The sequence below is a fragment of the Vulpes lagopus genome, chromosome 9 (genome assembly GCF_018345385.1).
Source record: "Vulpes lagopus strain Blue_001 chromosome 9, ASM1834538v1, whole genome shotgun sequence".
NCBI lineage: Eukaryota > Metazoa > Chordata > Mammalia > Carnivora > Canidae > Vulpes > Vulpes lagopus.
The window spans coordinates 35,548,234-35,620,153 of record NC_054832.1 but is presented as its reverse complement, the minus strand read 5'-3'; the positions used below and the strand labels follow the sequence as shown (position 1 = coordinate 35,620,153).

General features: G+C 45.7%; 1 long non-coding RNA gene across 4 annotated transcripts; it reads left to right on the top strand.

Annotated features, from left to right (window-relative positions):
- Positions 1–25,014: 25,014 nt before the first annotated feature.
- On the top strand, positions 25,015–70,354 carry LOC121498949. Of its 4 annotated transcripts, XR_005989958.1 has the most exons (7): positions 25,015–25,446; positions 27,047–27,119; positions 28,318–28,449; positions 43,203–44,113; positions 45,866–45,970; positions 67,894–67,976; positions 69,168–70,354. It is a non-coding gene; the product is annotated as an uncharacterized LOC121498949 (long non-coding RNA). The 4 variants fall into 4 exon arrangements; XR_005989957.1 differs by lacking the exons at positions 67,894–67,976; positions 69,168–70,354 and adding an exon at positions 44,815–44,932 and having other exon boundaries at positions 45,866–49,218; XR_005989959.1 differs by lacking the exons at positions 67,894–67,976; positions 69,168–70,354 and having other exon boundaries at positions 43,203–43,399; positions 45,866–49,218.
- Positions 70,355–71,920: the final 1,566 nt, after the last annotated feature.

Here is a 71,920-nt window from a genome sequence, read left to right as displayed (position 1 = left end):
TAAACATTTTAAAAGAGACATATATAGGCAAATATCTGAAAAACCAATTAGCAAATTTTAAAGCTTCTGGTAATTGATAATTGAGGATGGGGCTAGGGTGGGATATGAGATAGATTTTTTTAAGTAAACTTTTGACTTGGGACACCTGGGTGTTTCAGCGGTTGAGCATCTGCCTTTGGCTCAGGTTGTGATCCTGGGATCTGGGATCGAGCTCCCCATCGGGCTCCCTGTAGGGAGCCTGCTTCTCCTCCCTATGTCTCTTCCTCTCTCTCTGCATCTCTCCTGAATAAATAAATAAAATCTTAAAAAAAAAAAAAAGTAAATTTTTGACTTTTTAACTAGTCGCTGGGGGTGTTGCCAATGTTCTGCTAATACCGACAATGCTGAAATTAATAATTTTATACATATGTTATTTCATTTATGTGCACATAAGCTGTGGGATAACTTTCTAGAGGTCAGAGGGCAAATGTATTCATACTATTGATAGATAATGTCTAATTGCTCTCCACAGGGTTTGTAGCATCTTATTCTCCCATCAGAATTGTGTGAAAGTGATTATTTTCCTACAGTGTTGTCAAACTTTTGAGTTCTTTTTCAATCTGATGGGTGTCCATCTGTTCTCATTATGAGTCAGATTAAGAATCTTTTAAATGTTCAAGAGCCTTATTAGAATTCTTTTTTTCTGAATGCTGCAATTACATTCTTTGCCCACATTCCAATTTTTTTGTATCTTTTTCTTATTGATTTCCAGGAGTTCTTTACATTTTAGGGAAATTAATCCTTTGTATTGCAATTTTATTTTTCAGTTTGTTGTTTGTCTTTGCTATTATTTTCTGCTAAATTTTTGACTGATATGTAGTCATATTCAGAAATATTTTCTTTGTGGGGCACCTAGGTGGCTCAGTGGCTGAGCCGTCTGCCTTTGGCTCAGGTCGTGATCCTGGGGTCCTGGGATCAAGTTCCACATCAGGCTCCCGGCAAGGAGTCTGCTTCTCCCTTTGCCTGTGTCTCTGTCTTTGTCTGTGTGTCTCTCATGAATAAAAAAATAAAGACATATTTTCTTTGATAGATTCTGGATGGTGAATCATGAGTAGCATGATCCTCTACATGCAGAGATTACAAAGTAATTCATCTATGTTTTCTCCTAGAGAAAGTTGAAGGTTTTTAAAAGATTTTTTACATGTAAATCTTTGATCCATTTAGAATTTTTCCACATGTATTGATCCAGTTTCATCTTTTCCAGACTGGCTGCCCAGTTGTCCCAACTCTATTCACTATTTGACTCTCATATTTAAGTATATATATTATTCTGATTTTTAAAAAAGTAAATAAAAAAAAAGAAGGCAGGGGGCAGAGAAGTCCTCCTGATGGGCTGAAATGAAAAGGGAAAAGAGGAGGTGAGAAGGTCGCATCCTCTTTCCCAGCCTCTGTGTCCCCATATCTCCGTTCAGATGGCCATCGATGTAGCGATATCCGGCCCTGTAACTTGTCAGAAGGCATATTGGGTGCAGTGAGGGGCTCACTACGAGGAGGCTGGCCAAGCTCAGACTCTGGAAGGCCGAGTCGGATTTCAGACCCTGGGAGGGATGATAGTAGGAGCCACTCCAGGAAATTCCCTGTCACAGGATGACTCAGCTCCAGCTGCCTTCCTGCATGAAGACACTTAGAGTTCCAATCCCTGGGAAACAGAATTTGATGAACTCAACTTGGTCCCTTGCCCATCCCTGTCCAAGTCCTAAGGTTAGCTGCCCACCACCACCAAATACATGAGGGTGGGATGGGCCAGTGTCTCCAAAGGAAGAGGTGCTAGGCAACGAAGCCAAACAAACCCCCACAGCGCTGTCCACCACATTTATAAAAATAGCAACAAAAATATCAGCTATTTGTGGACTACTTCTATAGGCTGGGAATCATGGTAGGTATTTTCTCACTTAGCTCTTGTGTGAGGTTGACAGGTGAGGAAACTGGGGCTAAAAGACTTCTCTGACACAGTAAACGACATCACCAGGATGCACACCTGGATGTGTCCACCCCCACCCAGTCTCTGCCTTTAACCCTTAGGAGACTATAACACCTCTGTCAGCCTCCATGGGCTTCAGACATGGCTGGAAATGATTGTCCTGACACCCAGGGGACTCCCTCACATTCTCGTCAGTTATCCTGGTGCCTGTTGCCAGCTCTCACGGTAAGCACCCAGTGACTGCAGCACCTCCAGGAGTAGAGCTTTTTCATTCATTCTTTCCTCACAGCCATCTTTGAACAAGGTCATCTGGGCTGGACTGATGACCCTGTCATGGAACCATCTCTTGCTACATGTGCAGGTCTCCCTTGGACCCTGCACCAATGCCTGGGCTCTCTTGTGCCCCTCAACTTCTCTCTTCCCTTGGGATAGGGTACTTCTTTACAGGGTCTGTTGTGAGGGGGATTGAGGGGCAGCTCATGTCCCAGTGTGTTAGCTACCACACTCTCTAGATCATAGCTGCCCCCTCAATAGGATTCACACATATCTGTGCAAATGCCCCCATCCTTCCACTGGCCCTCGGGCTCCTCTAGCCTGTCTGGATGGCTCAATTACAACCATCCATAGATGGGATGTGTGGGTGGCTCAGCGGTTGAGCATCTGCCTTTGGCTCGGGTCCTGATCTCGGGATCTGGGATTGGGTCCCACATCGGGCTCCTTGCGGGGAGCCTGCTTCTCCCTCTGCCTGTGTCTCTGCCTCTCTCCGTGTCTCTTATGAATAAATAAAATATTAAAAACAAAAGAACCATCCATAGAATCCTCTGACACCCAGTCTACACTGCTTCATCCCTAGCTCCACCGGCCCTAGGCACCCTGTTGTCAAGGGTCTCCTGAGAGATTCTACATGGCGGGTAGTGTGCTGACCCGTTTTTGGCCACATATAACCCTGGAATGTCTTCTCCTTCCTGCTTCCTCCCTTCATGATTCAGGAAACTTGAACACTCTGCCATCTCCAGGGCTGGGCAGCTTTTGCTGAGTGTGGCCTAGAGCTTACCTTCATTTCTGGAAACAGCATGACCAATCAAGCACTAGAAGTACATATTCAGCCTTGCCCAAGGACTGCTCCTCCTAATGTGATCTCTTCGGGATTGAGTGGCTCACTTGTCTTTCCCTCTTGGATGCAGAGTGTTATATGCACCTGTGCCCACGGCTTATCTCAGGGTGGCATAGAAGCTCCCTCTGAACAGCCGTGAAGGTCACCTGCAGCTGGGGGTGGACACCAGAACTCCTTTTCCTATGTGATCTAGGGGAAAGGAATGCTGGCAGTTCTTATGAGCAGCAGAGAAACTTCTCTCCCCATCTTTGTACCCATGAGGGGACATGGTGACAACCACCAGGGTTCACATGGGTTCTGTGATCATGTGGTGGACTATGAGGCCGTGCACAACATGGTCCCATTACCTCTCCAATCATTGCCTGCCCTACTCTGTCTTCTCAGTGAGGACAGGCCTGGTGGCTGTATTTAGAATGTAACCTGACTCTAGGATAATGGAGTGCTCTTCCCGTGAACTGTTTTTCACCACAGCATTTGAATCTGGAGCACACCACAAAATGAACTTATTAGGCTTGTTTATTTTTCCATCCTTTCCACTAGAATTTAATGTGACAAGGGCAGGCAGGGACTTTGGTCTGTTTTGTCCAGGATGTTTCCCAACATTCTAGAACAGTGTGGGCCCGTACTAGGTGCTCAATAGATACTTGTTAAATGAATGAATGATTTACTCCTAAATGTTTGTGGTGCCTTTAATATGTGTTCACTCATACTATGACACTGCTCCCTTTAAAAGTTGAACTAGGGCAGCCCTGGTGGCTCAGCGGTTTAGTGCCGCCTTTAGCCCAGGGTGTGATCCTGGAGACCCAGGATCAAGTCCCACGTCAGGTTCCCTGCATGGAGCCTGCTTCTCCCTCTGCCTGTGTCTCTGCCTCTCTCTCTACCTGTGTCTTTCATGAATAAATAAATAAAATATTAAAAAAAAAAAAAAGTTGAACTAATTTCCTCCCCGAATTAGTGACTGACTCCCTTCTGTTGAATAAGATGTGACTTCTAAGTCTAGTCATAAAAAGGACAGCTTTCCCCTGGCTCTCTCTCATAGATCACTCACCCTGGGGGAAGTCAGTGGCCTTACTGTGAAGACATTCAAGTAGCATGAGAGGACCATGTGGGGAGAAAGTGAGGCCTCTGCTAACCATAGCACCCACCTGCCAGCCATGTGAGAGAGCCACCTTGGAAGCTAGGGCTCTCTAGGAGATGGCAGCCCCAGCCAGCATCGTGGCCCTAACCTCAGGGGAGGCCTCCTGCTGCCTGCAGCTTATCTCAGGGTCAGAACCTCCCAGCTAACTCACACCTGACTCCATGACCCACAGATACTGTGAGGATAATAAATATTTACTATTGTGCTATCCCCTTTGGTTTGGGGATAATTTGCAGCAATAGAGAACTAACACAACTTCAAGGTCACCCAATGCATTTAAAATATGACTTTGCTTTATAAAAACTCCACTCAGCCTCAACTTGATAAGAAAGCTCTGCTATATAAAGTGAGGTACATTGACACATAAATGGTGGTTGTGGAGGTCTGCTGGAGAGAGAACAGGCCTGGGGACATAAAATATAAAAAACTGTCAGAGGGTCTCCAATCTAGTGCTTATCCTGGGAAAGTCATTCTAAGGCAGCGAGTGCCCAGTGGAAGCGAGTGTTTGCCAGGAGGTTGGTACCAGCCTGGGGCCTAGCGCAGCCCTGTGCTGGGTGAAGACACCCAGGGCAGGGCCCTTGTCCAAAGTCGGTTTGCCTGGGTGTGGGTGGTGGGGCAGCGCCCAGGGCAGGGGGTGGCGGGTTTAGCAGCGCCCCAGTCCGGACTGCGTGCACAGAGGCTGCAGCCTCTGTCATTGGCTCCTCCCTCCTCTACTTAGAACTCATCACGGGCTTCTTCAGGCTTGATTCTTTTAGTCATATAAATAGATATTTAGTGTCTGTATACTGGAGAAATGATTGAGGAGAGTCTGTGTTGACACCATAGCTACACCTGATGATAACAATAATGTTCACATATCTAAAAAAACAAATAATCCAATTAAAAATGGGCAGAAGACATGAACAGATATTTCTCCAAAGAAGACATCCAGATGGCCAAGAGACACATGAAGATTTTCAACATCACTCATCATCAGGGAAATGCAAATCAAAACTACGAGATATCACCTCACACCTGTCAGAATGGCTAAAATCAACAACACAAGAAACAAGTGTGGATGAGGAAATTGAGAAAATCAAAAGCCTCTTGGGCTTTTGGTAGGAATGCAAACTGGTGCAGCCACTGTGGAAAACAGTATGGAACTTCCTCAAAAAGTTAAAAAATAGAACTATCCTATGATCTAGCAATCACTTTATTGGGTATTTACCCAAAGCATACCAAAACACTAATTCAAGGGGATGCATGCACTACCTATGTTTATAGCAGCAGTATTTACAATAGTCAAGATATGGAAGCAGCCCAAGTGTCCATTGATGGACAAAGAAGATGTATATACATATATATGTAAATAACATTATCCAGCCATAAAAAAAAAATGAAATCTTGCCATTTGCCACAACATGGATAGAACCAGAAGATATAATGCTAAGTGAAATAAGTTGGTCAGAGAAAAACAAATACCATATGATTCTACTCATGTGTAGAATTTAAGAAACAAAACTAATGAGCAAAGGGGAAAAAAGAGAGGCAAACCAAGAAGCAGACTCTTTTTTTAAAATATTTTTTAAAGATTTATTTATTTATGATAGACATAGAGAGAGAAAAAAGAGAGGCAAACCAAGAAGAAGACTCTTTTTTTAAAATATTTTTTTAAAGATTTATTTATTTATGATAGACATAGAGAGAGAGAGAGAGAGAGAGAGAGAGGCAGAGACACAGGAGGAGGGAGAAGCAGGCTCCATGTCGGGAGCCTGACATGGGACTCGATCCCGGGACTCCGGGATTGCGCCCTGGGCCAAAGGCAGGCGCCAAACCGCTGAGCCACCCAGGGATCCCCAAGAAGCAAACTCTTAACTATAGAGAACAAATTGATGGTTACCAGAGGGGAGGTGGGTGGGGGAATGGGTGAAATAGGTGATGGGGATTAGGAGTGCATTTGTTGTGATAAGCACTGTATGGAATTGTTGAATCACTATCTTGTACATCTGAACCTAACATAACATTGTATGTTAACCACCTGGAATTAAAATAAAAACTTAAGAAATCATGTTTGCGCCAATAATAGTAAGCATTTATTGAATGTCTGCTCTGGGCCAAGATACTGTACTAGGCACCTGAATGTTAATTCCAATGATCCTCTCAATTAATCATTGGGGTAAGTGTTATAATGTTCATTATATAGATAAGAAAACCAAAGTGCAGCGAGCTCAAGAAACTTGCTTAGGATTGCAGAGAAAGTAGGTAAGGCACAGATTTACACACCAATCTTTTTCCAAAATCCATGTCTTTTCCAGACAATCTCATTGCCTTAGGTCATGATAGGCAGGAAAAAATACCCTGGACAGCTGAAGCTCTTCATACGTAGAGAGAGAATTGAGAACAACTTCAATAAATATAATATAAAGTTAGGTTGGTTAAACACACACATACACACATACACACACGTGATCTGCTTACTCAGGATGAGAGCCATCCTTTAAAACAGTCATCCTGGAAGACCCATTACTTCTTCTAAATACCATCTAAAATGCTTGTGATTCCTCTTTGAAAACTGTACTCACAACTAGCTTACATTTCTCTCCAGTCCTGGTTTCTTTTGGTTACAACCAGGTTTGATCAAATAGTGGCGTGTCCTGTCTTGACTACACACTTTGGTCACCAGATTCACTTTCAAATGACTTCAATTGCTGCCAAATCATCAGATCTACTCACAGAAGATTTGAGACCAGGGAGAATTTTTCATAAAATTCTGCAGCAGGCTCTAGGGATAATTTTAAAATATAGTGAGCAATGGGCAGCATTTACTATTTGGAAATGTAAGCTCTGAATAATTTATTAAAACAATAAAGTCAAAATAAAATAATAAATAAAATAAATATTATTTGCAGTCGCCCAGCTTGTTACACTAATTCTTCCCTGGCTCTGCCTTCTCTCCCTACACTTTGTTGGCTCACTGTGGATTTCTCAGTTGAGATAGAATTTGGAAGTTCACCTATGAGACTACATCTCACTTGGTACCACAATTGCAAAGGACAAGATTTTATGATAACCTAGTGCCTTGATTCTCCTGTGAGGGCAAAGCTTCTTTCAACATTTACAGGATCACTTCTCATCCAAGGGGCTCTTCATAGGCTTCTGATTTGAATATAGGCAAATTGGTATGGGGGATGGGTGAGAGAAGCATGGGCTGAAAGGAGCAGTGTTGTTATGGGTTTAAGGTTTTCTTAGATTAGGTCAGTGTAAAAGCATAATGGGAAGGGAAGAGGTAAGAGTTACCCAAGAGAACAGATGATGTGATCAATGTTTGTGGCATTCTCTTTTGTTCTCTTTTAGGTTCCCCTCTCCTGGGTTTCAATTATATCTGGGTGACATAAGCCTAGTGTTTTGGAAAATTAGTTTTCCTTGGTGTGTCCCTCACAGTGTCAACCAAGGCCAAGCCCTGATTTTCACTTACTGCCCATGGGAGTTTACACTATCCCTCACACTTGGAATGGAGCCAAGAAACATCTAGTACCAAGGTAGTAAACCAACTCAAGTTGGTCTTAACTTGATGCCGCTGAAACAAAGGACTAGTCAACTGGTTATTGGGATAAAGTGACAGCGTCATTATCAAACAACATTTATTGAGATACCAATAGGCAGATAAAATTTTACTACCTGTGAAGCATTAAGAAATCACTAATGTACTATATATTTTGAATATCTAAACCAGAGGTCTTCAAACTTCAGCACAACTAATTACCTGGAGAACCTCTTCAAAATATACATAACCAACCATTCCTTGAAATTCAAGTGCTAGGTGGGCCTGAGCATCTGCATTTTTAAATAATATTTTTATTTATTTATTTGAGAGAGAGAGAGAGCTTGTACACAGTCAAGCAGAGAGAGGGGCAGAGGGAGAGAGGGAGAAAGAGAAGTAGACTCCCCACTGAGCATGGAGCCTGATGTAGGGCTTGATCTCACAAACCTGAGATCATGACCTGAGCCAAAATCAGTACTCAGATACTTAACCTATTGAGCCATCCAGGTGCCCCTGAGCATCTGCATTTTTAAGGATTCTGAGGTTGACCATGATTCATACTTAGGACTGAGAATCAATGGTCTTTGTGGAATACTGGGAGCCCATGGAGAAGCTCAAGAACTCTGAAAAGACATGATAATTTAAAACAAGAAAATTGGGACACCTGGGTGGCTCAGTGGTTGGGCATCTGCCTTGGCATCATGCCCTGGACCAGAGATTGAGTCCCACATCCGGCTCCCTGCATGGACCCTGCTTTTCCCTCTGCCCATGTCTCTGCTTCTCTCTGTGTGTGTCTCTCATGAGTGAATAAATAAAATATTAAAAAAATAAAACAACAAAATTAATTATCTTTACTATAATCCATTTTATAATACATTATACATTTTCTTTTTTTTAAGAAGGATTTATTTTTTATTATTTTTAAAATATTTTTATTTATTTATTCATGAGAAACACAGAGAGAGAGAGAGAGAGAGAGAGCGGCAGAGACATAGGCAGAAGGAGAAGTAGGCTCCATGCAGGGAGCCCGATGTGGGACTTGATCCTGGTACTCCAGTATCACGTCCTGGGCCAAACTGGGAGAACTAACATTTGTTGAGAAGATGAAATGCATTAAGCACATCGCATGCTGTGTCAGTCAAAATGCCATTTTAACCAAAGAGTATTGAATAGAGTGGATGGATGGATTTCAAGTGTGTTGGAAAGTCCAAAAGAAAACAGTGAGGTTAGTAAAACAGGGAAGCAACTTAGGGCTGGGGTGGCAGGAAGGGGAGGTGGGACAAAAGGAAAGAGGTGTAACCAGAAGCCAGGAATACAGAGAGATAGCCACAATCCTGATTGCTGGGCTGCTGTAGGACTATCATGTACTTGATACTAAGACTGCCAAGGGGGCACTGTGTGGCTGGTGATGGGACCTCTAGAAAGTGACATGACACTGGCATAGGGTCAAAAATAGCCAGAATTGTAGAGCTGTCCAGAGGAAGGTGCAAAGAAGAGTCCCTTCCTCTCTTTTCCTGCCTCCCAATCTCCCAGTTGTGCCTCCCAATTGCAGAGCCTAACTGAATTTAGCTAGCAAGGGAATCCGGGAAGTCTAATTTTCAGACTCCAAGCCCACAGCCTTATAAGTCAAAGTATAAAGGGTGTGAGGGCACCTGGGTGGCTCAGCAGTTGAGCGTCTTCCTTGGGTTCAGAGTGTGATCCCAGGGTCCAGGATCGCGTTCTGCATCAGGCTCCCTGGAAGGAGCCTGCTTCTCCTCTACCGGTGTCTCTGCCTCTCTCTCTCTCTCTGTCCCTCATGAATAAATAAAAAAAATCTTAAATATATATATATATTATATATATGCCTGGAACACAGATAATTCACAAGCACTCATTGGTCAATTCACTTAACACTCTACAAAACTGTGAATAAACAGAAGAACCAAAGTTCAAACCAGAGTCTAATACTGGAATCCTTGCTCTTGCAGTTAAGTCTTAAGTCAGTTTACACTAATACTTTGCCCTTAACTTTTTAAAATCTTAACATTACTTAGTACTGGCTGTGCACTGGGGGCTGTGTTATATATTTAGGCTATGCTTATCCTATTTATTTACTTATTTTTTAAAGATTTATTTATTTATTTTAAAGAGAGAGAGAGAACATGAGCAGGGGGAGGGATGGAGGAAGAGGAAAAGGAAGAGAAATCTTAAATTGGACTCTGCAGAGCTCGGAGCCCCATGATGTGGGGTGCAGGGCTCCATCTCAGAACCCTGAGGTCATGACCTGAGCTGAAATCAAGAGTCGGATGCTTAACCAACTGAGTCACCCCGGTGCCCCTATGTTTATTCTATTTAATTTTTTAAACAGTGTGGTAATGTTGATGAAAAGTTTCCTAGTAAACAATAGAATAAGAAAACTAAGAATAAAGTTTTGAGTTTTGGGCAGCCCCAGTGGCGCAGCGGTTTAGCGCCTCCTGGAGACCCTGAATCGAGTCCCACGTCAGGCTCTCTTCATGGGGCCTGCTTCTCCCTCTGCCTGTGTTTCTGCCTCTCTCTCTCTCTGTGTCTCTATGAATAAATAAATAAAAGTCTTTAAAAAAAAAAAAAAGCCTTGAGTTTCTTGAGTTGCAAATGTGTGTATATGTATATATACAAATTTTATATTATAGAGATTAAATTCTTTATATATATGTTTATAGGTACATAAATGTATGTACTTATGTATACAGAATTAGGTATATACATAATTGTGCAGATCACATAGGTGAAAAAATACCATAATCAAAGGAAAAGAAAATATTGTCCTAAATTGTTCAGCCTATCATTCTAATCAAATTTAATTCATTTCAGAGCATCCTTATTGAATACATATGTGTGCTCAGCACTGAGCTAGAGATCACGGAGGAAAATATATATGATAAAGAAAAAACATGTGATAGGGACTCTGTTTTCAAGAAATGTACTGTTTAAGGCAGCCCGGGTGGCTCAGCGGTTTAGCGCCGCCTTCGGCCCAGGGTGTGATCCTAGAGACCGGGGATGGAGTCCCACGTTGGGCTCCCTGCATGGAGCCTGCTTCTCCCTCTGCCTCTCTCTCTCTCTCTGTCTCTCATGAATAAATAAATAAAATCTTTAAAAAAATCTGTTAAAAAAAAAGAAATGTACTGTTTAATTCTGAAATTAAGCCTTAGCTACAGGAACATCATATACAATGAAAACATAAAGGTCAAGGAATGCCTTGGGAAGTCACGGAGGGCTAGGGTTGTCAGGAAGGGAGAGATGAGGCCTGAGGGGGGCAGTGAAGGCAGTATGGGCATGGAGAAGTAGAACCTTCCATGTTAGGGAAGAGCATGAGTAAAGGCTCAGAGGGAGGGCATGAAACCACTGTGTTGATGACAGCAGAGGGACTGCGGATATTAGTGAAAGAAGGAATATTAGTTGGACAGTGGGGCTGAGTATTAGTTGTCCTTCTCAGTACTCTTCCTCCCTTTACTAGAGTGATGGGTTCAGCTGGGCACATGGCTAGCCTTCCTGGCAGCGAGGTGCTATGGGGCAAGTAGATTCTGGCTCACAGAATATCAGCAGCAGTGATGTGTGAAACGTCCAGGTCATGTTCCTGAAAGGAAATGGGTTTGTTTTCTATTTCCCTTTTCCTGCAGGCCCGAGTGTGGATGTGCTGTTGCTCCATTTTGGACAGGGTGGATAAGGACAGCACCCTAAGGTTCGCAGATATAATCCAGAGGGAGTCCAGCCTCCCTGCCCTGGAGCACCTGCAGCGGGTGAGGAACGAGAGGGAGGCTCCACCTGAGAGCACAGGGGAGTCCTGCTCCCCGCACCCACAGCGCCGAGGCCGGCTTCTGCCATTTGTCCCTCTGAGGCAGCAGCAGTTCCTCCCAACGCGACCTTACCTTGTCCACACATTTGCGTAATGGCTACGGATTATTTTCTGGGAAGACATTTTAAAGAACTGGTATAGCAGCGAGAGGAGCGATTTTCTCTCCATATGTTCGACAGGGACGCCCGAGATTCTGGCCAACCGTGTTCTGAAGGAATATGGGGTTTGCTGCAAATGCAGAAAGCTGCTGTAAGATCTTACAGTTGGTGTGGGGGAGGTATTAAAAAACACTAATATTTCTGGAATGGAAGCTTTAACTGAATGCAAAAAAGATATCATAACCTAAAACAAATTGCCTTTGAAATCAAATACATCTTGTGCAGACAACCAGCCCAGCCCGGGCTTTTTGGTCGACTCTTTTCAAAAGAATCCCCACTGAAGGGTGAGTTGTTGCACTGGCTCTGAATCTGCAGCGTCTTTCTCTTCCCTGGTACGGCAGTAGGCAAAGATCTTAGAAGCAGAGCTGGGGAGGAGGTACACTTGAAAGTCTTCGGGCTCCTTCAGGATCTTTCAGGATTCTCTCATGTTGCAAGGTTAAGTACCATTTAAAAAAAATTGAGATGAAAAAAACGTAACAAAAAACTAACCATTTTAAAGTGAATAACTCAATGGCATCTATATATTCACTATGTTGTGCAACGACGTGGTTCCAACACATTTTCATCATCCCAAAAGGAAACCCCGTAGCTGGTAAGCAGTTAGTCCTCATTCTCCCCTCTTCCCACCCCTGGCAACCACCAATCTGCTTTCTACCTCCATGGAAGTATCTTTTCTGAAATGTTTCACATACATGGAACCATACAATACATGACCTTTGGCATCTGGCTCCTTCCATTCAGCATAATGTTTCTGAGTTTCATCCACGTTGTAGCATGTGCCAGGGCTTCTTTCCTTTTCATGGCTGCATCATATTCCATTAAATGTATATGCCATAATTTGTTTACTCATTCATCTGCTGGAGGTCATTTGGGTTGTTTCTGCCTTTGCCTATTGTAAGTGGTATTGCTATGAACAAGTATGTACGAGCACTTGCTTGCATACCATTTTAATGAATTTTAATAAATTGCCATTTTAATGAATTTAAAATTCAGGATTCAGGTATGGGGTAATTAGGAGCATCTTTCAGATGCCCAATTTCTCCTTGTTCTTCAGGATGTTGGAGGAGCAGCCTGCCCTGAAGGGGCTGCCATGCTACCCTAGTCCAGTTCTATGTAGCAGGGTGGCTCTGAGTATTTACAAGTCTGGTGGAGTCATGGACCCTGACATCTCCTTTCACTGCTGCTACTTCCTTTCTTTCAAAGTCCAGGCAGGCCCACTAATGAGTAAGCCTGAGGCCTCATCTCCCTTCTCCACGGTGTGCCATCTGCCAGGTGTTGCCAATAGCCCTCACCCATTCTGAAAGATGCCTTCCTGGCTCCATCAGAGAAACAGAACTTTCCAGGTTAGACCAGAAGGGGCCCCAGGTCTCCTGATGAGAAACAGAGGATAACCAGGAAAGGGACCAGTTCTGTAATTGTAGTAATAGCTGTTATTTATTGAGCATTGAGCATTTGATCCGTTCAACAGCCCTACAAGGCAGCCGCCAGCACCCACATCTCAGAGAGGAGGAAGTGGAAGCTAATGCAGGTACGATGGAGGCCTATGGGAAAGCAGGCACCTCTCAGAGATGCTGTGGGGTTGGCTCCACACGGCCACAATGAAGCCAATCTCACATAAAGAGAGTCCAATGAATTTTTTTGGTTTGCCAGTGCATATAAAAGTTATGCTTACACGACACTGTGGCCTATTAAGTGTGCAATAGCATTTCTGTCCAAAAAATATGGTCTGTGCCTTAATTAAGTGCTTAATTGAAAAATGTTTTATTGTTAAAAAATGCTAACCGCACCTGGGCTTTTAGCAAGCTGTAATCGCGGGTCATAGCTCGACATAACAAAGATGACAATGATGAAGTTTGAAATCTTGTAAGGATTCTCAAAAATGTGACCTGGCGAACACAGTGAACAAGCCCAGTTGGGGAAATGGCACCACGGACTTGCCGGATGTGGGGTCGTCGTAAGCGCCAGTGTCTGTGAAGTGCAATAGAGCTAAACAGTAAAATGAGGGGTGCCTGTTGTGGACACTCGCTGAAGTTTTCTGGGCTGGGGAGTGGTGAGGTCAGGGATCAAGTTGGGGCCGGGTGACTCCGGGTTGGGACTCTTTATCCCAACTTCCTCGAGGACTTCCTGCTGGGCGGGCCAGGGGGAAAAGGTTGTGAGTGGAAATGGGTTCTGGGGTCCCCGCTGCAGGGCAGGGCTCGGCAGGAGGCAGGGAGCGGTGCAGCAGGGAGCAGACCCCCGCCCGGGAGCCGGGGACCACTGGGGCTGCGGGCTCCTCGGTCCCCGCCACCTGACACAACGCCTGGCCTGCGCTCGGCTCCCAGGAAACGTTGAAGGGGACGGATTCACACACGTGTATATGTCATCACAGCGACTCCGGGGCGCGGACCCCGCCTGGCCTCACCTCGGGCAGTGGCCAGCGTGTATGTCCTTATTCGGGTCCTCGGGCCAACTTGTTAGGGCCGCCGATGGGGTGTGTCGGTTCCCTGGGGCTGCTGTAATAAATCGCCGCAAACTTGGTGACTTAGAACAACACTAATTACTTCTCTCCTGGTTCTAGAGGCCAGAAATTTGAAATAGGTGTCTGAAGGCTCTGGGGAGAATCCTTCTTTGCCACTTCTGGCTTCTGGTGGCCCCAGCCGTCCCCTGACTCAAAAATCCAGAAGACCCGTCTCTGCCCCATCTTCACACAGCCTCCTTCTCGGACTCCCACGCCCCTCTGCCTTTCTCTTACAAGAGAATCTGTTAGTGGATCTAGGGCCTACCTGGATCATCAAGATGATCTCATCTCAAGATCCTAAATTTAATTATACCCCAAAAGACCCCTTTTCACACAATGTCATATTCACAGGTTCTGGGGATTAGGGCGTGGGCACATCTTTTAGGGGGCACCATTCAACCTACTACCAAGAACCTGAAGGCCCGACGGAGATAAAGAGAAACCCCTGATTCCAGGGTGGCTGAAGTTCTTCCTCTAGGTTGTCATGCCACCAGTTGCTGCTGGACCCCTGCAAACACAGGTAGACTGTAAGCCTGGGAAGCAATCACAGGGCACCCCAGAAATTAAGAGAAGGAAGTTCAGGTTTTCTGGGCTGCTCGCTGGATCCTCACAGGAGTGGTCTGGCTGAGCAAGGCCACGATGAGCTGTCTTGACTCATTTTATCAGCTCAGTAGAAATTCCTTGATAAGCCTGGAGGTAGGAGGTAGCAAAGCTTCTCTAGGGAACAAGGAGCAGCAGGTAGAGAGCTGGACAGGGGATTTATAAGGCTGGGGGCTTAATTTCCCCTCACCTCCTTCTGTTTGGCCACTCTGAAGCCATATTTTCCTTTCTCTTCTCCCAGTATCAGCTTTGTTCTTCAGCAGAGTCTTCAGCACCTGGACCACTGACCCATGCGCCTCTGGCTTCTGAGACCCAGACTATGGTCCTGGGAACGTGTGATGGTTTTCATGTGTCAGTTTATGCCAACATCTGCTAAGGTGATTAGGTATTTGGTCAAACATTGTTGTAGATGCGTCCATAGGGATGTTTTTAGATGAACTTTATACTTATGATCAGTGGACTTTTGAATAAAGCAGATTGTTCTTCATATGTAGGTGGGCCTCATGCAGTCAGATGGAGGCCTGAAGAAAACAAAAGGCTGAGCCCCCTGAGCAAGAATATATTCTGTGGCACTTGGCCTTTGGACTTGAACCACAACATTGACTCACCCCTTATGTCTCCAGCCTGCTGGCCCATCCTGCAGATTCTGGACTTGCCAAGTATCCATTATCATGTGAGCTAATTTCTTAAAATAAATCTCTCTTTCTATATATATGCACATGCTATTGGTTCTGTTTCTCTAGAAATTCCTGACTAATACAGAGTGGCCTCCACTTTCCCAGCCGGGACAGCAGCCTTCTCAAGGGTGGGGGCAGGGTCTTTTCTATGCCCTGGGCTCAGCCCCAGGCTTCTTCTCACTCCCCATGGTCTCCCTCCAGGCCCTGAATTTTCTAGCTCAGAGAAAAGCTGGCTTTTAGCATCTATCTGAATAGCCCAAAGTGGGTCTGTATTAGAGTTCTCTTTGTTTCAAATTGCTGATTATAAGGTTACCCCAGGGATGCCTGGGTGGCTCAGGGGTAGAGTGTCTGCCTTTGGCCCAGGGCATGGTCCTGGCGTCCCGGGATTGAGTCCCACGTCAGGCTCCCTGCATGGAGCCTGCTTCTCCCTCTGCCATGTCTCTTTGTGTGTGTGTGTGTGTGTGTGTGTGTGTGTGTGTGTGTGTGTGTGATGAATAAATAAAATTAAAAAAAAAAAAAAAAAAGGTTACCCCAGCCAGGGGCCATCTCATCCACCAGTTCAGTAGGGTTCACGGAGAGGAAATATTTGAGTCTGAGGAATGTCAGGAACAGAATAAGAGTCCTGGTCTAGCTGGGGGCCCAGAAGGGTCTCCCAGGCTGAGTTGAGCTGAGAAGGGCAGCACCCATGCAAGAGTATAGGGACTATGATCTAGGTGGCAAGCTAATCAAGTTTTCCCTGGTCAGTTAATGAGTTAAGTAAAATCTTTGACAGGTGATCATTTTATATCCATTTGAGAATCATGATTTTTACCTTTTTAATTGTTTAAAAAGATTATCCTTTCACAGAGTCCAAACTCTCCCAACTCTCCCCCAAATGAGATGACATCATAACAAATCTATTAACATGTGTTAATATTATATTATAGTGCTTTGATATGTACACAGAATGGGACTAAACCCTATAAACAAGTAGGAACATTTTCAAAATTTCCTTTCCTTTTTTTTTTATTATGCATGGGTTTATTGACATACGCTAAATTTAAAAATCAAATTAAGAAGATCAGCATACTCTCTCTTTTTAAAAAAGATTTTATTTATTTATTTGAGAGAGAAAGAGAGCACATGAGTAGCGGGGAGGGGCAGATGGAGAGGGAGAAGCAGGCTCTCTGCTGAGCAGGGAGTCTGATTGGGGCTTGATCCCAGGATTCCTGGATCATGACCTGAGCTGAAGGCAAACTCTTAACCGACTGAGCCACCCAGGTGCCCCAGAAAATATCAATACTCTTGATACAAGAAAAGAAAATCGGGATCCCTGGGTGGCTCAGTGGTTTAGCGCCTGCCTTCTGCCCAGGGCGTGATCCTGGAGACCCAGGATCGAGTCCCACGTTGGGCTCCCTGCATGGAGCCTGCTTCTCCCTCTGCCTGTGTCTCTGCCTCTCTCTCTCTGTGTCTCTCATGAATAAATAAATGAAATCTTAAAAAAAAAAAAAAAGAAAGGAAAACGACATTGCATCATCTTGTCAGAAAATACGGTATGCTTTCCTATTTGTTGATGTGTTCTGCTGTGTCTTTCTGGAATGTTTTGTTTGTTTACTTATTGAGATATAATTGACATATAACATTATATTAGTTTCAGGTGTACAATGTAATGATTCGATATTTGTATTCGTTGTAAAACGATCACTGCAGTAAACCTCGTAACAGCTATCACTGGGCAGAGTTACAGAATTTTTTTTCTTGTAAGGAGAACTTTTAAGATCAGCTCTCTTAGTAACCTTCAATACGCAATACAGGGTTGTTAACTAGAGTCACCATGCTGGACTCCTCCCCATCTTTATCTTCAAGATGGAATATTCAGGACTAACCATGTGCATCATACATTTGGCTTACACTTGGCTTTTTCCCTTCATTCAGTCTATCTCGGTGGTTCTCAACCTTGATGTTTATAAGAACTGTCCAGAATGTTGTTCCTAGGACTGTGAACACTGTTTATGAAAACGATTTAAAGGGCTTACTGTATTTTAAGAAATGCCTATGATAATAATGACAGTTTAAGGATTTCTGTCTTTTATGAATCTGAAGCTACCAGACCATCTCCTGCTCCCCATAAAATATGACTGCACCATAACTACGTTCAGCGTCAAGGTGTCCGGGCTTCTTATTCTCTCAGGTGCTTTTGTTTTATTTTATTTTAATATTTTGTTTCTTTATTCATGAGAGACACATAGAGAGAGAGGCAGAGACCCAGGCAGAGAGAGGAGCAGGGTCCCTGCAGGGAGCTAATGTGGGACTCGATCCCAGGACTCCAGAATCATGACCTGAGCCCAAGGCAGACACTCAACCACTGAGCCACCCAGGCATCCCTCTCAGGTGCTTTAATTTTGTATTGCACTTCCCTAGGAAGGCAAATCTCAGGTGACTAAGGTGCTAACTTGAAAAAATAATTATTTTTGAGGTAAAACTCACATAACATAAATTTTTAGTCATTTTAAAAATGTACATTTATAGTGTAACGCCACTACCACCTCTATGAAGTTCCCAAACATGTTCATCCCCCCCTAAAGGAACCCTGTACTCATTAGTGGCTGCTCCCCATTTCCCTCCCCCTCCAGCCCCTGGCAACCACCAACCTGTTTATATCTCTGTGCATTTACTTATTCTGGATATTACATATAAATGGGATCCTACTATTTATGACTCAACAGTTCCACTCCTAGATATATACTTGAAAGAACCAAAAACAGATATTCAAACAGGTATTTGTACACAAATGTTCACAGCAGCTAGACCCTAGGCACTCGCTTCCAGCTTCCTTGTGGTTCTACAGGTAAACGTCTCTTCATCTGAGCAAAAGCAAAAGTGAGGACAGGAGCAGGAGAAAGACAAAAGCTGTACCCAGTAACCCCCATTGGGGCTCTGCTTCTCGAGCAAGACAACCCATGGTGATTGGCAACTGCTACCCACCAGGGGTTCTGGACAATGATGAATCAAACCTACCCAGAAAAGAGCTGCTTGGCAGACACGGTCAGGTAGTTCACCAAATTCCCAGGAAGCTGGGATTGCCTACCATGGAAGCTTCAGAAAGAATAATCCAGAGTCCCTCCTGCTTAAAGATGAGTGTTGCCTGGAAGCCTGTTATATAAGTGAGCTGGATTTCCAGCCTATGGGGAAAACGTGCAGGAGAGCCTGCCTCAGGGCAGGGCATGGCCCTTGACCGTCATCATGGTCACTGCCAGCTCAGAGCCTGAGGCTGGCAGGCCCATTGGTAGGGCAGGCCTCTTTCTAACTGTGTTCCCTCCCAACAGTGGAGCGGTTTTATTCTAGCCCTGGGCCCCCAGGGGCTTGGTTGGTGTGACAATCTCTGGTTTGCAAAGGAAGAAACTAAAACTGTGGCCTTTTCCAGTGTTTTCTTCCCTGCTCTCACTTCTGGCAATTATTATAAAGTGCACTCATTATCCTTACAATGGCTTGGAGATTAAAGCTTAATTTGGCCTGTTATTTCAGTAGCTTTGCCTAATAGCATTTGTACCTGTACCAGCCCCGCTAGGCTGTGAAGTCAACACCTCCTTAAATCACCAGAGGATGGAGTTTTGTTCTCATCCTGGCTCCTATTGGTTTGGCCATAGGCAGTCTTCATAACATTTTAATGGGTCACCAGGGTTTTCTGCTGGGATATCTGTCTCTGTAATAGGCAAAATGAGACTCTCCTAAAACGAAGGCTGGCCCGTAGGAAAAATGGTCAGGTTTGACTTCTCCCAAACATGTTTGCCCCCTCCGAAGGAACCCTGCAATCTTTGAATAGATCGCACTCTGCTGATAGCGAGCGGGAGGGAAGCAGACAGATCTGGGTTCAAATTGTGGCTCTGCCAGAGTCCCATGTGTCATTTTTTTAAAAGATTTTATTCATTTATTCATGAGAGACACACAGAGAGAGAGAGAGAGAGAGAGAGGCAGAGACACAGGCAGAGGGAGAAGAAGGCTCCGTGCAGGGAGCCGGATGTGGGATTCAATCCCGGGGCTTCAGGATCACACCCCAGGCCGAAGGCAACACTAAACCGCTGAACCACCAGGGCTGCCCCCGCGTGTCATTTGGCTTTTTACTTATTGAGATATAATTGACATATAACATTATATTAGTTTCAGGTGTACAAGTCCTTGAGTCTCCCAGAACCTCAACGTGCCCAGCTGTGAAGGGGGGTGACAGCACTGGAGTTGTTGGATAATTGAAGAAAATTATTTATGGAAGTGCCTGACAAATAATCGGAGCTCTCTGAGTTGGCCAAAAAGGATCAGGGGGGACTATTCGGGGGACTTTTTAGTCTTGCAAGCTGTGGCTTATGTAATGCTCGATATAATAGAGCTCTCCTGACCTCAACATGGCAGTGGCCTGGGGTTCTCATCAGCAAAACTGGCCCCTCCGCTCAACCTCATATGTGTCTTATTTAATTATTTTGGGGCTTAGCTAAGTTAAGGCAGCATGTTTAGGTCCATAATTTCTGGCGAGGGGGGGAGCAAGGTCTAGAGAAGCCAGTGGAAGGGTAGAGTAGGTGAAGAACAATCTAGTTTTTGCTATACTACATTCAAAGCTTTTTTTTTTTTCTTTAGAGAGTAAGAGAGGGAGGGAGGGGGAACAGGAGAGGGACAGAAGGAGAGAGAATGAGAGAGAGAATATCTTAAGGAGACTCTACACCCAGCATGGAGCCCAATGGGGGGCTCATCTCACACCCCTGAGATCATGACCCAAGCTCATGACTGAGCCACCCAGGTGCCCTCAAAGCTCTTTTGGTTTTATGAGTCACCTAGATTTTCTCTGTATCCGTCACCCGACAAATGTTAACTAAGTACCTGTTCTGTGACTGGCTGATACTCTAGTCCCTTCTTACAGCTGTTCCCACCTCCTTTCTGCCTGCTCTTAGGAAGGTCACTATAAAATAATTCCCTGCTTTCTCCCAAAGAAGGGTCAAGGGATGGCGAGGCAGCCGAGGGCGATGGACAAAGAGGGCGTCTGAGAGCAGTAGAGAGAGTTCAGTAAGGACTCGGGGCGGCCGAGGCACCCCCCTCCCGCCGCCCTGCGCCCCCAGCGCGCCCTGCCCTGCTGGGCCTGCGGACCAGGCAGGGGTGCAGGGGACGCCTGCGCCAGAATGTCCCACGGGATTGGAAAATTGCACGCTTGCGCACGAGTGTGTGAATATCTCTCCATCCTACGATCGAAGAAGTGCTCCCATCTACCCGCGTGCGCTCAGGCTTCCTTTCTGCAAGCAAACCCTGCCTAGGTCGGTCGGGCTCTGGCTCTGGCTCCAGGGACTGGGCAGGTGCGGCCCCGCCAGGAAGAGACACCCCCCGGGCGTGTGGGAGGTGGAGGAGAGCACACCTCGGGAGAGAGGGCGCCCCTGCCTTCCTGCCTGGCTTGTTTATTGTTGCAGCTGATGGAGGTGACATGCATGCGACGTCCTGGCAGTCCTGGCGCCGCAGAGACCCTGCTTGCCCCATTGCCCTCTTCTTTCTCTTCAGCATCCTTCTCCCTCAGCTCCCCAACTGCCCACGACAAACCCCAACCGCCAGCAGCACCCCCCTAGCCCCACCCTGCAGAAAAGTGTTGCTAATATCTTCTGGGTAATTTGTTTAATTAAAGCTAAAAACATATGTTGGTTCCTGGTATTTGTGGAGAAATGAGTAGAAAATAGGAGGTCCAGTAATTTAGTTACCCATAGCCAGATCTGTAAGTTCTCCTGATTTCTCGCATTGTTTGTTAGCCAAAGAAAGAAGCGAAATGGAGAAGTGTGGCTAGAGTTTTAGTTGTGTTCAGTAGCACACAAGCAACCCCAAAGTTGGGGATTCATTATGGTGCACAAGGTTAAGCAAAATGCATTAGGTATCTTTTTATATGTTGGATCCCTACTTGATTAAAATGGCTATTTAATTCATATTTTTTAAATTTATATTTTTGGCAACTTTTTTTTTCTTTTTTCTTTTTCTTCTTCTTCTTTTTTTTTTTTTTTTTTACAACTTAATAAGACCCCCTGTCCAGGTGCACCGGCTCCCAGAAAACAAGCCTCCAAGACTCTGAAGGTGAGTTCTGCTGTGACACTGGTTATTTTCCTGGTATCATTTGAAGGAAAGGAATTGGAGGTCTAGTTGAATAAAGTATTTACTATTGTAATATGTTTAATATTCATCTGTGTCTTCAATATTCCAGGGAAATCACTGTGTGATACAAAACAATATGCCCAGTGTGATCCTCTTCCCCTGCCCCCAAGAGAACTTGGAATCTACCCATTTTTAAATTTTTGCATGTCCACCAAACCGACTTGATAGTTTTTTTTTTTAATTTCAAGGATTGACTTTTTAAATGATATGATACAGTTGTAGGACCATACTGTATTTATAAATACATGTCTTAAAGGCTTCCTTCATTTCCTCATTAAACGTATGATGAGTGCTTGCTGTATGCAAGTACTGCTGTTGGCGCAAGAGGCACAAAGTTGTACCACTCTGGGTGATTCACGTTCCCATTCCCTCTTCATTAGACAATCTACCTCCTGGTAACAACTTACACCTTGATATTCAGAGATACCAGATGGAGAAAGAGCCCTGGACACTCTGTGGTTTCATGCAGCAACTTGTCACCCTCATGGAAACATACCATCTTCTCTCTGATGGGTCCAGCAAAGCCTGGTATGTTCCTTATTGACTAGCCCAGCTTGGGTCACATGACCACGCCTAAGCCAATTTCTGTAGTTGAGGGTTATGGGTCTGATTGGACAGCCTGGTTAAATATCTGCTTGTGTAGGTAAGGAGGTCAGTTCCTCACAACCCCATGGCTTCCCAAAAGGGTAGTTTCCCCAAAACAAGATAGGTAGGGTGGGCCAGATAGCCAGTGATGGGCCATTGGCTACTCTAACAGTTCAACCATCCCTCATAACTACCAGAACTAGATTATCTAATGGCCTTCTCAACATCCACACTTGGATGTCTCGTATGCACCTCTAAGTTTCCACAGTGAGAACCATTCAGTAGCATATGTGCCAAAGGACTCACCATCCTTCCACATAGATTTACACCTTTCCTGGTGTACCTCATTTTGGTGAAGCATATTACAATCTACCCAACCACCCAAGTCAGGATTTGGCCTGGTTTTTTTTTTAACTTCCAAGTCTCACCACTCCCAGCTTCATGGTTAACCTGTTACCAGGTCTAAAATATTTCTTATCTCTGTCCTTCTCTAGCCCTACTGCTATCTCTTTGGTGCAGGTCATCATCATCTTACCCAGAGGCTCTCCTAACTGGCTTTTTCCTCTCCAGCCTTGCTCCTCTCCAATTCAGGTTCATCTTTCCAGGATTAATTCTGATCATATCATTCATATGTCTAAATTACTCAATGACTATCCCATGCTTTCAGGGTCAAATGCAAGCTTTTAAAACTCAGCACAAAACAAAACAAAACAAACAAAACAAAACAAAACCTTGGCACACAGAGCTTTATGTTTCATACAAAACCCCCTCACCTGGCTTGGGGACTGTTCTTCTGGCTCACAGCCCCCGTGCTACATGGATAACCCTGGTACATCTGTTTGCTCGCCTTCCTTTCTTCCTAAGCTGGAGCTCTTTAAAAGAGCCAGGATCTTGTAGTTTGGCTTGCTCGACACTCATTGCAAACCCTTCATAGCATATTTTCCTGTTTGAGTTGGAAAGCTAAAAATTGCATTTACAGGACTCCCTGGCAGCTGGGATGTAGGAACGTAATAGAAGTTCCATCGAGCAGATATACCTGTATGAGACTTTAAATATAAGCAAAGAATGAAGATTCATCTTCTGGCAACCTTGGTGGTGTATCTGATCCTTTGGGGGCAGGTACAGTAGAGTTTCTAGGATCCAGCCCCCAGCATGGGGTAGCTGTGGTTATGGTGTTTCCACTAGAACATTGCCTTGGTGTAGTTGGCCTTAGTCTGCAGTCTTCAGCTACATCGCTGCTGCCTGTATAGACACCAAGCCTGGCCCTGGCCCTTCCAAAGATTCTGCAAGCTACTCAATAAATAAATAAAATAAAACTCTTTCTGCTTAAAGTAGTTATGCTATTGTTGGCAGTTAAGCACCCTGATTAGTAGAGATACTATCTATTTGTATTGGGATTGTCTAGCACTGTGCCCGGCCCAAGAGAAATACCTGCCTATACATGCATACATACAATACATGCCTATTATTGATTGGATGTTTGAATGGCTACTTTTCTCTGTTCCTGGAGCACTCACTGTATGACAGGAGAGCATACTTGAAAACAAATATTTCAAGGCAACAAGTTATAATACAGTTACAAAGGTTAGGAAAATGCTAAGAGGGGGGCATTAGGACCACCTCAAGGAAGGTAATACTTGAGATGGGCCTTATGAATAAGTAGCAAGTCGTTGGCTAGACAGACAAAGGTTAGCAGTTCTGGTACTTTCTAGACCTCAGATATCAAACTACGTCATTTATATACATTATCTCACTTAATCCTGGCTGTTGATATTACTCTCATTTTAGAGGCTGACTTGCCCAAGGCTATAGGGTTGCAAGGGGCAGAACTCACATTCAAATTGAGATATCTCTGACAAACATGCTAGAGTTTAGACTTTATCCTCCAATTAATAAGGACCAATGAAGGTTAGGCAATAATAGAATTAGATGGTGTTGCAAGAGGATGGGAGATGGGGAGCTTGACTAGTTAGGAGCCCAGAAGAGAGATAATAGCCACAAGTCAGGAATAGTGAGAACGGGGAAGACTGGATATATCTGAGAAATATTTTAGAGGCTCCATAGACAAACTTGGAGACCACTGCCATGTTGCAGAGAGAGGAGGCAACAGGAGTTATGGGTGAAGCTGAGACCTGGACTCAGGCGGCTGGGTGGTTGGTGGTACCATTTGTGAAAACAGAGAAAACAGGTGGAGAAGCTGGTTGGGGGGGTTAATTCACGATTTTGGTTCTAGATGTGTTAATATATGATTCCCACGGGACAATAGCTTGGAGATCATCAAGATATCCATTTGTCCAAATCTGTAGTGCCCATGATCCTGGAGTAAAGCCTAGTGCCCAGGGTGTCTTGGCAGCTATACAAATATGACTGGAATCTGGCTCAGCATTAGGCTGAGTGAGCACAGGGCCTTGTGTTGCTACATATTTAAACTGATTTGTCAGGTGATGGAGCTACAGAGAAGAAAGGTTCTACCTCGGGAAGGCAAACACACACACCACCCAATAATTCAGCACAGAGCCTGTCTTGGTTGCAGAGTTACCATCACAAGGAGCATTTTTAAAGTCAAACCCAATTTCTGTGCTAAGTCATGCCTGAGTAAGCTGGACAGTTGCCAAAAGACAAGAGAAGACTCCAGGCCTCTTTATAAGCAGGCTCTGGGAGATTTGGGTACTGCATGATAAAGCTGTCAGTTTAGTCTCAGCAGTACTGGCATGTGACTTATTTGCATATGTCACTTCCTTCAGCACATCTCAGCCCACAGGCCCCTGACTCCAAGTCCTGTGGACAAATAAAGCTGTCCAGGATGACCTCTTACTATCAGATTCAGGCTTTATTATACCAGGGGGTCTGGCGGCATATCCCTTATCCCTTTGCTTCTCTGGACCAGCTCACAGCCCCTCTGACAGCAGGAAGCTGTCCTAGGAGTGGAGCACTTCAGAGAGGGCCCAGGCGCAGCCCTTTGCAGGGCCAAGGAGTGGAGTGGAACTGCTGAAGTGCTGCTAACATTCGGCCACCAGCAGCCAACCTCCAGTGCTCTGGAAGGACAGGCCCGTTCAACTTCCTCAGCGTGCTGCTCCCCAGCCAGCCACAGAGGACAAGCCCTGGGTGGAGGCTACCTGTCTCTTTGCTTCTCTCTGGATCTGCTTCTGTGCCTCCTTGATTAGTGCTGAAATCCTGTGCCACCCATACTTGGGGACTGATTACTAAGTGGGAGACTGGCACATACGGCCCTGCTCAAGGTACTGTAATGATGCTTGATTGGTTAGTTGCCTAGTTTGGATTGTATTCAGTTGGTTATCCTTTTTTTCTTTTCTTTTTTAAGATTTTATTTATTTATTTATGAGTGACACACAGAGAGAGGCAGAGACATAGGCAGAGGGAAAAGCAGGCTCCCTGCAGGAGCCCGACGTGGGACTCCATCCAATACTCCAGGATTACGTCCCGAACCAAAGGCAGACGCCCAACCACTGAGACACCCAGGTGTCCGTCTTTTTTTTTTTTTTTTTTTTAAATTTGGACACTGGGCAGGCTGCTCCCAGTAGAGGGATGTGGCCTGGGTGCTCCAGAGTATTGTCTTAGCCTGCTTGCCCTCCTTCCCCAAGGACCAAAGGCATTCATAATCAAATGGGTCTATAACCTATTAGTAGAGCCAGCAGCTTGTGGAAACTAGAAATAACAAAAATGTGTCCTTTCCTGCAGTCTGGCTCAAACTCTGAGCCAGGTTGCCAGGCTTGGTAGACAGGACACAGGCTGGATTTCAGCCCTCATGCACACACCCCTTATGTCAGGTTCTGTGTTGGCCACTGGCTGCACATCTCTGGTGGGGGCTGTGATATGCCAATCAGCAAATCCTGCTTTAGAAATTCTCAATCCGCCACCCCCATTATGTAATTCAAAATAAAATTTAAAATAAAAATAATACTGACTCATTAAATACAAACTTTTACCCTAGTGTTTGAAATAACGACTTTACTTGGGATACTTCGATTGCAAAATTTTTGCTCACTGAAACTGAACCTTTTCTAGTTTTGTAGGAAGTGCCTGCTGGATTGTATCTTTAAGCTCATGTGTAGGGGGCTCACTGTGCAGTCCAGCCCGGGGCCTGGGGCCTAGGTCCTCCTCCTGATGCCGCTTGTCTCTTGGACACTGCCATATCCCCCCTTTCATCCTATTATCCAGCTCAGACCATGGCTAACAGTGCTCACACCTGGCTTCTACTTCCCTCCTCATGCTGGTTCCCTGAGAGCTTCATCCTGGTGGCAGTTCTGAATATATATATATATATACACACACACACACACACACACACTTTTTTTAATTTGAGAGAGAGAGGGAGAGAGCACACAAGCATAAGTGAGTGGGAAGAGGGGCAAAGGGAGAAGGAGAAGCAGACTCCCCGCTGAGAAGGACCTCCCCCCCAATGCTGGGCTCTATCCCAGGACCCCAGGACTATGACCTGAGCCGAAGGCAGATGCTCAATCGACTGAGTTGCCCAGGTGCCCCATGCTCTTATATTCAGACCCCTAACCTTTCCCATGTATATCTGAATCCCAATTCTAGTCTTGTCAAGTGGGTCTCCTCATGCTATTATCACTGAATCCATGATTCCATCACATGTTGGGGATCAGGACAGTGGAGCAGTTCAGGAAATCTGGGTTCCTTCCTTCATGCTATTTGGTGGTTTTAAACTAAGTCCATAAATTATTTGATACTCCCCACTACCTTCTGGAGGTGGAGCTTAATTCCACCCTGCCTCCCTAGAATGTGGGCTGAGCTTAGTAAGTTGCTTCCTATGATCAGGATGTTCATGTTTAGTTTCCTCCTTGCTCTTTCTCTCAGATCATTTACCCTGGGGGAAGCTGGTCACCATGCTGTAAGGACACTCAAGTACCCCCATGGAAAGGATCACATGGTAAGGAACTAAGGCCTCCTGCCAACAACTAGGGGTTGATTGTCTCCTGAGGAAGCCACACAGCAGTGGACCCTTGTACCCCAGGCAAGCCTCCATACTCCACCCTGATAGCATTTGGATTGCAACCTTCTAAGAGACCATGAACCACAACCAGCCAGCCAACTATCTCAAATCCCTAACCCAAACCAACTCTGTGGGATAATAAACGTTGGTAATTTTAAGCCATTCAGTAGAAAGGTAATTTGTTACACAGCAATAGAAACTAATAATATCCCAGAGGTGAGGCTGAAGAGAGGGATGGTAGGGGTCTCACAAAATGGTTTTCTGTACCAGAAGCTTCTGGATCACTTTCTTACCCTTTGCACTGAAGATATCATGACCTCATGGTTTGCTTGCTTCTCTGTCTCCCAGATAAACATACAGAAAGATCAGAAAGTAATAAATTACCTTCCTACCCACTACCAAGATTAAACAAATGTTAACATTTTGTCATATTTGCTTCAGATCCTGCTCTTTTTGAAAGTGAAATAAGTCAATCACTATAGATAGAGCCCAACAACTCTGCTATCCCCTGTTTCTGCGAGGAATGACTATGCTGAAGTTCATTAGTCCCTCAAAGATTTTTATTTTGTTATAACTTGTATATGTGTTTAAAAAGTATATTCTATGTTATATATGTTTAAAAAGTTTTACATAAATAGTATTATATTATATATATCCTTTTGTACTTTTTGTATATTAAGGTAATAATTTACATAAAGCAAATTCACTCTTTTTAGGGTCTACTTCTGCGTGTTTTGACAAAGCATACAATGATGTACTTATGCTCACAAACAAGATATAGAACTGGCCCATCACCCCAAAAAGTGCCTGCTAGGACCTTGGTGTTGGGGATCCTAGGCTCTAGCAGATGGCCTAGCCTTGCTCCTCAATCTCAATGGTGTTGTCTCTGTCTTTCTGATGTTATTGCACACCAAAGCAATACATGCCTGAGAACTGAGGAGGACATGGCTGGGGACAGTTAGAAAATTTGGAAGCAGGAATCTGTGCTAATACTCCCACATCTAAGTCCTGCTGCCTAGCCAAAGATAGAGCCATGGGAAATATTGGTGACTCAAGTGAATTAAGAAATAAATGAATGAAGCAATGTAAGAGTGGGATGGATAGTGGGAGTTATTGCCTTCTCCATACTTTCTAGGTACCAGGGATCACCAAAGAGACTTCAAGCCTGAGCAGCTGTTGCTCTGTGTCTTCCTCCAGGCTTTGGCCCAGTCCTTCAGACTCTGAGCTGCTGGGGGAAATGGGGATTAACTTTGGCCCCACAGATAAGGTATCGTCTTACATTCCTATCTCCAACATTGCTCAGTGCAGTCTTGAAGGCTCTTCCTGGGATTTGCAAGTGCCTCTTGGGCCTATCCCTGCTCTTGCCTGGCATGAATCTCCCAATGAACCAGTAGCTCAGAGCTTTTCTCCCCACGAGAAAAAAAGAAAATGAATTCACTTGGACTCCTAATCATAAAGTGGCAGTGAAGGACCCTTTTAAACTTTGGTAACTGTAAAACTTAACCTTCCCAAGGAGCCTCGATGTCCACTGAAAGATGAATGGATAAAGAAGCTGTGGTCTATGTATACAATGGAATATTACTCAGCCGTTAGAAATGACAAATACCCACTATTTGCTTCGATGTGGATGGAACTGGAGGGTATTATGCTGAGTGAAATAAGTCAATCGGAAAAGGACAAACATTATATGGTCTCATTCATTTGGGGAATATAAATCAGTGGCAGAAAGCCTCTTACCCTTTGAGGGAGCCCAGTTGTTTAATGCTGCCCAGCAGCAAGCTGACCTAGAAGGTTCTGTCTGGGATGCGGCCATGACAGCAGCATTCTTTTTGTAGCTCAGTGGAGAAGATAAGAGAGAGCAAAGCAGTCAGCTTAGTATTACCCCAGACCCTCTGTAGCTGGAGGCAAATCAATACAGATGTCTGAACCGGGTCTTCACTTCTCACTGAAGGTCCTGGCAGCAAGTCCAACGGTGCATTCCTTATTTAGCATCTGATGGACATGTGCATTTGTCAGAGAGGGAATAAGCCACACAGGTCTCACCATCTCATTGCTTCCTCTCAAGAAAGAAAACAGGCAGACCGGCCTCAGGAATTCTAAGTTGCAATGGGAAAGAGAACAGTTCCAACTCCTATCCACTTCCCTGTTGCATGCACTGGCCCCACTGAGAGTTTGCTGACTTCTTGCTTCTGCTAACTGGTCACAATGAAAGATGAAGACCAACTCTCTGAGTTTTAAGAATTAGCTAAAATATACAAGGTAGAGTTCTTTCCCCTGTTCCACAGGAGTTGGCAGGTCAGTACTTGTGCTCAGGGGAAGCCAAGACTCTGAGCGAAGAGGTTCATCTTTCCCCTGCAGGGCTCTTGGGGATACCTGGGGGAGGGGCAACCTTGGGGACCAAGAATCAAGGGAAAGCCCTGAGGGCCGAGCTCCAGTGATCTCCAATCCTCACTGCAGGTCAAAGCAGCCTCACTGTGTTCAGACCACATAAATATTCAATCAGATTGCTTGGAAAATCTGAGGTCCTTAAAGGAGTGGAGGAGGAGGAGGAAGAGATCAGTGCAGAAGCTGGCGTCAGGAAATGCTGACCCTTGCTAAGAGCTAATGCAAAGTCAGCCACGAAGGAGGGAGAATGGGTTTTAGCAGGTCGGGCTCCTGTTCTTGGCTTAGAATGTACATAGACATTACTTCTGAGATGTTAGTTGTGCAGGAATTTGGCTGTCTGGGTCAGAACAATCAGAAAGAAGAAAGCTTTCATCTCTCAGTTTGATTCCCTTAAAGTCTCTTCCCTTACCTGGAAGTCCAGCATGTCACTTTGAGGCTCCCTCTGAAGCACAGGAGAGCTCTCTGCCCCATCCCAAGACAGATGCTCTCAGGGGCCTCTCATGGGTAGGCCATTCTCTGAGGGATCCCAGTTGGTTTAGGAGTCATTTTTGCTAGGAAGCCTTCCAGACACCCCAAACCTGGGCCAGCCCCCCACCCTGCACTGCCTCTGACCACAGTGCTCACTTCCATCAGAGCACACATGACACTGGCTTGTGTATGTGTCCATCTCTCCCACTGGATTCCAGTGACCAGGGCAGGCTGGTGATTTACTGACCGCTACAGTTCATAGCAAAGTGCCTAGGATACACGATAGGTGTCCACAAAACATGTATTGGATGAATACAAGAAAAGGAATGTCTGGGGGGGGCCTCAGCATGGGCTGTGCTGACCTGCTGCTCCTAGGGCAGCCCCTAGCCAGAAGGTGCCTCTAAGTTCTTCCTGCGACTTTTCCTGGCTTCCTGCTGGTGCCACCTGGGAGATTGGCTAGGGACGTTTCTCTTGAAAAGATGAACTTCTGGTTTTATCCTCTGATCCCTTCCTTTCCTAGTGGTATCCACGAATCACCCAGATTCACCGCCCTGGAGCAGAGTATCTCCAGGAGACCAACCTGAAAGACATGAAACTCTCTTCCCACAGTGTGGTGAATCTGGGTACACAGTTGGGTGTGATTTCCACCGCATGGTTTAGGGTTGAAGCATTTCATGAATCTCTTCCCAGGCATTCTCATTTCTCTCTCCATCTCTGGCTGCTGTAAATTCAGACTTTTAAAAATTTTTCCTTACTCTCCTTGCCAAGGACTGAGAGATCACCTCACTCTTTCACCTTTGTAGGTTCTTGGGACAGCAGGCACTAGGAGGTCAGTGTCCCTAGATTTCCAGTTGAATGAAATTGTTCTTCTTGTAACCCTCTGAGAGGTGCGATAGCCCCCACTTTGGGTCCCTGATATTCATACTCCATGTCTTTTCCAGTCCTCTGGTCCCTTTTGAAAGCACAGCCCCCTGAACAGATGTGCCCAGTCCTCATGCCCCATCAGGATTTGCCTCTTCTTGGACCACCCTCCATATCTCCTGTTTTACAGGAGCTTCCTCACTCAGCTGCACCCTCTCCTGGGCCTCACATTGCTCTGCATCCCTCGGGGTCTCCCACTCACCCCTACTTCCTGACTTGTACTGCCTCATAGTCATTTGCCCAGCCTGGGTCTCTTCTCAATTTACCAGGATTTGGGAAAGAGTCCCACAGTTTCAAGATGTCACTCTTCTTTGTCCCCACTTGTTCTTACTAATGAGAAAGTGCCACAGGGCTTGAGAAGGTTAAAAGAAATTTACCAGGAGGATAAAGGGGAAATTTCATTCCAGGAAGAGGAAAAAGCCAATACAAAGGCCCCAAGGAAGAAAACCAAGTGAAAGATGGACAGCTATACACCTGGTGTGACCTGAGGTGGTGGGGTCAGGTGGCTGGGGGAGAGCATAGGGAGTGGGGATGGAGGGCTTTGCCTCGTCAAGAATTTTATAGGAAATCATCAAAACATCTTTGAGCAAGACAGTTATTGATTAGCTCTGTTTTTATATTCACTGTTCCTCATATTACAAAGGGCTAGTGTCCTTGATAAATAAAGAATTTGAGATTGATAAGAAAGTTGACTTTAAAAATTAATAAACTGACTTTTAAAAATAGCCAGTAACTCCCGAGAAGAATGTACAAGAGATATTGATTAGACAGTTCACAGAAAAGGAAATAGAAATGGCCCTTTAACATGTAAAAGATGCTTGACTTCACTCATAGTAAGAGAAATGCAAATTAATTCTCTACTGAGATCCCATTTTCATGCATTATGTAGGCAAAAATCCCAGGCTTTGATAATACACATTCTGTTAGCAATGTCAACCACCACTGGTAGAAGGGTAAATGAGCACAACTCGGTGGAGAGCAATTTGACAATATCTACCCAAGTTGTAATTGCTTCTACCTTGACCTCCACTTATGGGATTTGACTATGAGATATACTGTACCCATGTGAAATAATGTGTATTCAGGGTTGTAAATTATGGCATTGTTGGAATGGTGAAATGTAGGAAGCAGCTAGCTGTCCTCAATAGGGTACCATTCACAGGTGGTGATGGTAGACTCTGTAAGTGGAATATGCAACAGTGAAAGAGAATGAAGTACGCTCATGACAGGGAAGGCCCCCAAGATATCTAAGACAGTTATGAGATAAATAAGAAAAAGGTAGACCAGTGCATATAATTGGTGCATTTTGTGTATAACACAGGGGAGGAGAAATGAGACTATTTATTTGCCTTCTCTTATAAAAGCATAAAGGAACTTGAGTGAGGTACAAAATGATTGCCCAAGTAGAGGTGCGAGAGGTTTGGGAACCAGGCAGATATGTGTAAGTGTGAGGAGACTTTCCCCTGGGAACCTTTCTATATTTTTTGAATTTTGAATCATGTGAGTATGTACTCTATTCAAAATACTAGGGGCAGTCCTGGGGGCTCAGTGGTTTAGCGCCACCTTCAGCCCAGAGTATGATCCTGGAGACCCAGGATCGAGTCCCACGTTGGGCTCCCTGCATGGAGCCTGCTTCTCCCTCTGCCTGTGTCTCTGCCTCTCTCTCTCTCTCTCTCTCTGTGTCTCTCATGAATAAATAAATAAAATCTTTTAAAAAATATATTACAAAACAGCTTCCTGTTTCCATAGTATTTCTTTCAGAATTCTTGTGGTAGCCTGGCTGCCAGAAGAACCCAGCACCAGGTCTTATGATTCACACCAACTCCAGTGAGCACTCAGTGTTAAGAAATATACCCCCTAAACAAATTCATATATGTTTTTAGAGGGCGGCTGTACTGCTTCACCCAGCTGAGGTTGAAAATACTCCCCCTCATCCTTCTGGGGGCTCTGCTTCAGGTTTTTACATTTTCCCAGGTGCTTCTTTCTCACTCAACTGGTCATTTTCAGATAGTATTTCTACTTAATAAAGCAGTGTCTGCCCTTTATTTCTGATGTTTCTCTTCCTTGGGCATTCCCTTCCAAAGATGACCTTGCTGAGAAGTTCTTGAGAACTGATCACTTCCGGTGCTTTGTGATTACTTGTCCAGACTCCATACTTTATGCATATCAAATGTGGTTGCCCAATTTGAACACCTTGTAAAAACATTTAAAAATCACTCAGTGAAAATCTTTCAAATAAGGAACAGCTGTGCTGGAGAAAGCCAGCTGGTTGCTCACCACTTTTTCAGAAGTGTGGTGGGAAGCACAGTGTTCAAGAATTCTGGGCGGTGAATGGCAAAATTAATCTATACTAGCCCTTTGCTTGGGAAATGACTGCCTGAGAAAATGGCCCTCTCCTTGACCAGAATGGCCCTCTTTAGAAGGCACAGTCAGAGGTTCTCCTGGGAGGCGTTTGGGTCTCAGCTTCCCTTTTCTTGGCTTCGTTGCTCTGTGACTATGACACCTGTCATTCAGGTCTAAGCTAACTCACTGCGCACACATCTGCTGCAGATGTTGATGAAGTATTGGTCAAGTCCAACCAGGTCGATTTACTACTCTGCTCTTCTTCCCCTAAAGCCTTTTGTAAGAGTTCTGTTTACTCCTGGGTAGCTTGTTTCATTTCCCAGATGGAAAAGGTCTATAGCTTTGATTACACATATGTAATCATGTAAGTGTCATGTAATACATGTAAGGGCTCATGTAAGTGTCAAGGCAACTTGTAACTCCCAACCAGTTACAAACTCCTGGGGTGTAGGGACCACCTGTTTTTCATCTTTGTTCCCCCGACAGTTGCTAACACATGGCTGACCCTCCATAAATATCGTTGAATAAAAAATGAATGGGTGGTTAAGTGGGCTTCTCACACTTGCTATGTATTTAGATCAGCTCTGTCCAATAGAAATTCTGTGATGATGGTGTATATAGTCGTGCTGTCCATTATTGTACTCGCATGTAGCTACTGAGCCCTTGAAATGTGACTAGGGTAACTGGGAGACTGAATTCTAAATTTTAACTAATTTTATTTAACTTGTCATGTGTAGTCAGTAGCTGCCATATTGAATGTGATTTAGATGACTGACTATATTATTTGATCACCTACACTGATAAACTATGTCGCCTTCTCAAGTTGAGTTATTTTGCTTGACATGGCCCAGAAGCAGTGAAAACGCATATTAGCACATCCCATGGCATTTGCCATCACCTTCTGGGCAAACAGATGCCCGAAGGAGAGAGAGTGAATAGAAATTAGTTCTGCCTGCCTTTTCCTGAGTAAATCTTGGGTTCCCCCAGGAGTATAAATGGTCAGCTTTCTTGGTTTATGACTCACCCAAGAGCCACCCTCTATGACTGTTCCGAGGCCCCGCCAGCAGGCTAGGCACGGAGTCTGGGCTGAGTTCGAGGGAAGAGTGCCATGTGGTGAGTCATCTGTACCATTTCTCAGAACAGGTGTTCTTTGAGGAGTCTCCTCCAAGGGTACCCCACCCAACCTGCCTTTCCTTGCAGGGTGACTGTAGCTCCAGGACAGGCATTGAAGTTCATTCCTGTTCAGGAACATCTGGGGTGATATGGAGTTACCAGACTTGTGCCCAGAGACCCCACAGGGATTTAGATCTAGGGGTGTGTTTTGTGCTCCGACTGTTCCGACAGAGGCTGAAGTACCGGCCTATGGGAGTACCAGCCGCAAATTCAGCAGCTTTAATGCCAAACCAGGACCCTTTCTTCAGTACTTGGTCCACCTGGTTCTAGCCAGTGTTGCCCGTGGCAGGAGGCAGAGCGGGGTTTCCCCAGTGTGTCAGAAAGCCTGGGGCTCTTCAGCCACAGCAGGAGGCAGGGCTGCAGAGTAGGCACGCGTGTGTGTCCATGTGTGTGCCTACGTGTATGTGTGTGACCCTAGTGGCCCCCTGTCCTCTAATGGGTGGAACAGGACGGAATCGCTACGTCCCCGGCGAGAACTGCCCATTTCTCCTGTTGAAAGGAGGTAGTTCCCTTTGCTTCCTGGGTTAGGAAATGCCCACAGAGCAAGTCAGGCAAGTGCCCGTGATGCCAGGTCACTGAGCCAGAGCTCCCAGAACTGCCAGCATCTTCTACTCTCATCCTCAGGGATGCAGGCAAAAGGTACATGGCATCTAGCGCTCTCCAGGCTCATGTCACAGCATCCCTTCTTGGGCTGTCTGTCACCTCTCATTTGAAAGACAAAAAAAAAAAAAAGAAAAAAAAGAAAAGGACTGCAGCACTGGGTCGCTGACACAGCAGAACTCCCGAAATGCCTTAGGCCAGGGCAGTGTCTGGGTACAGTATTCCGTTGGTGGTGAGCCATCTTCTGGAGCCCAAGGTTGTTTCAACATATCTGACACACCCTGCAGGCCCAGCAGGCAGGGTGGGGAAAACCCATACTGTACATGACACATGAGAGAAGCTCTGGTTACCGGTTGCACAAACAACACCTCATTCAGGGCTCATGTAAGTGTCGAGGCAACTTGTCACTCCGCATTAATGTATCTCACCCTCCTCTGGCTCTGCTTCTCCTCCTAGCCTCATCTTTAAAATCTTTGGGGGCTGGGGGCAAGCCTAGGTTTGGAGAACAACTGGTGTCTAGAGACTCGATCACTGCAAAAATCATGTGCTACTGGCATGGCAGTCTACCGTCAGCTTGTCATTCAGGCCTTTGCTTCTTGAAATTCCAACCAGCTGTATCTAAAAGTCCCATGGTTTCTGTCATTGCCCTACTTTTTTAGAGCTACTCATCCCTGCAGATGGTGTAGTTCTTTCTCGGTCAAGTGTGACTGCAAAGGCTGGTGTGAGTGGAGCACCCTGAGCATTCTGGAAAATTCTTTGGGTTTCCTGGGAAAGTATTCTGTTCCAGACTCCTGCTTGTGGCATGGTGCATTTCTTGGGATGCTAAAGATTAATACCTACAGAAATCATTCCCTAAATAAAGAGTGCTTCTTTGATGGCAAGACTATCTTTGTGCAGTATAGCCACAGAATTTTAGATTTTAAAAACTAGTAGGAAAAAAAAACTAGTAGGGAACCTAGAGATCAAAGCTTCATTTTCCGGGTAAGAAAACAATATTAGAGAGGTCAAGCAATATGGCCCAAACCACTGCAGTTTATGGATAGAACTACTAGAACTTTGAATAAACAAGATGATACATAAATCCATGAGTTGGGATTGACTTCAGATGAAACAGGTGACTTACTCAGGACTCCTCACTTAGAAGAAGGAATAAAGAGCCAAAATTATTTTGAATAATTTCCCCCTTTTTTTCCAGCATTGATACTCTAAGTGTTAACATATGTTAAGCAGAATGATGACTGTGTTCTCTTTTTTACCACTAAGTGTTTTGCTTCTTCTTTCTCCTCTAAATTGTACCAGTTGGATTTGTATAATTTAGGGTTCACCTGATTGAATGAGTCTGGTTGTAGAGGAAGACCCAATGGAAACTCTTGCTGCCAAAAGGGCAAGTAAAGTGATCACAGAACCATCTTTACATCCCCAGGGCTCTGGCTGTTGTCATGTGTCTAAAGATGCTGAGATCTTTCTTTTTTTTTTTTTTTTTTTTTTTTTTGATGCTGAGATCTTAGAGGAGGATGACCTCCATGAGAGAACTGGGGACAAAACTTGCTCTTCCCTTTCTCCCTGATAATGTGCCAGTCAACTATCAGACATGGACTGGTATGGTATTGGGGTGAGAATGTGGGGAGCTGATACCTTCTTATGACTTAAACAAGCTCTGATCAAATGAACCCCTTTGATTTAGGTGAGAGACATTCAAAGCCTTAGGGCCATGGAACAGGATGCACACAAGATGAGTGAAGCCTCTGTTTTTACTGTGAGCTGCAAGGGACTTTCTCCATCTTATCATGGAAATTCAGGGGTCAGGGCTTTTCAAAATAGGATCTGGTAAAAGGATCAGTTCATGTTTTCCACAGGGTTCTTCATAGGAGGTTTTTCACTTGTCCTTCTAGAGGTCATTCTAGTTCGGTTTATGCAATAGTTGCTAGTTAAGAACCTGGCTGTCATCCATCCTCTATGTTAGGCCAGGCTTGTGGTGGGAATCCTGTTTTCCTGGAGATGTCAGGGTTATAAACTAGTTCTTGGGCTGATGGTCCATGTCTGCTACTGCCCATATACCCTAGCACTTTACTCACACCATTTTGTATTATTCCCTTGACCCGATTTTATATTCCTTGAGCCTAAAGAACAGAGCTTATACTTTCTTTAATTCCTTTTCTAGTCCATAGCCTGAACACATTATACATGCTGATAAGCAATTGACTTGATATGAGTTTTTAAAGGTTTAAATTAGGAACATACATTTATAGCAAAATATAGATGTGTTGTATACAGAGTAAAAATTTAAAGTGAAAAATATGGTATTACTTATTCAAGTTGGCAATGAGAAACAGAAAATTTTTTTTATAAAAGATTATCTTGGTAAAAGACCTCCAAAGTTCAAAGGTTTTCAACAATGTCCCTTAAGAAATGTGATAGAAATGTTGCAGAGGGTGGTAAGTCAGCTTGGAAGGTGCAAAAGTTGCATTCAAATATGTGAGGAAGTCAAACCACACCTCTGAAAACTTAGAACTAAAGAGGTTGAGAAATGCAACAGATATTGGACATGTCCCCAAGAGTAGATGGTTTATCACCCTAGTGTGTGTCGTAAGGACCAGTTGGGCACAAGTGTCAGGTATCTGGACAGTGAAGGGGGAAGCACATTTTGAGGCTGCCCTCCCAGAGCTGGAGAGCCATGGCTCAGATGTGACCAAGAGCCACCATGTGGCATCATTTCAAGGGATTTTCATATACCTGAGGCCTGACGCCTGGGGAAGCTTATTCCCCCAGAGGTGCTTGCAGCCTGAGTGCCCCTGGAAGTTAAAGAAAGCAGTGGGCTCCTAATTTTTGAGGTGACTCAAGAGGCAGAGTGGTCCCTGGCTACTTAATTTTAGATTTTAACAGGAGGGGCTTATGCAGTCCCTGCTACATCAGTGTGATCCATGTGATCCACAGCTGTTAGGGCAGAAGGTGGGAGATGGGACTCGGGCTCTTGTAGCACTTTACTGGGAGATAATAAGCAAGAATAGCTTGCATTTTAAAGTTCAAATTGCTTAGCTCTGGAAGGTTCTGTGAGGGGAGGAGCCTGAGGAAGTTTGAAAGGAGGGATTGTTCTGCTGTCTTGGGTGCTGGTAGCAGATTAAATATCAGCACTGACACGTGCACTTGAATCGTTCTCTTGGGTTGGAGGAGTTTTAGCCCAAGGTCACTTCTTTCCAGTTCTAAATAAAATTATCTAAGTTGTTGCCTAAAAATTTTCAAATGCATTTTTTAGTTGGATTTTAGCCAAGCTGTCAGGCAAGCATTTAGGGAAATGTTAGCTTTGGAAATTGTTCCTTCTGCAAGGACCCTCGTGGCCTAGAGCAATGAACCTGTCTCCCCCAGGTTCCTCTTTGGGCCCAGAGACCTCTGCGCCCCGCTGACTTGTTTTGTCCTGGTTTCTAGTTGAAGGCCACAGAAGTCCCCCACCTTTGCTTTTCTGGAGGACTCTCCCAAGTCTGGCAAAAACAACAAACAAAACTCAACCAAATGAACACACAGACAGTGTAGACTCTGTTTTTGGATGTTGCTTTGAGGACAGTAATGTCTGTTCCTTCAAAATGGGTGACTGACTTCTGTTTTCAGTGATCACAGCCAAATACGACACAAGATCTGATCTTAGAAACAAAGGCTGTGACTACCTCAGCCCAAGAGTGATGAGGACAAGCCAGAGGAAGGCATGCTTGTGGCCATGACACCGTGGTTCCCCATCCATCTCATAGGAAGAGACTTCCTTCTTCCTTTCTCTGTGGGATACTCCATAAGCAAGTTAGGACTGATGACTCTTGAGGGCCCCTGAAGCTCTTCCTCCCTTTCCTGGGTGAGACAGGCCTGGCTGCAAGGATTGCTTCATTGCCAAATCAGGCAGCGTGCCCTCACTGTGAGTCTCAAGCTGAGCTGAGCTGGATAAGATCAAAAGCAGAAGGAACTTTGTTCTTGCCCCTGATGCAGGTCTGAGGAAGGCCCAACCAAGTATCTGTGCCTCTCTGGCAGCATCTCTTACCAGGTTCAGACAGCTGGTGGATACTAGACAAGTACTCACTCCGGGAGTGATACTGAGAATGTCCTTATCGGGCCTAGAGAAGAAATGAATGTCCAAGATGTATGTGTCTAATGTCTAACAATAGGTGGGAGGAAGCCCTGATTTTGTATATTTGCCAATTTCTCTGGTGTAAATACTCCCAAGCTAACAACATGATGTTAGCTGGGTTGCAAAATTCCTGAATGTTAATGATGGTTTCTCCCAAGTAAAAGCCAGCTCCAGCTCAGCCCAGCAGGCTGTTACTGAAACTGTCCTGAAGATCCAGAGCCCTGGCTTCAGAACCAGACAGACACAGAGGGGTGGAGGAGGTTCCCTGGTCCTCGCACTGGGGCAGTGTGTGGCTTAGGCATGTTACCTAACCTTTCTGAGCCTTCGTATACTTATCCAGAAAACCGGGGTGAACAGTCTCTGGCCAGATGGATGGAGGACCATGACTGGCGGCTCTTGCCCTATCTTGTGGTATACATTAGTCTAAACTAACATTGCCGGGAGGAAGAGGATGCCATTCTGAGCAGGCGCTACCCCCAACGGCCACCTCAGAGCTCACGTGCTCTGAGATCACTTGAGGGTTTGCTGTGAGTCTGGAATAAGATACTGAATGGGAAGGGCTGCCCTCCAGTAGGGATTTGGTGTTAGTTCCTGATTCATCGCACCCTTCCTTATTCCTCCTGTTTCCTCCCGCTGAAGTCCCAGTGAAACGCTGCCAGACAGGCCACAGCCTCTGACTGGGATCAGGCTCATGCACCCACCTGTTAGAAACGGGCCTGCACGTACACCTCCTGTCCCTGCAGGACCAACCAGATTGGACCATGCCCAATCAGGAGGCATGAAGAGTTGGCATTAGTGTGTACCCGCCACATTTTTCAGTATCTTTTTTCTTCAGTTTCTTTAGCCACTGATTTATATCCTGGGTCCTGTTCTCAATGGCTTTTCTCTCAGTCATTAAAAGCCATAGCCCCTCATCGGTGGATTATAGTCACGTCTCCTAGAGGGAAGAAGGTGTAGAACACGGAGCCAGTGCCCCACTGCTTCTCTTGGCTCTTAGCAGTCGATGTACACCACTCCGGCTTCCATCTGCCAGCACTGGTGTCTTGCTGCCTAGGGGCTTCCCCTCACCAGTGAAGCACCATCTGCTGACTGATGGCAGGTTGAGAGTGGCCCTGGAGCATCTTGCAACCAATGACAGATGAGCACTGGCAAAGAATACCCTGGCCCCTGCCCCCTTCAGGTGAGCTACCTTTGAACACTGCGTTTGACTCAGAGACCCAGAGTTTCCTGATGGGATGAGGCTCTGTCACCCACATTGGTAGCTGGCTAGGTCACAGACCCTTTATTAGCTCCTTTCCCCTTCTCGCTTCTCTCCCCATTTCCTCTGGTTTTCTCGGCACCTCCCAAATACACTGTTTGAGATTGAATTCTTGTCTCAGTGTTCCCGCTTTAGGAGGAACCCGGACCATCACAGGGGATTTATGAAGAGCCAAAAGAATGATTCTGGGAGAGTGGAATTCCAAACTCTGCTTTCTAGACCAGAAATAGCACAGTCTGATACATACACATGAATGGATAGGAACAATGGGACAGACATTTAAAATGGAAATTATCCAGCAAAATTAGGGAGGTTTAGCTGCCACTCTGATAAGACTTAATGGGAGGAGAGATGCTGCTCCAGGTATCATGGGCCAAAGGAAGCCTGTGGCTTCCTGTCATTAAGCCAAGGTCATACAGAGGAGGACAACCCTGTAAGACTCAGGCTTAGGCCCTTACATGTTGTTGCTACTGGTTCTGACAGGGTCCTTGGAGCACATGCTGACTCTCCTCTCTGTGTCTCAGCAGATCCTTGAATAAAACTCATCTATACATGGGGGCCATTTGCCTGGAGGCCAGACTCCCTTTGCTGGGGGTATGTGACTATTTCTTGGGCTGGTGGAAGGGAAAGCCGAAGAAGGGAAATCCACTGCAGGTGGCCTTGTTACGCTCCTGAGTATCAGAGTCTCATGTGAGCCATGGGAGACCTCATGGAGCTCCCAGTCTGAGTGCAGAGACAGGCAAGACACCCACTAACTGCATAACAGAGCCACGTGAAAATTGTCCTAGAATACTCGGTCTAATGAAGAGCCGACGGATTGACCAATTCCAATTCATGGGGCTGAAAACAGCATTCTGTTTGATGAGTGGAAGTAAACCTGCCGGCGGAAGGTCAGATGCATAGCAGGAGCTCCACAGACCTTGATTCACACCTAGGGCCCTTTCCACACTGAGAACTCTGTGTCTATGCACCAGTGCAGAGATTATCTTTTGGATTTTTTATCATTTATAGCTACAATTACCTGCAAAATGAAAGGCAAAAAGCCAAGGGTCTATTTGTAGCTCAATTACCAAACAGATAGGCAGGATCAGGGGACAAACAGATGGGGAGAGTCTGCCTGGTGTTATCTGGATTGGCTGTCCTTGCTGCCGGAGATGGTGCAGGGTTTCCTACAGCCGCCCCGTGGGGCATCCCACTTGCAGATACTGGGTGACGGGGCGGGGGCGTAGAGGAGGGTCCCTATCTAGAAAGCAGGCAGGAGGGATCCCTGGGTGGCGCAGTGGTTTGGCGCTTGCCTTTGGCCCAGGGCGCGATCCTGGAGACCCGGGATCGAATCCCACATCAGGCTCCCGGTGCATGGAGCCTGCTTCTCCCTCTGCCTATGTCTCTGCCTCTCTCTCTCTCTCTCTGTGACTATTATAAATAAATAAAAAAAAAAAAAAAAAAAAAAAAGAAAGCAGGCAGGACACAGTGGCAGGTTCGTACCAGCCGCTGCGGTCTTTGCTGCTGAGCTCGCCTACTCCAGGGGCCTCCGGAGGGAGCTGTGTTGGAGGGTGGGCTCCTTCAGGGGAGACGTCAGGCATCTGACATCTTGGCTAGGGCCCCTCTCCCACCCCGGGGTGCCCGGTGGGTGGGAGTCCTAGGGTCTGCGGTGGGGCTGCGAAGATGCCGGGTGCTGGGGGCCCGGGTCCAGGCCCGCGTTGGAAGCTGTGCAAGGCTGCGTGAGCCCCCCTCAGCGGAGACTCAGGGGAGCGCTTGCAGCCCGCAGCCTGGGGCTCCCCTCCAGGCCTCCCACACAGCAGCCACCCCGTGTCTAGCTGAGCAGCGCTGCCAGACCCGGAGCCCGGGGTGGGGGGGCGAGCTAAAGCCAAGGGGTCACCCTTGGCTCCTTTAGCGAGCTGGCTTGCCCTGAGGAGACCAGGAGGACATGAGGTGTAAACCCTGGGATGTGCGTGTGTGTGCGCGTGCATGTGTGCGTGTGTGTGAGAGACAGACAGAGAGGAAGGGAAGGAGTCATGACAAAGTAACTTAGGAAAATAGACAACACTTAGCTTTGGTAACTTTCCTACTGATCAAAAGTAATTTAATTCATTTCACAAATGTGAAGTGTGATCTACTCACAAATTAGATGGTTGGGAGGTTTTGTTGGTTGGTTCAGAAGATGGGAGGGAATGAAAACCTTGGCTGGGACAGTCCAGGCTTCTCCGCTATTCCTCACCAAAGAGAAAAAAAATCCTTAGAGAAAAATGTTTTCTCCTTCTACTTGTCCCACTGCTAGTCACGGCGCTTTCTCTCCTGCCCGTTTCTCCTGCTTGCTGCCAATTTACTCCTCTTACTCATTTATTCAGTCGGCCAGCCAGTCAGCTGGTCAGTCAGCATACATACACGCCAGGCATTAGTGTCTGTGGGTGGAAGCTATCAAATAAGATTATAATTTTCATTTAGTCCAAGGAAGAGTTTTCTAACAGTGAATTCACCCCTAAGAGGAGGTCGCCCTCCGTCAGGGAGAATGTCTGACTGAGCCAGCAGTAGCCAGCTGGGGTGCTTCTGGAGGATTCTCGCATCATGTGGGGCTTGGCTAAAATAATACCTAAGGTACCTCCCAGTGCTGAGATTCCATGATTTTGCTGTTCTCGTCTTTAATAGAATGGAATAGATACCCAAGAAAGACCCTGGTCCCTAAATTGGGTTTTCCCCCATTCAACTCCAAAGAAAACAATACCAACAAAGTAAATGTTCACACTGATCTCTGCCTTCTTTCCAGCATCTGATGATTTGAAAGCTGTCTAGACAGAGCTGAAGAGCTGAGAAAAAGGGCCACGGACGTCCTCCAGGGTAGAGGCCCCGAGGAGAGGAGTCAGGGCCTGTGATTATGCTCCTCATGCTATGTCCAGGCCAAGGCTCCATTCAAGCCCCTCCTCCTCCCAAAAAGGCACACATCCTCCTCACTCAGAACTCAAGGTAATGACTGAAAGTGAAAGGCCAGATGAAAAGGCAGAAATCTAAAAAAAGAAAGAAAGAAAGAAAGAAAGAAAGAAAGAAAGAAAGAAAGAAAGAAAGAAAGAAGAAAGAAAAGAAAAAAAAGAAAAGAAAAGAAAAGAAAAGAAAGAAAAGAAAAGAAAAGGCAGAAATCTGGCAACCTCTCCAAATCACTCTAGGCAGAGTGAAGCAGGCCTTCCCTTCAGGTCAACTCGATTCGCTCTACCAGGCATGTCTGGTGCATGCCCCACTACATGAGTCTGCACTTTGGGGATGGGGAGAGTGAGCACCAGGCCTCCTGCCTGCCTGCCCTGAGTCTCCCAGCCGCTGCAGGAGGGCCCATGGTGGCCCACTGGCTGGGAGGCTGTCTTCCTGGAGCCTTAGATGCCTTCCCTGTGCTTGATTACCATTTTCATCCCAAAAGGATTCTCGCCTTAAATCTCGATGATTAACATGGGGATTAATAAGCTCTGACTCTAAATAATCGTTCCGAAGATGAAGAAATGCTCAGCAGAAACTATCTTCCTCCTCTCGACTCTGTTCACGAATCAAGTATAAATCTGCATCTCTTCCTTTTTTCCTCCCTGTCAGAGGGCTGTTCTCAAAAACTGCTGTTCATCAGGGCAAATTGGTAATGGGAGTGTCTGTCAGAAAGGCTGTTCTCACAACTGGAACCTGTCTGTTGTAGGAGATGAGGTAATTTCTTAAGCTTCTGGTATCCAAGGAGGAAAAAAGAACAACCCAATAAGGTCTGTTAACAAAGGTGTGAGAGTCTGGGTATTTTCTGGTACTAAAGAGATCTCAGGGAATGTTTCTTCTGGGCTGAAAGCAAACCTTTGTCAAGGATTTCATTTTAGAAGGTTCAAAGACACCAGAGAGAGAGAGAACAAGAGGCAGGAAGAGCGGAAGAGATGAAGAGAGGGAGAAGGCAGGAGCCAGGCCTTGCTGAGATGTCACAGGAGAGAGTCACAGATACAGGCTCTAGCAGTTTGATCACTGGAAAAATGTCTGTTAAGAGTTACTGCAATGGAAGAGAGAAATTTCTGGATTTTTTTTTTTTAAAGATGTGCCTTTGCTCCTGCTGCTTTGTTCACCTGGAATGACCTTATTCCTTCCTGTCCATCTTGAGCCCTCTATTCTAAAGGGAGCTCAGTTCAAATGCCCCCTCTTCCATGAAGACTTCTTTGGTATCTCCAGTTACATAGATAATTGCTTTGTCTGCTGAAGTCACTAGCAGTTTTTTTCCATTAAAATTTTTTTTTATATTTAGTCACGGCAAAATACAAGTAAATTTTATCACATTAAACATTTTTTAAGTGTACAGTTCAATCGTGTTAAGTGTATTCACATTGTCGTGCAGCCAATCTCTAGAACTCTTTTCTTTCATTTTTTTTCAGAACTTTTTCATCTTGCAAAACTGAAACTCTGTACCCAGTAAACAATAACTCCCCATACTATTGGCAACCACCATTCTACTTTATGTCTCAGTGGATTTGACTCCTTTAGGTACCTCATGTAAGTGAAATCATGCAGTACTTATCTTTTTGTAATTGGCTTACTTCACTCAGAATATTAGTGAAGTATTACATCTATTAGAATTTTATTCTTCTTCTTCCTTTTTTTTTTTTTTTTAAATGGTCTCCACACCCAGCATGGAGCCCAACTCAGGGCTTGAATTCACGATCCTGGGATCAAGACCTGAGCTGAAATCAAGAATTGGACACCCAACTGACTAAGCCACCAGGCATTCTAGAATCTTCTTCCTTTTGAAGGAATACTAATTTGATTATTTTTTTCTAATGGCATTTATAACATGCAGTCTTATTTTTAAGTGACATAGGCACATTCTATCTTTTCTATAGAATTCTACATCTTTTGAGGACAAGGTCTGAGTATCCACACAGTTGAGTCCCACTCTACCTATTAGCTCAGTGCTTGGCAGAGAATTTGTGCTGAGTATTTGTCAAAAAGATCAAAGGACAAATGCTGCCATAGTGTCTTAAGTGGGATCTTCTAGACCTCCCAGATTCTCTATAAATATGCCCCCAAAAAGACTCAATGTGGAATCAATTCACCTCATCAAGTTGAAGTGAGCAGAAATGGAATGGCATCAACCATTTTGTGCTGATCTTACCCCCCAGCCTTGAATCAGTCCTGTGTCTTCTCCTGGCTTGAGCCTTCTACTTCCTTCTGGGAGACATCTCCTTTGGGGCAGGAAATTGGGCCCAATCTTAAAAGAACAGAAAGATGGAGTAAGAAAAAGTAAGGAGAGAGGGGGATGGTTCACATAAAAACAGAAGCTGATAATTAGATTTAGATTTTCCATCTTGTTAACTCTCTGGTTGTGTCATCACTTTAAATATGTATCTTCTGATAAATAGGGGGCAGGAGACTGTGGAAGTCTTATTATTAATCATACTAAACATCCTTTCTCACCCTCTTCCCCAGGTTGTTACTATGGAAGACTGCTTTTTTGCAACTCAGGAGCAATAAGAGAAGCCTTGCTATGATTTGATCTGGGAACTTGGAGAACTGAATGACACTTCATGTTTGGTCTGTAATAGCTATTTCTGGAGTCACTTTAGTAAGCTCCTCTTAAAGCCCCGCCTTTCCCTTTGTCTTTCCACATCATTTGTAAGAGGGAATCCTGGAACAGACACAGGCATTAAGCCTAGCAGCCCTGTGTTCCACTGGTGGTAGAACCTGGGGCAGGCCAGTTCACCTCACTGAATCTCAGTTTTCTTATCTGTAAAATGAGAAAATTACCCCCTTAGCTCCGCAGGCTTTCCTGATGATTCAATAAGGCCATAACTATTACCTGCTCAGTCTCATACACAGCAGTTGGATAATACATGTAAATTTCCTTCCCGTGACCTGAACTGACCTAATATCCCTCTACTCAAGCTGAATTGGCTCCATTTGGATCCTTGACTCCACATAAGCCACATTTGCTGCTGGCTTTGTCTCTTCCTTAGCAGCCCATGACCCCCCATAGAAACCCCATGGCAGTTCATCCTTTTGAGATTCCTGGACTCATTAGAGAAGAGCATTTTGATGTGGGATAAGGCTCTGCTCAGGCCTAACAGAATCTTGTTGGGAGATGGAATTTTCAAAATAACAAGAGAAATCATAGAAGAACAAACCAGCACAGTTCAATTTATTTCCCAAATGATTTATCTCCATGTTAGGCAGAAAACTCTGTGTCTGCACATTGCTATTGGAGCAATTGTTGCCTACCTACAGAAGAGCCTTTATTTTTTTGACCCACATTACCTTTATTAGCAAAGCTTCATCCTAAAGGCCAGCAAATGGGTACGTGCTCTGCCAGCCCAGAACAAGCAGACGTATGAAAGCAATTTCTGCAATCGTCTAACAGAGCTGGTGCCCTCATTGATCCAGAATGCCAAAACCAATAGCCTATTTTTGAGAAAAAAAGTACATGGAATGTATTTGAGTTACTTTATTCCTTCTCATTTAAGTGTCATTGCGTTTATCTTGAGCACAAAATAGCTGTCCTTTGTCACTTTCCTCCATCAAACTCTTCCCTCTTGGACTTCAGAGAAGAAAACCACTACTTCCTACAAGGTGGCAGTTGACCAAGGCTTCATGGTGGTACCATTTTAATCTGGCCCTGCAAGTTGGGTAGGATTGGAAAATGTAAATATTTGAAAGCAAGCATTTGTAGCAGAAAGAATGGCAGCAACAAAACATAGAAGCAAAAACTTGTAGCAGTGGTATCACTGGAGAATAAGATATACAGAAGGAATAATAAAAATAGGTAATATTAAACACTGTGGTAGGCATTCTCTAAAATAGCTTTCAGTGATCTCTGCCTCCTGATCTTCATGCTCTATGAAACTCCTCCTCTTGAGGATGGATTGGATCTATTGACCTAATGAATAGAATCCACATTCAGGATACACCTGAAATAATGGGGTACCCTTGTGAGATTAGATTATTCAAAGACTGTGGCTTCTTTCTTGAGCATTTTCTCTCTTGCTGTTGTTCTCTCTTGGATTGTGTGCTCTGAAGAAAGCCAGCTGCCATGTCATGAGGCAGCCCTGTATAGAGGACCACATGGTAAGGGAGTAAGGCTTGTCAACCCTCATGTTAGTGAGCTTGGATGCATCCCTTCCCCACAACAGCTGAGCCTGCAGATGAGACCTCTTTGCCAATCGCTTGGCTATGATCTCTTGAGAGGTGCTGAGGCAGAAGTGTTCAGCTAAGCTATGCTCAGATTCCTGACCCACAGAAGCTGTGGATAGTAAATGTTTGTTGTTTTGAGTCACTAAGTCTGGGGATAATTTGTTATGCAGCAACAGATAACCAATACAAGGTTATTGTATTATGTTAGAGTAAGTTAGAGTAAGTTACTCTAACATACTAGACACTGTGATAAGATATGTGACTTCATATATCTGATGTTATTTAATCAACATTAGATGGGTATTCTCGTCCCAACTTTTCATTTGAGAGAACCAAGGTTTAGACATCAGCCCAATACCTTTACATATCTAGTAAGTGCAGGAGCTGGGATTCAAACCCAGGCTGTCATCTTCCTGGGCATGTGCTCTTAACTTGGACACTATATGTTCTACAGTTGGGTTCATTCCTACTGCACCCCCCTTCTTTGCTCCATATCCCCCAAGGTCTGTTGGCAACCTTGTCTTCTTGTCCTAGCAGAGCCTGAAAGAAAACTTGGGAATTTCTCTTAAGTTTTTTAAACAGAATCTTATTCTCTATGCACCATTGCCTCTGTCAGGTTGTGCCATCTTCTCACAGCTCCATGTTTTCTGATAGCAGTGGCCCCCAGCCCTGAGGACCCCAAATTCTTCTTATCTTCTTGCCACTTCTTGTCCTGGGCACCACCTGTGGTTTTGGGAGCTAAGGTTTTTGGGGCTACCCTTGGGTGGGGCAGTGACTCCCTTTCTCTTGCCCTGGGGTAGAAGTTGTTTCCTGGGAGACCACATCATATTCCTCAGGACCCAACAAATACAATTTTTCCACTTACTTCTCTCACATGGCTAAGAGGACCCAGAGAGTCCTGCTCCCACTCTAGGAGATGGAGAACACTAACCTGCAGGTCCTTTCCTAGTCTCTGATTAAAAAAAAAAAAAAAAAGAAACTCTTCCCAGCCTTACTCTGCTGCCTTCACAGTTTCCTGGGACACTGGTTTATTTCAGGGTATTCCTACAAGATTTATACTTGACACTGCTCATCAGTCACATGTGATAATCTCTCCCTGGGCCTTTGCAGGGAGGCAGGGGTGCAGATGTGTGGGCTGCCACACAGAGTCCTCAGGGACCATGGTATTCCATCTCATCACAGTATCTCTTGCCACTTCAGTGAGATCTTTGACACGTTGGCTGAGTCTCAAGAGGTCTAGAGATGAAGGATTATCCTTGGCTAGTATTAAAAACAAACTAATCATACGAAACTTAAGAGTTAGAAATGACCTTTCATGATTGATAAGACAGTCTTCACTGTTGACCTAATGCTACATTTTGCTGTACTGTGTGTAAGCTCATAAGCTTGAAGGAAGTCACTGCTCAGGAAATTAGCTCCAACCCCCTGAACTTTATACCTCAGTGCCCTGTTAATCCTTGAAGGAAATGAGTGGGGCCCTATGCTTCAAAAGAACTTACAATGGGTAACTAAGGTCCAAAGGCAACCTCTCCCTGGTAGTGGGAGAACTGGGCTCTTGTTCCAGCTCTACCACCTGCTATCTGGATGATCCTACGTGGTTCACCTCACCTTTGTGGATATGTTTCCTTGTATGTTACCCCAGGGAGGTGGGGCAAGCCACCCCTAAGAACTCTCTGAGTCTTGACTTTGGTTTTATGGGCTTTGTAATTATTTCTAGAGCTGGCCTGTGAACAGGGCATCCCGCTCCCTCTGTGCTTCCCTTACCTCTGCTCCTATGGGCTACTCAGTCATGTTGGCTCTTGTCATAGTACTGGTTTGTCTGCCACAGGGTTTCACATAAAAGTGTTTTGTGGGTTCAAGACTGAAGGCCTCTGGGCCTAGCACCTGCTGAGACAAGGAACAGTCTTTTGGCTTCCTGGATCATTCTTAACAAGCCACGAGTTTCCATTCAGAAACATAGTGTACGGTCTCCAACCACCAGCAGCAGCCCATTCCACACTCAGTGGAAGGTGGGGAAAGAGGGGGAAGAGTGACTAACGAATCGCCAGCTCCTTCCTTCCAGGAACAGGGCACTGGGCTGGAGACCCATACAGCCTTGTGATTCAGCTCCATTTTACAGAGTGGAAAAATCAGTGAATTCTAGAATTGAGATTCAAATTTAAGTACATTAATGATTCCATAAATATTTATTAGAGTGAAAGAGTCTTCAACAGATTATCCAAGTTGGCTTTGAAGCAGTTTATCAAGCAGAGAAATAAGGTGATTTACTCAAAATCAGGTAGAGAATGTATTTATTCACTGTGTATATTCAGATGCCTTTCTTTTGTAGGACTGACTCAGAGCTCTTTCTTTTTTTTTTTTTTTAATTTTATTTTTATTTATTCATGAGAGGGACACAGAGAGAGGGGGGTGGGGCAGAGACAGAAGCAGGCTCTATGCAGGGAGCCTGACAAGGGACTGGATCCCAGGTATCCAGGATCAGGCCCTGGGCTGAAGGCGGGGCTAAACTGCTGAGCCACCCGGGCTGCCCTCAGAGCCCTATTTTTTTCTTTCTTTTTAAGAGCCCTTTTAAAATAAGTTCAAGGACATGTCAGTTGGAGGCAGTCAGTTACTCTGCCTTCCCTCTTGTTTCTAGCAGGACTTCCTCCACTTTCCAAAGGATGTTCTTTGGCCTCCACACCAAACAGACCCACCCAATATGGAAGGCCCATGTGTAAACACCCTTCCTTCTATCTTATCAAAATCCCTCCTGCCTTGGTTTATCAGAGATGACTCACTCCTTGAAGCCCTTTGCAAGGACCTGGGCTGGGGTTGCAGGGCTGAGAGGTACCAGCTTCTCTACCCACTTGAGAGAAGGGCCTCTTAAACTTCCAGTCTTTTCTATCTCCCCTAGCTGGAAGCCCCCACCACCATCATTTAGGGGATCTTGGCCCCAGAAGTCACTCCCAGCCTTTCCCACAAGACCCTTGCATGTTGGTGGTCTTTAGGTCCACCTTATCCTGAAGAAATTAGACAGCTGAGTGACAGGAATCTGGCCTGGTGGTTTCAGGAAAGAAAGCAAACGCTCTGAAATGTGAGCCAAATGGCAGGGTTCTCAAGGAAGGCTTCCTTTCATGCTGGAAGTGTTAGCAGCTCCCACCTTCAAGAAATACTTTTTTGAGAGTAAGACAAATGATCATTTGGTTTAAGGAGTCCAAGTCCCAAATGGTAATATTTTCACCATCATAGCCTGTGGTCCAATGGGGGAACAAGAGGTCAGGAGAAATGTCACACTGGTTTCTGCTTCCCAGTGCGGGGCAGGTGCAGGGCAGTGAGCTGCATCAGCTGTTTACCCAAGCAGGGCAAATGGATATGCAGCTCCCTCCCTCTCTATTGACAATCACCTGCCAGACACTGTGCCAGGTGCAGGGAATCCAGTGGGAGCAGAGACAAAGGCCTGGCCCTCTGCTCCTGACACTTCTAATCCAGTGGGAAGTAGAGACATCATATTAAGACATGGCAGCTATGAGGAATGCTGTAAAGAAGAGGTTCATGGGGGCCTGAAGGGTGAAGTGACAGAGCCATGAGGCCAATCCAGGTTTTCCTGATGAAGTACTGTTTGGGTGGATATCTGAAGGGGACGTAGCAGGGAGGGAGGGCAGGGCCCTATCAGAAAACTGCAGGGAATGGAAGGTGGCCAGTGTGTGTGTTGGGGTGGGGTTTAGAGGGTGGAGGGGACCAAGGTAGGAGTCAGGACTGGAGAGGAAGCTATGTCAGTCACTTGCAGAGTTGTGTCCTCATGCTGGGGGCAATGGGAAGCCGGTAGAGGGACTGCAGAAAGGTGCGACATTCAGGGGATACTGGATCTATATTTGGGCACCCAGCCCAGTGAAAGCCGGGGCCCAGAGGCCTCTTCACCCTCTCTGTCAAACAGTGCTCACGGCTATGGGGTCCCTAGGCCCACAGACCAGGAAATGGTGGAGATGGAGGCAGGTCAGGGACAGATGCCAGGAGAGGGGTCCCCAGGGCCACCTTCCCACCGCTGGCCCAGTGAAGGTCAGATCCCTCGGGTCTGCCTTCTCCAAACGCCACTCACCCCCTCCCCGCTTGGAGCCCACTGAGCACCGCCCCGCCGCCCCGTGAGTCACCCACCTGCTCGGTGAGTCAGGGAGAGGTGAGAGCCGGCAAGGCAGGTGGGCGCCCGGCCTCGGCCTGGGGGAGCAGCCCGCCCCGCGGCCTCCCCGCGGGGCTCCAAGCCCCAAGGCACCCCTGGGCCCATCCCCCGTAGGAGCTGCCCCTCGTTCCCTCCCGCCCCTCCCCCACGTCCCCGGCGGCCGCCGCGCCATCACCATGGTTACGCGGGCTCGGCTGCCTCGGCTGGGGGTGGGGATGGCTCAGGGCAGGGCGGGCGGCCGGGCTCATTAGTCTTCCTAAGGAACTGGGTTCTTTTAAAATCCGCTCAAGGCTGCACACTGCAGATTCAAGGCCTGCTTACCTGAGGGCTTCGCTCAAAGACACACTAGGTGAGAACAACCGAATAGAAAGTGTACCCCGCAGGGACGGATTTGCACCGTGAAAGGGGGCAACGGCGTCCCTTGAAGCACGGATACATAGTGCGTTGGTTAGGACTGATCCCCAAGATTTAAGGGCCTCTCACTGGGTGACTTGAGGTAGACTTGTAAGGCTTCAGTTGTTAGAGGCCAATTTGGGGCCAGACGGACCTTGAATCAAATCCTGACCCCAGGGATCCCTGGGTGGCGCAGCGGTTTGGCGCCTGCCTTTGGCCCAGGGCGCGATCCTGGAGACCCGGGATCGAATCCCACATCAGGCTCCCGGTGCATGGAGCCTGCTTCTCCCTCCGCCTGTGTCTTTGCCTCTCTCTCTCTCTCTGTGACTATCATAAATAAATAAAAATAAATTAAAAAAAAAAAAATCCTGACCCTGCCACTTATCAAAGGCATAAACTATTGAAACTGGTTGGGCCTCAGTGTCCTCTTCTGTATATTGGGGATAATCACACTCACCTTGTAGGTGGTAGGATTAAAAATGTTGGGCACATAGTAGGCACTAAAAAAGACCATTGCTGTTGCTGCTGTTATTAGTATTAGAGTTCTAAGCTCTTATAGATGCAAAGCATGAGTTTGTTGATTCGAGGGTTACACAAAAGGCAGGTTTTCCCAACAGTGACTCGTTGGTGGCCGGCACCATCAGTTTCAAGCCAGTGAGTAGAACAATTTCCAACCCCTCCTCAAAAGTCTCTCACATATTGGCAGACATAATATAACCCTGAATCACAGTGTATAGAGATAGCAGAATGATGAAGGAATTAGCAGGAAGGAGGGAAGTCCGAACTGAGTGCCCTGGGGAGAGGGGTGGTGGTGGAGGGGGAGATGGTCGGGACAGAATAGCAAATAACAAAGAGCAGGGGATGATGTGAGGCCTGAAAAAAGACAGATTATTTGGAAGTATTTATAAGAGGCAGATAGACTTGCAGGTCCCAACCACCTACTCCCCCTCCTGCAGGGGACAGGAGAGTTAGTTTCTAGAAAAACCGAATCAGAGAGACTTAGTGCTACTGACTGTCAGATACAGAGGGAGGCTGGGGTCAGGTGAAAGTTTGCACACTAACTGAACAATTCTCCCTTGCTCCTTCTTCCTCCTAGCCTATGAACGACAGGGGCAGGAGATTGAAAAACTCTTTTGTGTAGAAACTGACCCAATCCAGGAAAAAGACCTATACATATTGATCACCCCCTAGAATAAATCCCATCCAGGTACACAGAACTTGAGTCAGTCTTTAGGGCCTCAGCCTTAAATCTGAGTGGCAGTCAACAATCACCAGAGAGGAAACCATCCAACAGGACAGAGAATAAAATAATCAAACAGGAGAGCAAAAGGATCTATGAAGGAAGCAGAAATGGAAAACAAAGTATATTTGATACCTTTAGAGGAATAAGAAAATACACTGCATCCATAGGATCTGATGAAAAAGGGAGAAGCAAAGAAGAGTTTTTGGAGGGGCACCTGGGTGGCTCAGTGGTTGGGCATCTGCCTTTGGCTCGGGGCGTGATCCTGGGGACCTGGGATGGAGTCCCATGTCGGGCTCCCTGCATGGAGCCTGCTTCTTCCTCTGCCTGTGTCTCTTGTGTCTCTGCCTCTCTCTCCCTCTGTGTCTCTCATGAATAAATAAATAAAATCTAAAAAAAAAAAAAAAAATAGTTTTTGGAAATAAAAAATATGAAGTGAAAACTTCAAAAATTCTGTGCCAGTGTTTTAAGATAGTTGCAGAAATTTCTTGAAAGCAAACAAAGAGAAGAATAATCGGAGTAAAAAAGAAAATTAGAGGAGTAATTCAGGAGGCTCAACATCCAATAAGGACTTTCAGAAAGAGAACATCTAGAACTGAAGGACACAAATCTTGGCTAACATACCCAGCACAGTAGTTGGAAATGGACCTAGACCAAGATACCCCATTGTGACACTAGAACTCTAGGGGTAAAGAGAAAGTCTTATGAGTTTTCAAAGAGAAAACTAAAAAGTTACATATAAAAGATCAAGAATCAAAATGGCATTGGACTTCTTAATAGCAGCACTGGAAGTTAGAAGACTTTGGAAAAATGCTTTCATTATCTCAAGGGAAAATTATCTTCAGCCTAGATTTCTATTCCTGGCCACACTATTGAATAAGTAGAAGGACAAAATAAAGACAAGCAAAATACAAAAAAGTTTACATTTGATGTACCCTTTCTTAGGAAGCCACTGGAGGATGCTCCATGATGAGGGAATAACCAAGAAAGAGGAAGAAGGCTTGTGATCCAACAATGCAGAGGGGCAAAGGGAATTTCCAAGATGGGGGTGAAGGAAAGTCCCAGAATTACAGCTATGGGGCAGGCCTAAGAACCAACCATTTGGGTTGAGCATTGAGGACTCCAAGAAGAATTTCTCTAGGAAATTCTGATTTATTGAATTAGTTTGCAGGGCTGTTGGAAATATGGAAAGATGTAGATATTAGGGAAAACAAAGCAAATGTAAACTATAAAGGAACTATTAACCCCAGAAAGAAGAAGGCGTTGAGAATAAAAAAAAAAAATCTCAGTTCACTACTTGGCTAGGTAGTGAAAAATGTTTATTTTACATGATCATCATAATGAAAACACTGTGTGCAGATTGAACCAAAACCTGCTAAACAACTACGTTGGAAGGATAGAAAGCACAGGAAGGGGAGGGGTGAACGATTTAAAATATTTGCCTACTATAGTGGAAAATATTTAAAAGAAGTTACTTGAGAGTGAGCTGTATATGCCTATTATCTAAAAATATAAATACCAAAAAAGAAAGGCTATGAATGTTGCAAGTGGTTGCCTCTGGGGAGCAAAAGGAAGATGAGGCAGGAAGGAGGTCAAGGGACTTTCACAGATGGTATAATTCAATACAGTATAAGTAAGAATCAATTCAAGATACAATAAAGGAAAGAAGGCTGGACCTGTGTTGGCCAAACAATGGCTTTACAAACACACACCTAGGGTGCTTTTCAAATCCCTCAATGATAAAGTCAGCAAAGACAAAGTGGCAGCTACATGCATAGCATTAGGAGAATTTCTGGAATTGGGGCTGTTATTCCTATTAACACAAAAACACTAATAGTAACAACTTGAAATAGTTTCCACAGGCTTTCGAGACACCCTAGTGCGTTTGCCACCATGTTATCCCATGCTTTCAAGGAAAACACCAGAACTCAGGATTTTTTTTTTTTAATTTTTATTTACTTATGATAGTCACAGAGAGAGAGAGAGACTGGCAGAGACACAGGCAGAGGGAGAAGCAGGCTCCATGCACCGGGAGCCCGATGTGGGACTCGATCCCGGGTCTCCAGGATCGCGCCCTGGGCCAAAGGCAGGCGCCAAACCGCTGCGCCACCCAGGGATCCCCAGAACTCAGGATTTAATAGGAATCTTTGATGTAGTAAGTGGTAGAGGCAGGACCTAAAACCAAGTTCTCTGTAGTAGATTATATTTTCAAATATGGACTAATCCCTCATGCTCTTCTTTCATTCTTCCATCAAAAGATGGAGTCTATTTCTCTACCCCCTTGAGTCTGGGCAGGTCTTGTGTGAGCTTTGACCAATATAATACTGTGTGGGTGATTTTTGGTGACTTCTAAGACAAGGTCATCAGAAGCCTTGCAGCTTTTGCTTCGGTCTTATGGGATATTCCCTCTGGTGCACTCTCCCTTGGGAAGCAGCATCATTCTGGAAGAAGCCTAAGCCACCTGTAGAAGCACTTTAGTTAACATCCCAGCTTAACTAGCATCAGCTGCCAACGATGTGAGTGAGTCGCCATCTTGGATACTAGCCCAGGTGAACCTTCGGCTGACTCCAGTCCCATTCACTATCTGACTACAACCACATGAGAGATGCCAAGTGAAACCACTCGGCTGATATGTCAACCCACAGAACTCCGAGAGAGAATAATAAGATTATTATTTGAAGTCATTGAGTTTTAGGGTGATTTGTTACGTGGTAGGTAATTGAAACATTGCCTGATACCAAGGTCCATATTCTTTCCTTGGCACCACTCAATGAGTGTTTATCAACAGAGACGTTATTGAAATTTGGGTGGGAGAATTTTTTATTTTGTAGGTTTTCCCTGCACACTGTAGGATCTTTAGCACCCTGGCCTTTGCCCTTGAAGCTGATGCCCCTCCCCCAATACCATGGTGCTACCTAAGAATGCCTTCACAGTTTCCCAAATGACTCCTAAGAGTAACATTCCCAGGTGAGATCTCCAGGGAAATGAAGCCATTTTGAGATGGTTTAAAACTGAATTCCACACAAATGGAAAAGAGGGCAGTTCTGTTAGTGGGAAAGGTGAGAAAGGAGAGCTTGCAGGATATAGTTACCTAGTCCAACTGCAAAGGATCTCCACAGCCCTACCTCTGACATCTAAGGTAGCTAGGTTTCTGGCCTTGAGCTCCCTAAACTTTGCAAACTGTTTGGTGGTAACCATGCCTATGGGGGAAAGGGTGTGGGAGCTACAGAATCATCAAGCATTGATCTGGGAGGGATCAGAGAGATCATTTACACAACCCACTCACTTTGCTATCTACTGAAGCCAAAATGAGGAATGTGCACCAGGACTACACCCCGGGATCTCCCACCCAAGCCACATGCTCTTTCTACCACTCAAGCAAGAAAACACTTGTGATTGAGGTTATTTAGATGGAAAAATGGAGAAATTTACTTTGGGCATGTAAAATAGAGGTGTCCAAGTTAGCCTAACATGATTGTATTAGTTTGCCAAGGCTGTTGTAACAAAGTACCACAAACTAAGTGGCATAGGAGAAATGGATCATTTCACTGTCTGGAGCTAGAAATTCACGATCAAGGTGTCAGCAGAGTTGGTTCTTTCTGAGAGATGCAAAAGAAAATCCATGTCATGTTCTCTAGCTTCCGGGGGCTTGGTGGCCATCTTTTTGCATTCCTCTGTCTCCATCTTCACATGGTACTCTACCTGTGTGCATTTGGGTCCAAATTTCTCCTTTTTTAAGGACACCAGTCTTATTGGATTAGAACCCACCCTGCATCAGTATAACTTCAACTTACTTCTGAAAGAACTCTATTTCCAAGTATAGTCGCATTCTGGGGTTAGGTCTTCAAAATACGGATTTTGGGGCGGTACAACTCAACCTATGTGAAACCTGTTCCATGAACTCACATGCTTTCTGTCTCCCATGTGAAGTGTTACTATGGATCTCCTAAGTTTGCATCCCAATGCAGAGGATTGACTTGAAAAATCATATTAACCGAGATGAGCCCGGAGATCTCTCTTTTCCTAAGACAGCATGTTGCAGACTGGAATCTGTTTTGGCAACTACAGAAAGTCTTTGATGGAGCCTCTAATCGGCTTCTATGGACACACCTGTGACAGCTGTGACCTAGGTGTGAGTCACATTTTGCCTTCAGAAGGATCCTGACGAATAATATTAGCTGGCTGAAGACACCTGGGAAATGCAGCCTCCTGGGGGATGGGTGGCTTTAGAAGCACAACATCTTGAAGACACACAATGGGATGAGAGAGAATATGGGAAAGGCCCGATGTCATTGGAAGTCCAGGGAGAAGTGTTCATTCGTTTATTTATTCAGACATTCTTTCAACATGTTCTCAGTGAGTGGGCACCCAGTATGAGCCAGGCACTGTAAAATTTGCAATCTAATGGGGAAGAAAAGTAAACATACAAATAATTTCTGATTGTGATGAATGATATTAGGAAACGGTGTGCAATAGTAAGGAACAGCAAGGATATTGACTTTTAAAGGTGGTCAAAGAGCCCCCTTGAGGAAGTAACAATTGAGACCTAGAAGATTCAGGCAAGGGTGCTCCAGGTGGCAGGAACAGTTTGTGCAAAGGCCCTGAGTTGCTGGTGGCCTTGGTGTGTTTTAGGAACTGAAAAGAAGCAGATGTGCAGTGGCAGAGGCAAGAGATGAGGCTGGAGAGGTGGACGTGGGCCAGGACAGAGAGGTCAGATCTCACACAGACACTATGCAAAGCCACTGAGGAGCTTAAAGCAAGACAGTGATATGATTTGATTTCTGTGTGTGTGTGTGTTTTAATCATTCTCCTTGTCCCAGATTGGCAAGGATTAAAGTTTGAAAACACATGGTGTTGGCAAAGGTGTGGGAAACAGACAATCTTGTAGCTTTCCGGTATAGTTATAAATTTGTAGAAACCCTAAAGGGAGCAATTTGGCAATATTTATCAGAATCAGAAATGCACTACTTTGACTCAGCAACTTTGTTTCCACGGATGTATCCTGTACATATATACTTCAAAATCACTAAACTAGATCATTCATCCTGGCACTGTATGATTGCAAAAGATTGAAAAAGGCCCTAAATATCAGTAAATGACTAAACCCAATAATATCCACAAGTAAGGGCTTAGATGAGTAAATGTCGGTCATCCAACAATACACTGCTGGGCAACCATTGGGATAAGGGAGCTTTTTATGTACCGATGGGGATCAGTCTCTGAGATGTACATATAGTCAATTTTCAAAAGCAAGGTTCATGCACCTGAAACTAATATAACATTGTATGTCAACTCTACATCAGTAATTTTAAAAAAGAACAAGTTTCAGAGCCATGGGTGTAGGGTGTATACCGTTTAAGAACAGGGGTGGTGGGGCCATTTCCTGAAAGCAATGTGGGAGGAGGAAGAGGGAGGTGATCCTTAATTAACCTGAGCTTGACTTGGTTCCCAGCATTAGGTCCGGTGTGGTGAGAAGACTTCTCTCCCCGTCTGTCTCGCCACACCACACAACAGCTGTGTCCTGGAAGCATCAGGAGGTTCTTATTCTATCCCCACCAACTTTGACTCTTTCTTCCCATGGCTCCCACAACAGATCCATCATCAAAACCTAAAAAAATCCCACCATCAAACGATCTCACTTCTGTCTTCACCTCTCTGTTCTCACTGGGGCCTAAAGTGGCTAGAGATGGCCAGGGCCTCTCTGGAGCTCTGGAGGCCTGTCACTGGCTTGCAGGAGGCGTCTTGCTGCAGTTGAGGATGCTGTGCAGAAGATGGTTCTAGAGAAAACCACAGGTCAAATTGATAACCATTATTGAGAACTTTCCCCAGAATAACATGGTGACAAGCTGCCTTCTTATTGTTGATGCTGGCTAAATCCAAGGTTAGATGTGAGTAGGATCTCCTCTGAAGCTTTGGAACTGAGGAAGTCCTTTGACAAGTGGCTGACCACTGTGCATGTAGCTGCCCACTCCAGCAAGAGCCTGACTACCACACACAGAATGTACAACATGATGAGGCCTTGGCTCTGGAGGGCCTGCCACCCTCTCTGCACCCGACTGCACTGTACCTTAGCCCCTGGCCTAAAGTTAGAGATTGTGTGAGGTCTGCACCAAGTTGACCAGGTACCTAATGTCAAGAGGCCGGCTAGGAGAAGCAAGGGGTGTGTGTGCATGCATGCACACATGCACACTGGTGGACTGTGTGGTCCAGTGGTGATAGTTTAGGAGGGGGAGAGAGCACTTGTTTAGGAGCTGGGACTCAGTTGGACCCAGTTCCAGTCATGGCCAGGCCACTCACAAGTTGGGTAGCTATGAGAAGGCCATGCTACTTCTCCAAGTGCCACATTCCTGGGGTGTCAAATGACAAATGCGACCAGATGCTTCAGATGCTTTCTAGTAAGACAAAATTAGAAGAACCAAATTCAATAGTCTCCATGATCCAAGGCTCTGCTCAGACCACTACACATTTCTGGGGTATCCTTGGCTGCATGAGCTGAGTGTCTCTACTGTCCCGGGAATGGAGGTTGTGTTTTGGTGACCTGAGGCTTGAGAGGGAATCTCTTCCCTTCCAGCTCACTCTATCTGGATCCACTTACCTTCCTCATTAGGGTTTTAAAGGAAAAGGTGTGAGTGTGTGTCCCGTGTATGGTGGCAGACCCAGCAGGATGGCGGGAAGGCTCCCTGCCGAAGCCTCTGGATGGCAGAAAATGTGCAGCAAAGAGGATGTCAAGTGGGCCTGGCACGGGGAGATGGCCTGAGGCTTTTCTCACTCAAATGTACTACTTCTGCGTCCTGGCCACGTGTGGAAGCGGAACTGGCAGCCTACATTGTTTCCTGAATGCCGGCGAGGGGGTCTGGAAGGTGCCGGGCGGAGTGGGGGGGGGTTGCCTCCTCATCCGGGTGACTCATGCTGGGGGCACGCTCACGGCTCTTTGTCTTTCAGTCATATGAAGTCTGTTGGATGTTGCAGTGGAAAGCTCGGTGTCCGCCCGTAATCAGAAGCCTGCGGTGGGAGGAAGTTCAGTCACGTGTATAGTCCTGAAAGCCAGAATGTATAGTGTCAGGCACAAAATGTAAATAGATTTCTCTTATTAGACGGCTCGAATGCAGTGTGTGTGCGTGTGTATGTGTGAGCGGCGGGGGCAGGATGGGGGCCCCGGAGGCCTGCTCACCGGTGGTGCCAGGGAGCCGGGGAGCCTTCTGTCGCCGGGGCCGCAGGGCAGGGTCGCCTGCCAGACCTGCAGGCCCTGGACACCCAGGAGCGGCCCTCCACCCGGCCCAGGCTCAGCACCTGCCTCTCACCTGGTCAGCTTCCCCAACAGCCATTCTTGATCTCAGTGGCCACAGACGTGGTTCTTTTTTTTTTTTTTTTTTTTTTTTTTAGACGTGGTTCTTCTAACTGCCCACTCCTGTTCCTTGGTTTCTTCTTGCTCATGGACCCGAACCTTCCCATCTTTAAGAATTGCAGAGGGGCAGCTGGGTGAGCATCTGCCTTGGGCTCAGGGCATGATCCCAGGATCCTGAGATCCAGTCCCGCATTGGGCTCCTGCGAGGGGCCTGCTTCTCCCTCTGCCTGTGTCTCTGCCTCTCTCTGTGTCTCTAATGAATAAATAAATAAAATCTTAAAAAAAAAGAAAAAAAGAACTGCAGAGCCTCCCTGACCTCTTCTTCCACCTCCTCCTCACCTCCCAGCTCTGTTCATTTCTTCCAGAACCCCAATGCCCGCCCCTCGTCAACTGAACCAGGACCTCAAGTCACTGGTCTTACCACAAGTATCTTCTCCAGTTCCCCCTTAGCCAGCTTCAAGGCTACTGCCAGTCTTAACTCTGTGCACGTCAATCCCCTCACCCTTCTCTTGCCGTGGGTCTCACACAACTGCAGCCCTGGTGGGAATTTGGCCTTCTGGCACCCCTACTCCCACCTCATACGCTGCCCCTCAACATTGAACATGAACAGCGAAAATGGTTGTAAGGAGACTGATTGGTGTTACTCTATGTATGTATGTATATTTTATTTATTTGAGAGAGACCATGAGCAGTGGGAAGGGGCCGAGGGAGAGAGAGAAGCAGACTCCCCATTGAGCCAGGAGCCTGACTCAAGGCTTGATCCCAGGAGATCATGACCTGAGCCAAAGGCAGGTGCTCAACCAACTGAGGCACCCATGTGCCCCTGATTGGTGTTACTTTAAACGTAAGGGAGCCCTTAGCGCTCCCTGAAAACCCAGCCACGTCCCCGCGCCCATGTGTCCCCTCACTGTTCAGGGCCCCAGCATCTACATCTCAGTTGGTGACATTGCTTCTGATGTCACTTGGAAAATAGTGAAATTAGAAGAAAATTTTAAGAGATTCTTATCATCTCTCTGTTAGTTTGCCATAACCAGAGACCACAGACCAAGTAGCTTCACAACAGAAATTTATTTTCCCACTGTTCTAGAGGCTGAAAGTCCAAGATCAGGGTATCGGCAGGTTTGGTTTCCCCTGAAGGCTTCTCTTCGGCTTGCAGATGGCCTCCTTCTCGCTGTGTCCTCACATGGCTCTCCCCAATGTGCCCTCATTCTTGGTGTGTCTCCCTCTTCCTGTAAGGACACGACACGAGCCCTACTAGACTAGGGCCCGCTCATATGGGGCAGAACCCACCCCATTCCTGGCACCCAGGCTTAGCAGCTGTAGCTCCTCCCAGGATGCCTGAGCTCTTCAGGAAAGGTTTGAAGGCCCGGCTGAACCCTCTCTCACCTCCTGCAATCGAGCTTTTACTTGAAAACAGATTTGGTGTTTCTGTTGCTTCCCTCAATGCCAGCAAAGCACAAAGAAACAATGGGAGGCCAGAAAGGTCAAATCGTTCGTGGTCAAATATCTCCTTTGTGCTTGGTAGTGGACGTGCTGTAGCCATCCTCTCTCCTAGGTTCCTCCTGAGGCAGGCCTGGGCAGGGGCTGCTGCACACTTTCCCTCTCTCCTCCACAACTCCATCTCTGCTTTCCTATCAGATGCCCCGTGGCTTCTGTTCTTCAGAAGGCCCAGGAGCGGCCCTGGCCAGGAAGGCTACACTCCAACGTTTAGGCCCAAACAGGAGAAGAGAACCGCAAAGGTTTATCGATAATTGTTTTAGGCACATAAGTCAAACTGAGTCCAAGTAACACAGAGCTCTTAAACTGGGAGAGCAATGGGTTTGAGGAAGAAAACGACTTCCATGGGCTCTTTTATATTTTTCTAGATTTCCCCTAGTTTTCTACTTCTTGCTGGTGTTTGGAGAGAGTAGGGGGAAGGGGATGTGGGGTGGTGGGGTGGGGAAAGAGGATTTTATTTCTTTTTTTTAAAAGATTTTATTTATTTATTTGACAGAGAGACAGCACAGGTAGGCAGAGCAGCTGGCAGAGGCAGAGGGAGAAGCAGATGCCCCACTGAGCAGGGAGCCCGACGCAGGACTAGATCCCAGAACCCTGAGATCATGACCTGAGCCTATAGCAGACACTAAACCGACTGAGCCACCCAGGGGCCCCGAGAGGATCCTATTTCATAAAGATTTTATTTCCCATAATCTTAAGGAGGGAAGAAATCTCCAGTATTTGTTTCTCAGACCTAGAAACTCGCCCTGCTCCTGACTCAAATCACCCTGAGGCCCTCTCCCAGAAGAGTGATGATCAATTAAAATGTGGAGAAACAGCAGCAGTGACTGGCATGTATTAAAATCAAGGGGACACAGATTGTAAAAGATCATTTTCTCTCAGGCCTGAGGCTGCTTCTCTTCCTTCAGGAAGGCTCAAAGAATCAATCACTTCTGTTTTTCTGAAGAGACAGGAATTCCAGATTTTCCTTATTAACTCATTTCTCATTATGATAAAGGTATGTCTCTTCACCCAGAAAATCTTTCCAGCTGCAGCTTCAGCATCAATAAAAATTTGCTTTATATGGTTTTCTGTCTCCTGGGTTAGCCTTTCTTAGTTAGATTTTGATTATTTTCCCTTAGTTTTCTCTACTTTTGTCATCATAATGCTTTCCTCACATCATTTCTCTTAGTCCTCCCTCCTTTCTCCTTCTCTGTTTTAATCTTCTGACTTCATAGTCGTAACACCAAATGCATAGTGGATATTAAATAAATGTTTCATTTTAATACATGTTGCATCACTAGATGTGCACTAACAGCTAATAGTTACTGAGCATTTACCAGAGGCCAGGTCTGGGCCAAGCTCCCACGATGCATATCCTGCTGAATCCTCAAAGTTCCCCTAAGGTTTTGAGGTCACTAGGAGGGCTGGGACAAGGGGATGGGAAGCGAGACCCTAAGGCACAAGACTTAAGGAGGCGCTCACTCTTGGAGTCCTGAAAGGACAGGTCAGCCCCGAGAATGCCTCACACTGCCCCAGCCTGAGCACTACACTGATTTCCCTCTCTAACATAGAAGAAAACGGGGCGGATAGAAGGTAGGGCAGTTGCCCAAGATCACAGAGCTAAAAAGAAAAAAAAATAGAGAATTTGAACACAGGCCTAGCTAAATCCAGAGCTCCAGCTCTTTAAGAATTATAATTAATATGTACCCAGAGCATTCAAGTAGCTTTAAATGTCACCATTCTTAGTGTGTGTTTTTAATTAAAAAATGTTACTTTTCAGTTTAAAATAATTTATACTTCCTAAATGTCACCATTCTTTAATATGAAGAGAAAGCCAAGCATCATCAGGCTTTTGAGAAAAGCCTCTAACCCAAATGCCAGAGATCTAATGAAGCAAACAGATAAACAAATGCAGAAAATCTTAAAGCTGAAATAATGCAGAAGGCAGAAGACAGCTTCATACTGAAGTTTGTAAACTTGAAGAGTTAGAAGATGTTGCATCCATGAATCAAGAAGAGGATAAAAAAGAAGAGAATAGAAAAACTCTTATAGAAATTGAGATGTTTATAGCAGAAATGAGTATTTCAATAGAAGAGCTGAATAGTAAGGTTGAAGAAGTCTCCCAGGAAATAGAACAAGACAAAGAGATGAAGAATAGGAGAGAAGAGATAAAACCAGAGGATCAATGCAAGAAGTCCAACACCAAATTTATAGGCATTCTTATAGGCATTCCAGGAAGAAAGGAGAGCAAAAAATGGAGAGGAAGAAATTATTTAAAAAGACACAAGAAAATGTGGGCCAAGTGCCCAGAGCACTGAATAAAAAATAGATAAATTGTGGTGAAATCTGACAACACCAGGGATAAAAAGATGATCATTAAAACTTCCAGAGGAAAACAGAAAAAATTAGGAATCAGAATGGCATTCCGATTTCTCACCAATACAGTTGGAAACCAGAAGTCCACAGAGCAAAGCCTTTACAAAGCTGAAGGAAAATGACTTCCAAGGTGTCAGTTGAATATAAGGATAAACTAAAGACTTTTTTTCAGTTAGGCAAAATCTCAACAAATTCACTTTCCATGGATCATTTTTTAAAAGCTACCAAAGGATGTACTTCAACAAAACAAGGGAGTAAGCCAACAAAAAGTGACTTGGGGAAACATGTAGTCCATGCAATCATGTCCAGGACAACCTGGTTCAGTAGGTCTGGAGAGCTCTCAGCTCAGAGGAGAGGCACAGGATGGAGGACACTGGACACCAGCATTCATGCCATAACAAGGACAAATTATCTGATAGCCTTTTCATGTGCTTGCCTATATTAAGAAGAGTTTAACAAGAATTTGGAGGACTCAGTGAGAGGCCCCTGAAAATCTAAGCAACTGTACCAAGATGATTAACTCCAAGGAAAACAAAACATTGTACATGAGAGGAAATGTTAGAGCAGACTCTGAGGCTTAGCTGGAAACAGTATTTAACAATATTTACTGGGCAGCCTGAGTGGCTCAGGGGTTTAGCACTGCCTTCGGCCCAGGGTGTGATCCTGGAGTCCCGGGACCGAGTCCCACATCAGGCTCCCTGAATAGAACATGCTTCTCCCTCTGCCTGTGTCTGTGCCTCTCTCTCTCTCTGTATCTCTCATGAATAAATAAAATCTTAAAAAAAAAAAAAAAAACAACAATATTTACTGTGGCATAGCAACATAAATTCTGAGGAGTAATGAATCCAAAAGATGTGAAATACCATGTTGGAGGATGGTTGTGAAGGTGTACAAGTGTGTATAAAATGTAAAGATTAAATTCCCCTCTGCTCTTGTAGAAGTTAATATATGTCTAAAATGGGGGTGGGGGTGAGGATAAAGAAATATATTACTTAAAACTATGGATGACAATACCAGAAAATGTCAAAAAGAGTTGAAAATGCCTGTCTCTGCAAAGTGGGACCTGGGGTCAGCAACAGGATGGCGTCAGGGAGTCTCTGCTTCTTATTATAAGCCTCGTGATGCCTTTTGATGCTTAAATAAGGTATGTTTATTACCTTGATCAAAATTAACATAAAAAGGTAATTTCGGCCTTGGCTTTTTTTTCTTTTTTTTTTGGCCTTGGCTTATTTACTTGCCTTTTCTTCTTCCTCTTAAAACTAGAAACTGAAGTGAGGAAAAAAATCACCTCTTTGGGCCTTTTGGCTCTTTGAGCAGAACATACTGTCTTCCTCCTTCCTCTTCTCTATTATTATGAAACAGATCAGCAGTTTTTTTTATAATAAATTTATTTTTTATTGGTGTTCAATTTACCAACATACAGAATAACACCCAGTGCTCATCCTGTCAAATGCCCCCCTCAGTGCCTGTCACCCATTCACCCCCACCCCCCTCCCTCCTCCCCTTCCACCACCCCTAGTTCGTTTCCCAGAGTTAGGAGTCTTTATGTTCTGTCTCCCTTTCTGATATTTCCCAACATTTCTTCTCCCTTCCCTTATATTCCCTTTCACTATTATTTATATTCCCCAAATGAATGAGAACATACACTGTTTGTCCTTCTCCGATTGACTTACTTCACTCAGCATAATACCCTCCAGTTCCATCCACATTGAAGCAAATGGTGGGTATTTGTCGTTTCTAATGGCTGAGGAATATTCCATTGTATACATAGACCACATCTTCTTTATCCATTATCTTTCGATGGACACCGAGGCTCCTTCCACAGTTTGGCTATTGTGGACATTGCTGCTAGAAACATCGGGGTGCAGGTGTCCCGGTGTTTCACTGCATCTGTATCTTTGGGGTAAATCCCCAGCAGTGCAATTGCTGGGTCGTAGGGCAGGTCTATTTTTAATTCTTTGAGGAACCTCCACACAGTTTTCCAGAGTGGCTGCACCAGGTCACATTCCCACCAACAGTGTAAGAGGGTTCCCTTTTCTCCACATCCTCTCCAACATTTGTGGTTTCCTGCCTTGTTAATTTTCCCCATTCTCACTGGTGTGAGGTGGTATCTCATTGTGGTTTTGATTTGTATTTCCCTGATGGCAAGTGATGCAGAGCATTTTCTCATGTGCTTGTTGGCCATGTCCATGTCTTCCTCTGTGAGATTTCTCTTCATGTCTTTTGCCCATTTCATGATTGGATTGTTTGTTTCTTTGGTGTTGAGTTTAATAAGTTCTTTACAGATCTGGGAAACTAGCCCTTTATCTGATATGTCATTTGCAAATACCTTCTCCCATTCTGTAGGTTGTCTTTGAGTTTTGTTGACTGTATCCTTTGCTGTGCAAAAGCTTCTTATCTTGATGAAGTCCCAATAGTTCATTTTTGCTTTTGTTTCTTTTGCCTTCATGGATGTATCTTGTCAGATGTTATTGTGGCCGAGTTCAAAAAGGGTGTTGCCTGTGTTCTCCTCTAGGATTTTGATGGAATCTTGTCTCACACTTAGATCTTTCATCCATTTTGAGTTTATCTTTGTGTCTGGTGCAAGAGAGTGGTCTAGTTTCATTCTTCTGCATGTGGATGTCCAATTTTCCCAGCACCATTTATTGAAGAGACTGTCTTTCTTCCAATGGATAAGCAGTTTTAATCACCTAGAAGAGCACATAATCCTCAACCCAATACTTGACTTTGAAATTAATTTCACAGTTATGTTTGACTACACGTAGGTCATAAATTACATTATGGACAGCCAGCTTGTGAGAAATTTAAAAGCTGTCCACCTTTCCCACCTGCCCTTCCTCTGGGGCAGAGGTCTGCTCCACAGGTTCTCTGATTGAAGTCCCCATCCAGCACCCCAGGCCCGCTGGCTCACTGTGCCCTCATTTGCATTCCCACTCCTTGCCTGGAACTGGTTGTCAAAGCCCAAGATCCAAGCTTTCCAGTGGGCATTAGGTCACTAGCTCAATCAGTGTTTCTTAGTATTCCAAGATGCTTCACGCTGTCTCAGCCCCCTGGAGGAGAGGAAATGCCAGAAGTGGTCCCTACCCAAGGAACTTAAAATCCAGTTGAGAGAGGGGGCTCTAGACAAAGGAAAAAAATCATCGTGAACAAAGCAGAGTTAAGAGAATACCTGTGAGACACAAGAAAACGTGCTGTTTGTGTCCCCAGAAGGGGGGATCGGGGATGGTGGGGATGGCCTGATCCAGCTCCAGGGAGGAGGGAGAACGTGGCCTGTGTGCCCAGAGGTCATGCCTTGCTCAAAGCCATCTTCCTGGACTCCCCTGACTTGGCACCTCTCCCCCCAGAAGTTCATCACGTCTTCCTCTGGGCTGACACTGGATCGTGGATGTGCTTCTGGTACTGCCGTCATCCCAAGGCTCGACAACTTGTGAGTGTTTATCCCACAAAACCGTGACTTCCCCTGGCTCAGGGCTGTGGATTTGGCAGCACCGCCCGCAACTTAGCTCAGAGGCTCAAGAATGTGAACTGAATAAGGAGTGACTATTCTTCACTGCAGGAAGGAAAATGATGGCTAAGGAACAATGTGTGGTGCTGCAAGTCTTCTCCCCAGCCCTGCACTAGCCTCCTTTCCCACCCTGTCTGCACGTGGGGACGTAGGGAGGCCAACGGGAGAGCGGGTCAGAGAGTCAGATGGGACAGGGAGTTCTCCGTAAAGGTCATCTGGGGGGACAGTCGGAGCTCCAGTTGCATCTGGCACATGGAGGACTCCCAGCGGATTCACATGCCATCCCTCCCAGGTCCTGGGATTTCACAGCCACCCCGTGAGGGCCCGGGAGGTTGAATGTTCTCTCCTGATTTCTCAAGAACACAGAGCAAACCAGCAGTTAAGATGGCCTTGGTGGCAAGCGGCTCTGTGGGTGGCCAGTGTTGATGGGTGGCCTCAGAGCTGCAGGTCTGGGATCACCTGAGCCCACATTATGAGCCTGCAGAGAGCAGGGAGAAAGGACAAAAGAGGTAAGTGGGGCAGGGGTCCTGGCAGCCCTGGGACCACCTGGGACACAACACCAAACAGAACCACTTGGACCGGCCCAGGGGAAGTGGTGCCAGGCTGCCTTATACTCTTGTGCTACCGAAGGGCCCTCGTCATGCCTCCCTCACGGGATGTTCCCCAGGCCAGGCTGAGATCATGCACAAACGTGGCCAGCACAGTGCCTGGCACATGGACTGCACACTGTTCTCGCACTCCTCACCGGAGTACCAGCTCTCCCATGTGGGAGATGCAGAGCACAGCAGCATCCTGGAAAATGACTAGAGTTCTAACCATGACTTGCATTTTTTATAATTCTGTTTTTCTCTTGACCCAATTAAAAAAAAAAAAAAAAGGCTTTTTGCTCCCTTTCCTCATGGGTCCAGGGGTTGTGCTAGTTAGCCCAGCTGCACAGTCAGAGAGAGTGCAGGAGGGATCCTCTGAGCAGTCCTAGGGGGCGGTACTATGCCAAGGTCAGGGTGAAAGTTGGACTTCCTGGCCTGTGCTCAGCCCCTCAGAATGTGGCTGGTACAGAGAGGGAGGGATGGAGCCAATCCCCATGGACAGCTCTTCTCCCTCGTTTGCTTTCAGTGCCCTTCCTGACCAACCTTGGCCATCCTGAATCCACCTGAGATGCATTTAGAAAATGTCCATGACCAGACCCCCAGGATTCTGACTCTGCTGGTGTAAGATGGGGCTCAGCCACTGGTATTGTTACACAGCTTCCCTCCTGATGGTCCAGCACAGCCAGGGTTGACATGCTCCGGCCTAATGGGACTTGGCTGTTGAGTGAACCCCTTCTTGAAAAGTCATCCTTGGACAAATCACTCTGCACACAGGAGGAACATGTGCTCAGGAGTCAGATGACCCAGGTTTGCATCCTGGCTTTGCCACTCCTGGCTGTGTGTGACTTGGGCAGGTCATCTACCATCCCCAGACCTCGGTTTCTTCATCTCTACAATGGAGGAGTCAGTGATGGTCCCTCTCGCCTGTGTTACAGTGAGTGCTGAGAGGTCAGGCAGTAAAGTGGTCGGCACAATGCTTGACCAGTCAGTACTGGTCATTACAATTAATACTTATTATTATTTCTTGGAGAAAAGACTCTTATTTTCTGCCCAATCTTGCGAGTCAAGAAAGCCTTGGGATTATTCGAGGCACTCATCTAATGGATCCTGCATATGATCACATGAGCACTGATGCCCAGACCATCTCCCTCGCCCCCATTCTACCCCTAAGTGCCAGGACAATCCCCCCAGCTCTTTTGTCAATGACAGTGGGAACACAGTTCCCTAATACATTGTTTCCAAAGCAGTGTTCAGGTGCTACCTCATTTAACTCCACCCTGCCCCCGCAACATTTCCACAGCTCTTGCACAGCCCGGGTAACAACTGGAGCCATGTTGCCAGGGGCAGGGTGCACACACAGGCCACAATGGCAGACAATTCAGGTACCAGTTCTGGCCTTGCAAGGCATAAATCTCAGATGTGTATGCATGCACTGTCCAATCTCTCCTGCTGACCCTGAGCACCTGTGCAGTGAATAGCCTTGATAAAGCAGCTCTTATTTCCTTTCCAGGGAAGGGTACTGTGTCCCACTGCCACCTGCCCTCCCCCTCCAGCAGGTGGTAACAGGGAGCACTGAGGAGCTAGGTGTAGGTGCTCAGAAGCAAGGAACCCCAGACTTTGACCCTTCTGAAGGCTTCTCATCTTCCCAGGGGCTGCTTTGCCATAGTGTCTCTACCCAGTGAGCAGATTGATCCTAATGGCAGGACTGACTGGAAGGCTCCCTGCTGGGGGCTGCTCTCTCTGGCCTTGGGAGGCATATGAAAGGGGAACAGGCATCTGGAACGAGGAGAGGTCAGAGGTCATTTGCTCAAAGCATTGACGTGAGGCCCCATGGCTGGCATGAGTGAGCAAGGGTGAGAGTGGGGGCCCGGGAGGTGAGCCTGTGTCCCTGCTTGCAGGCAGTGCACGAGGCATGTCCTTACTCCCACGACAAAGGGAAGCCACTGAGGGCACTGCAGTGGGGAAGCCATGACAAGATTTATGTTTTGTGCTGGCTTCAGTTCTACTTGTAATCCTTTTATTCTTTCCAAGAAAAGCTCCACCAAGCACCAAAGGCCAATATTTACTTACTCTGTGCCAGGCTGTGCACTAAGTCCTCTACATGAATCAGCTCCCTCTTCCACGGGGCACCACGGCATATCCAGGAGGATGCCAGGGCCCGATTTTGTCCCTGGCCCATTCCAGGTCCCCTCCTGCTCCTCTGCAGCAGAGTGAGCAGGTATTATTATCAGCCTGCTAGGTATCAGAGCGAGTGAGACAGATCCTTCCCCTTCTGATGTCACATGTAACACACTGAGCTTCAAAGTTGCTCAGAACCAGAACACCTGACATTTGCCTTGTACACATGCTCACCCGTCACTTGAACTTGCCCCTCAAAAGTCATTACTAGGTGTCAAGAGGCCAATAGGAAACGTTTCTCTGGAATGTGCTTACATGTAGCAGCCACTGAGGTTCCCTAATCCTTCCCGCCCCAAGTGAACTGCTCCCCAAATGGCAGCCCTTGCTCTCCTTATGGAGGCTGAGGCTGCCTGGACAGCTGACCTCAAGCGTGTCTAAGATTAGGGCCCCTGAGGGGCTGTGCCAAGGATGCATGAACTCATCCACTAGTCAAGTCACCACCTTCACCTTACAGAGCAGGAGGAGAGGCTGAATTTATTCACAAATAAAACCCAGAAGCACCGACCTCTAAGCTCAGGTAGGAATGAGGAAGGGCTGCTGTCTGGTGCCCCCTAAAAAACACCATCTGTTGAAAAACTGCCAAGCACTTGGCATGAGATAGACACTGTCCTCATCCTAGTGACAGTCATTTCATAGATAAGGAAACAGAGGCTCAGAGTGGTTATCCAGCCCAGTCACATGCTTCTTTTTTTTTTTTTTTTTTTTTTTTTTTTTTAGTCACATGCTTCTTAAGTGGCTAAGCTGGGGTTTGAACCTGGAGTGGTCCATGCCATGTCACCCACTTCCACAGGTGTGGATGGCCTGAGCCAATCAGTAAGCAGGAGTCTGAAACAAGCATGGTTTCTATTGTTCCTATTAATCTGGTCCTATAGTCTAGCCATTCAGCCCCAACTGGCTAAACATGTTCCAGTGGCTGAATGCTGAGGCAGCACTGTGGGATGATGTAATGAGTGTGCAGAGGCATTCCCTTTTCTGCTTATACCCAAGTACAAATTGTAGTAGAAAACCCAAGTCCCCCAGAGTCAGGTAAGACAATCCTCGCTATACCAAGTTACAGGTAACACAGGCCCCTGCATTGCATGTGGTCACAAAAATGACTGA